The sequence below is a fragment of the Felis catus genome, chromosome B1 (genome assembly GCF_018350175.1).
Source record: "Felis catus isolate Fca126 chromosome B1, F.catus_Fca126_mat1.0, whole genome shotgun sequence".
NCBI lineage: Eukaryota > Metazoa > Chordata > Mammalia > Carnivora > Felidae > Felis > Felis catus.
The window spans coordinates 340,208-403,687 of NC_058371.1; the positions used below are offsets into that span (position 1 = coordinate 340,208).

Consider the following 63,480-nt stretch of genomic DNA (forward strand, 5'->3'; position numbering starts at 1 on the left):
GATAGAGCGAGCTATGTGTGTGCACACACAAGTGGGGCAGGGGGAGAGGGAGAAGGAGAGGAGGATGGGGAGAGGGAGAGGGAGAGGGAGGGGGGGAGGGAGGGAGGGAGAGAGGGAGAGGGAGAGGGAGAGGGAGAGGGAGAGAGAGAGAGAGAGAGAGAGAGAGAGAGAGAGAGAGAGAGAGAGAATCTCAACCAGACTCCGCACTATCAGCACAGAGCTCCATGAGGGTATCCAACCCACAAACGGAGAGATCATGATTATCAGCTGAAATCAAGAGGCTGAAGCTTAACCAACTGAGCCACCCAAGCACCCCATCACCTGTACAAATTCTAAACAGGATGAAGCAAATGTAAAGAAGAAAGGAGTTCCAGGCCATGTAGGAGCCCGGGCAGTGCCTCTGCCTCCTGCGTGGACATGGAGTCTGGTTCCACAGTCTCTCAGCCTGGGCTGCCGGGAGGGTTGTTGGGGGGGGAGGGGCAGGTGTGCTCACAAGCTGGCTTCCCCCCCCCCCCCCCGCTCTACCTGCTCCATCCCCTCGCCCACTGGCTGTGGCCACCAATGTCCCCCTGTTCTACCCCTGGTGCCCCCGTGGCCCAGGCCACAACCGACAGCCCTTTACGCTCTTCCTGCTGGATGCCCCTGTCCACCGGGGTCCCGAGCCACCACAGAACCCCTGCTTCTCCAGCTCGACGTCCCCACCCACCGGGGTCCCCGGCCCCCACAGCCCCTCTTCTCTCACCCGCTCGACGCCCCCGCCCTCGAGGGTCCCCGGTCCCCACAGCCCCCCTTCTCTCACTCGCTCGACGCCCCCGCCCTCCAGGGTCCCACGCCCCCACAGCCCCCCTTCTCTCATCCGCTCGACGCCACCTCCCACTCGGGTCCCCGGTCCCCACAGCCCCCCTTCTCTCACCCGCTCGACGCCCCCGCCCATCAGGGTCCTCGGCTACCAAACCCAGCTGCTCTCAACCCACTCGCAGCAAACACTCAGAAAAAGCAGTTTGACATAAGCCCTTTCCAAGCGGTTGAGAAAGAAACAGCTCAGCCCTTATCACGTGTCCTCCCAACTGCAGGCTTTGACTTTAAAGTAGCTGAAGTACTTAACTTGCAGAACAGAAGCGGCCCGGCACACCTGCGTGGACGCCCTGAGACTCCCCGCGCGGGACGGGACGGACCGGAAACGCCGCGCCCGGAGCGGAAGGAAGTGCCCAGACCGCACACACTGGCCCCGCCCCCTCAGCCCACCAAGACCCGCGACCCCGCGACCCCGCGACCCCGCGACCCCGCGACCCCGCGACCCCGCGACCCCGCGACCCCGCGACCCCGCGACCCCGCGACCCCGCGACCCCGCGACCCGGAGGCGCTCTCCGGCAAGACCGCACCTGCTCGCGAGTGTGAGCTTGTAGCCTCTGGCTGAGCTCCGCGCTTCGCGGCCCCATCCCGCCTGAGTCCTGGGCTGGGAGAGGCGAGGGTCCCGGATGCCTTGCCGCTGCTTATGCCTGCTAGGGTGTGTTTACGTTCCGGCCGGGAACACTCCCCTCGGGGGACTGTCTTGATTGTGTCCCTATGAACGCGGGGGTGGGAGCGGGACTGAGGGGACCGGGCGGGGGAGGGGGTGTAGAGGGGTGACCGTCCCTGTGAGTGTGGTGGCGCGCGCTGGAAAGGGAGGGTGGATGGGGGAGGGGGTGAGGAGGGGTGATGGGCCCCTGTGAACCTGAGGGCGGGGAACGGGGCGGGGGCGGGGGTGATGAGGGGTGACGGGTCCCTGTGAATGTGGGTGTCGGTGGGTGGGGGAGACCCGGTGGGAGAAGGGGTGAAGAGGGGGGACAGGTCCCTGTGCACATAGGTGTGGGCGCGCGCGGGGTCTGGGCCGGGGACGGGGCGAAGAGGTGTGAAGGGTCCCTGTCAACGCGGTGGTGTGCACGGGGAACGGAGGATGGACGGCGTGGGGGTAATGAGGGGTGACAGGTTGCAGAGCATGCTGGTCCCCTGGTCTTGACAGCACACTTGGATAGCAAAGGACAGGTGAAGTGAGCAAGAAGCAGTGGGTTCAGTGAGAACAGAAGGAAAGGGCGTTAGTGTAGTCACGGAGTGGGGAGACTAGGAGAAGGGGAGACGGAAGGAAAGGAAGATAGGTACCAACATCTTTACAGTTTTTTACCTTCCACATTGACTGTGTCATACTCAGGTATGAGGCGTCAACAGTTACCTGCTCTTTATGGTGAAAATATTCTTTGGAACTTAATTTTACACTGTTTCAATGTGCATGTGTTAAGGATAGTGGCTTTTATATTTTTAGCTTTATTTATTTTTGTGTGAGAGAGAGCGCTTTCGTGAACAAGGGACAGGCAGAGAGAGAGGGAGAGAGAGAATCTCAAGCAGGTTCCAGGCTCAGTGCAGAGCCCGAACTGAGGCTTCATCCCACGATGGGGAGATTGTGACCTGAGCTGAAATCAAGAGTTGCATAACTGACGCGGCCAGCCAGGTGCCCCTAGTTTTTATTTTTGTATAAACAGTCAAAATTCTGTTTAACCAGCTTGTATAATAAATTTCCTTCATGTGACCTTTTTAAAAATATATATATTGATTTAAATTCAAGTTCATTAACATACATTGTAGCCTTGGCTTCAGGAGTAGAATCCATTGATTACTCTCTTACATATAACACCCAGTGCTCATCCCAACAATTGTCCTCCTTAATGCCCATCCATGTATCCCATCCCTCCTCCCACCTCCCCTCCAGCAGACTTCAGTTTGTTCTCTTAATTTAGGAGTTTCTTATGGTTGCTTCCCTCTCTGTTTTTATCTTTTTTTTTTTAATTTTTTTTTCAACGTTTATTTATTTTTGGGACAGAGAGAGACAGAGCATGAACAGGGGAGGGGCAGAGAGAGAGGGAGACACAGAATCAGAAACAGGCTCCAGGCTCCGAGCCATGAGCCCAGAGCCCGACACGGGGATTGAACTCACGGACCGCGAGATCATGACCTGGCTGAAGTCGGACGCTTAACCGACTGCGCCACCCAGGCGTCCCCCTCTCTGTTTTTATCTTATTTTTGCTTTCTTCTTCTATGTTCACCTGTTTTGTTTCTTAAATTCCACATGTGAGTGGAGTCATATTATATTTGTCTTTCTTTGACTTATTTCCCTTTGCATAATACATTCTCGCTCCATCCACATTGTTGCAAATGGCAAGATTCTTTTTGATGACTGAGCAGTATTCCATTGTATGTATCTACCACATCTTCTTTATCCATTTGTCAGTTGATGGACATTATGCCTCTTTCCATACTTTGGCTATTGCTGTTAGGACTGCTATAAACTTTGGGGTGCATGTGCCCCTTCAAATCAGCATTTTTGTATCCTTTGGATAAGTACCGAGGAGTGCAATTGGTGGGTCATAAGGTAGTTCTATTTTAATTTTGTGCGGAACCTCCATATCATTCTCCAGAGTGGCTGCACCAGTTTGCATTCCTACCAAAGGTGCAAAAGTGTTCCCCTTTCTCCACATTCTAACCAACTTTTGTGGTTTCTTGAACTGTTAATGTAGCCATTCTGATACGTGTGAGGTGGTATCACTGTGGTTTTGATTCGTATTTTCCTGATAATGAGTGATATTGAGCATCTTTTCATGTGTCTGTTGGCCAGCTGTATGTCTTCTTTGGAGAAATGTCTATTCATGTCTTCTGCCCATTTTTAACTGGATTATTTGTTTTGGAGGTGTTGTGTTTGATATGTTCTAAATTTTTTTTTTAAGTTTTTATTTATTTTTGAGACAGAGAGAGAAGAGCATGAACGGGGGAGGGTCAGAGAGAGGGAGACACAGAATCTGAAACAGGCTCCAGGCTCTGAGCTGTCAGCACAGAGCCCGGCGCGGGGCTTGAACTCACGGACCGCGAGATCACGACCTGAGCCGAAGTCGGACGCTTAACTGACTGAGCCACCCAGGCGCCTCGATATGTTCTTTATAGATTTGGATACTAACTCATTTGCAAATATCTTCTCCCATTCCGTTGGTTGCCTTCTAGTTTTGCTGATTGTTTCCTTTGCTGTGCAGAAGATTTTGATCTTGTTTAGGTCCCTATAGTTCATTTTTGCTTTTGTTTCCCTTGTCTCCAGAGACATGTCTAGGAAAGAAATTGCTGGGGCTGAGGTCAAAGAGGTTGCTGCCTGTTTTCTCCTTTAGAATTTTAATGTTTTCCTGTCTCACAGTTAGGTCTGTCATCCATTTTGAATTTGTTTTTGTGTATGGTGTAAGAAAGTGGTCCAGTTTCATTCTTCTGCATGTTGCTGCCCAATCTTCCCAACACCATTTGCTGAAGAAATTGTCTTTTTTTATTCTTTCCTGCTTTATTGATGATAGTTGACCATATAGCTGTAGGTCCATTTGTGGGTTCTCTATTCTGTTCCACTGATCCATGTGTCTGTTTTTGCACCAGTTTCATTCAGTCTTGATGACTACAGCTTTGTAACATAGCTTGAAGTCCAGAATTGTGGTACCTCCAGCTTTGGTTTTCTTTTTCCACATTACTTTGGCTATTTGGGGTCTTTCCTGGTTGCATACAGATTTTAGGATTGTTTGTTCTTGTGCCACAACTGTGCTCCATCTTTTTCTTTGGTGTATGGCTGGGTTTCAAAACCCAGTCTTAAAGTACCTGGCACTTGTGTGGATCCACTCCCCTCTTCCACATTAGAGCCTCTCCATGATGCTTGATGACAGGCCTTTGGCTGGCACCTGCAGGGTCTTTTTTCCTTAGGGAGGCAAAAAACCCTCTTCCCAAAATACTCCAGGAAGGGGACCATTTTCTCCTAGTGTACACCTGGATATCTCTACACCATGCTATATGCTCTGGGGCCAGCTCCCTTATCTGCAGGAGTGCACAGCACAGCTATGCTCTGGAGAATGTTGCTCACTTCCAAAACCTTCAAGTTTGAGCTCCAAGCACAGTTTGGAAAAAAAAAAAAAACAAAAAAAAAACCTGGGATGCTCAGCACTTTTTGCTCCCCATTCCATGGTCCAGAGAGGTTTCCTTCTTGTGCTAACTTGATACTGCACTTTTTAGCCCCTCTCTCTTTCTGTCCCTTTTGTCTCTCCTTACAGAGTGTTCCCTCCCTCTGTGACACCGCAGGTTTTCTCTCCCCCGATTCCCATCTATGCACTTCACACGTGCCATGCCATCTCCCTCAACTATGGAGATAAGCCAGACTGCAAATGTATTTACTGGGTGGTCCAAGTGATCAGACCTCAACAGAACTGTGTTTGAGAGATGAGGAAAACCCAGGGTCTCCCTACTTCTCCACCAGCTTAACTCCTTCCCCCCTTTATGTGATCTCTTAAATTTGTGGGCTGTGAATTAAAGTTTTCAACTAAGTATATGCTCCCTTTATCCTTTCTCAGCAAATGTAAAGGATGGTCTCAATTATACCTATGTTTTGTTCTACCAAAGCCCATCTGTTCAAGAATACCTCTTGTAGAGCTATTTACTTTGGTGGCTATCCTTTATGATTTCCAACGCTAAGAATTAGTTTTTAACTTCATATGTTCTGATGCTTTAATATTTTGTTTTAGAAAAAAGAAATACTTGAGATCATTATGATTAAAACCATGAAAGAGAAGTTGCTTTTGCTGAGGAGTAAGAGTAAGGAGTAATCTTTGGAAGTAGGGGTGAGAAGAGAGAGCCTGTCCCCGTGGCATTCAGGTCACATTATTCCTGTTAGGGTAGTGCTGGTTGCATTCTGCTGGCTTCTACTGACCTCCTTGCATGTCCCAACACCTGTGAACAAGGTTCCAAGGCAGTTGGGTAGGAGAGGACCAAGACTGTTTAAGCACAGAATCCAAGTGTCTGTCCCAAGGAGAGGGGCATCTGGCAATGTGAACTGGGCTTGGGCAAGGAAAAGAAGAGTGCTGAAAGGGATTGAAGAGCCTGGAATGGGTGGGACACTTGGAAGCCCTGAAATGGAGAAATTAAAATCTCTGCCCATCCTCACCTGGAGATCCTAAGCTCAGCATGTATTAGAAGTGTCTTTAGTGTCTGATTTCATGTGCAAGTCAGTTCCTATCATGTACCTACTGTTGCCAAGTGACATGTGGATTTAACTAGGGTAGGAAGCCTTTCTGAACAAATGAACAGAAACAACAAACTTTAGTTCTCCATGTTGAAGATTACTGTCCACATAGGAGTTCCTGTGGAGGATGTCCCAGTGTTTCAGTGGAAAGCAGAGGACTGCATATCCTATGGTGAATTCCTCCGTATGTGTGTGCTTGAGGCACAAGAAGGGGCATATTGATTCCAAGACCTTAAAGGCATAGTCTCAACACTCAGTCATGAGTTAACAGTGATCTTGCCTGAGAAGGAAGCTCAGACAAGAAGGAAGATGAGCAGGAGTCAAGAATGCCTCTTTCTTAGGAAAAAAATATATTCTCTGTTGATATGTTCTCTCCCTCCTGAAATGCTTTTTTAGGACCTACTAATCTTCAATTCTCAGGTATCCTACCTAACAACATTTGCTTTCAATCATTCATGGTGTTTTCTGAGCCCTCTTCCATCTCCAGATAGATTCCATCTCACTATGAACCATTGACATCAAACTTTGGAAAGTATCTCCATTTGAGGGTGAATCAGTGGAAGGGCTTCAGGATATATCTACGAATAAGAATTAAAGAAACTGCACAGATAAGTTGTTTATTAATGTGCAGGAATTGCTGGAGAATCCTAAAAAAATAAGATTGATAATGGAAAACCTGAGCTCCTTGACTTTATAATGCATTCCAACGTTAGCAAAGTGAGTCAGTGTGGGTGTAGCCTCAAAATAGTAATTATTTGGAATGAATTGGGAGAATGTAGAAACTGACTATGAAAATCAAGGTTGCATTTAATCCACATGATGGGATGGGTTTTATTCCACAATTTCTTTTTAAAAATGGAATCAACTTGGGGCGCCTGGGTGGCTCAGTCGGTTAAGCGTCCGACTTCGGCTCAGGTCACGATCTCACGGTCCGTGAGTTCGAGTCCCGCGTCGGGCTCTGGGCTGATGGCTCGGAGCCTGGAGCCTGCTTCAGATTCTGTGTCTCCCTCTCTCTCTCTCTGCCCCTCCCCCGTTCATGCTCTGTCTCTCTCTGTCTCAAAAATAAATAAATGTTAAAAAAAATTTTTTTTTAAAATGGAATCAACTTAAATGTCTTAGAGTAGGTGTTTTTAAAAAATAGCTCACAACACCTACATTCCAAAGAGACATTCGTGGATTTGTAAAGGATCTTCTAGTTGTTGCCTCTGAGCATGATGACTTCTCTGAAGATGTGTGCATGCTTCTATGCTTTGGGCAAGCTGGTTTTGAAGTACGGTGCATTCATATTTTGATAGATTCTGGCAAGATTCCCCCTGCTTAGAGTTGCAGTGATGTTCTTAACCACCATGTGGGCTTTTTACTCAACTGTAAACAGGACTCAATATTACATTCTTTATTTTTATGTATATAAGGAAAAATATGGGTCTTATTTATATCTCACTGATTACTAAATAAATGTTGCTAATACAGTTGTGTTTCATAGACATGTCCCTGTCAATTAGTTTTCCTCCTTGGCTCATTTTTCATGTAATTTTACATATTTCATATTCTGTAGTTTTATCACACACACAGTCATTTACACAAACGTGCACTTTGATCTATTTTAGTTATAATTTTTGTACATTGAAATATAAATCTTCATGTTATCACCTTTATCTTCCCCTGTTCTGTTATTATAAAAATATTCTGTTGATTTTAGTCTGAGTATTATATCATTTAATATACTTACATGTTATATTTTCTTGATGAACTCATCTCTGTGTCGACACATAATAGTCTTATTTCTTGTTACAGCTTTTGAGTTAAAGTCCATTTTATCTGATAAAAATATAGCTACCTCTGCTCTCTCAGGATTTCCATTGACATGGACTATGTTTTTCTGTTTCACCACTTTGAGTTTGTGTGTGTCTTTAAAACTGAAGTGAATCTTTTGTAGGTAGCATATATTTGGATATTTTTTTAATGTTTATTTTGAAAGTGTGTGTGAGCATGAGTGGAGGAGGGGCAGAGAGAGAGGGAGAAAGAATCCCAACAGGCTCCATGCTGTCAGCACATAGCCCAATGTGGGGCTCCACCCGATGAACTCGTGACCTGAGCCCAAACCAAGAGTCAGATGGTTAACCGACTGGGCCACCCAGACGCCCCTGGGAATTGTTTTTAATCCAGTCAGCCAGTATATGCCTTTTTATTGTAGAATTTAATCCACTCACATTTTAAATAATTATTATAGGCAAGGTTTACTAATGCCATCTTATTAGATCTTTTCTGGATGTTCTGCAGTTCTCTTGTTCCTTTCTTCCTGTCTTTGTGTACTGATGATTTTCTGTAGTGGTATGCTTTGATTCCTGCCTTTTTATCTTGTGTATTTTTTGTTGCTGTGTGGTTACTGTAAGACTTACATAAAACATCATTTAGATGTAAGTCTAATGTAAGCTGATAAGCAACTTAACTTTCCCCCTCATGTTTTGTTTTCAGTATCATAATTTCTTTTCATATTGTGTGTCCTTAAAAAGTTATGGTAGCTATTGTTATTTTCAGAACTTTTGTCCTTTAACCTGTATGCTGGAAGTAAGTGGTTAGTGAGTCACTGTATAACTGTATACAGTTAGAATTCTGTATTGTAGAATTCTGCATTTAACTACATTATGTGCTTTTTTGCTTGTTTGTTTTTTGTTACTAGTGTCCTTTCCGTTTCAACTCCCTTCAGCGTTTCTTGTAGGGAAGTTCATGGGTGATGCATTGCCTCAGCCTTTGTATATCTGGGAATGTCTTTCTCTCTCCTTCATTTAGAAAGAGACCTTTGCTAGGTGAAATGTTAAGTTTGGCAGGTTTTTTTCCCCTCAGTACTTTGAGTATGTTAGTCTACCCCCTCCTGGCCTACAAGGTTTCTGCTGAGAAACTCTCACAGTCTTGCTGGGGCAGGGGCTGCCCCATTCAGTGATAAACTTCTTTTCTTGCTGCCTTCAATATTCTCTCTTTGCCTTTGATGTTTGGTGTCTTACTATAGGAGGTCTTAGAAATTTCTTTGGTTAGAATTTTTTTTTTTTAGGGATTTATGAGCTTCATGAACTTGGATGTCCTATTCTCTCCCTAGATTTGGGAAATTCTCTGTCATTATTTTCTTAAATAAGCTGTGTGCCACTTTCTCCAACTCTTACTGTGGGACTTACATAAAGTCTTAATGGTACCCTGTGTTAATATATTCTTTCTTTACTCTTTGTCATTATTCTTGTTTGGTCTCCTCTCATTGGGTGATTTCAAATGACCTCTCTTCTACTCACAGATTCTTTCTTTTGCTTGATCCAGTCTGTTATTGCTGTACCCCATTGCATTTTTTATTTCGTTTATTGTATTCTTCTGCAATGTTTGTTTAGTTCTTAAAATTTCTATCACTTTAACTTCCCAATTTGTTCATGTACTGATTTCTTCATTCTGTTGAATTGTTCTGTGTTTTCTTGTAGCTCACTGAGATTCCTTCAAACAACTGTTTTGAAGTCTTCTAATGGGAAACTTGCACATTTCCATTTCTTTGTGGTTGTTGCTGGAAAACTATTGTGTGACTTTGGGAGTTTCATGTTTCCTTCATTTTTTATGTTCTTTTACATCTTGTATTTGCTATATCTTTTCTCATACCTTTTCTGTGTATAGTCCTGCACTGCATTTCTTGTCCCCTGTTGTGGGAGCAGGGGTGGAATTCCTGATTGTATGCCTTCTCTTGATACTGCAAAGCCAGGTCACGTGCAGAGAGCCTCCCTGTTGCTTTCCCTAGTATGGTGCTAAATGCTTCAGTTTTGTGTTGACTCACAACCCCATAGAGTTGGGCCAGTCTTGTCTGCTTGCTCACTAGTCATCTGCAAGTGCTCACTCTGGACACAGTTGGGAGTGCACTCAAGGTAGTTAACCACATGGTTTGGAGATGTGTACTGAGCACTGGGGGGAACTCTTATATCAACTGGGGTGTCTAGAAGTGCAGTGTCCCTGGCAGCTTATGGACATGCTTCCTGATAGAGTCTGCTATGGAGTTAGTAGGGTCCACACCTCTTTGAGGTCCTCAAAGAGCTCCATGTGCTCTTCTCACAGGTGCTTCCCAGTTCCAAGTCATGCAGCACATCCCAGTACTGTAGAAAGAACTGGGTTTCTTTGGCAGCATCTCACACAGCTAGAGGAGCATGTCACTCACATACTGTCCCTTTCCCCCATGGGAGAAGACATGGGCCAGGATGGCCTCTTGGCCACTGAGATGTGCCATCCTGGGGAAGGGTGATAAAGTGAAACTTTGGGCTCTTGTCCTTTTTAATGCATCCAGTCTTCTTTTTTCTTGCTCCAACAGTGTGCTGGAGCTTCTCCGCTGGACTCCTGGATTTCCACACAGGCCCTCTCAACCATGGATGATTGTCCAATCAGTGTTCTTTAAGAGGAAGACAATGGACATATGATGAAGTCTGTTTTCTCAGAAAGTAATATTTCATAACAACAAAATAGGGAGTCCTTTCACAGGAAGGCAAAAAAAGAGGGTACGAAGGAAAGTTTTTATGTTTGCATAAAATTATAAGTAAAAGATCCAGGAAACCCTGAAAAGTCTGCTACAGAAATGACTTTATGCAATCTATTAATCATGTTGAATGTTGAGCTTACTGTTTATTAAGTCCAAAGATCCCATAAGGAGAGGAAGGATGGTGCTGAATATTAGAGTAGCTGGTTAAACAAGGTTTTACTGATTTATATAAAAAATCTAATATCCTTACACCCTGTATATTGAAATGATGCAAAATTGTTTAACAAGGACTGAAGAATATTTCCAGTATATTATACTGAAAAACACTGAGTGCTTTTCATATGTGACACAATAAATTTTGAGGGAGAAGTAATTTAGAACAATTTTTAAAATGTAATGATTATGGCATCCGCCCCCTTTGTTCCGTGCTGCTGTTGTTTAAGGCCTGCTTCTATTCTGTCCTCTTCTATCTCTGTTCTTCCCATTTTTATCTATTTTCATTTATCCCACTGATTCTTGTCCATATCACTTATTTTTTTTTTTTAATGTTTATTTATTTTTGAGAGAGGCAGAGCACGAGCGGGGGAGGGAAAGAGAGGGAGACAGAATCCAAAGCAGGCTCCAGGTTGCTATGCTGTCAGCACAGAGCCCGATGTGGGGCTTGAACCCACGAACTGCGAGATCATGACCTGAGCCAAAGTCGAACACCCAACTGACTGAGCCACCCAGGTGCCCCGTCCAGATCACTTATTTTGCTCCCATTATATCTTCATGACTTCTTTGGACCCACTCTCCCCCACCACCCAACCTTTATTTTACTCTTTCATTCTACCTCACTTTCTCTGACTTATTCTGTCTCACTTGTTTTCCCTCTTTGATATGTTCTTTCTTCCTTATCCTCACATGCAACTCAGACATCTGTATGGATGTACTAAAGATGCCCACCTCCTGGGAAGAGTTCACTTTCCAGTGAAACACTGGGAATGTAAACACACCATGCCAGGCACAGCAAGGAAGGTGAAGTTTGGGACAGGACATGGGATGTCAGGAAAGGTTGGTGACCTCCCCTGTCCAAGGCTCAGGGACCTCCTTTAAGGTAGACTGAAGGGAGGGCCTAAGAAGCAGCCGGGTGCAGCTCCCAAGACAAAAAAGGGGCCTCAGGAGAGGACTGGGGTCTGCAGAGTCCTAAGGCTGGGGTTGGCATGGCATCTGGGGGGTGGTCTTAAGTGCCAACAGGTTTGATGGGTGGTGAAGGGCAATAATCCACTTCCCTTGTGACCTGACATTGATTGGGACAGGAGTCCATGAAAAGCCGAAAGGCAGAAAGTGCAGACAGGGATAGCTTCCCATTATTTCTTAACCAGAAACAAAATGAGTCCTACCTGGCAGCAGAATGACCAGCATCCTGAGCCTCTCAGGATGATGTGGGCCTCTCTGATGATGGTATGGACAGGTACATGGACTGTGATGTCTGCAGGGACCCCTGCAACCAGATGTAGAGAATGGGTGGGGAGGGGGCCAATGGATGCAGGATTTGAATCTCAAAGACAGGAGCACCTGGTCCACCCCACTAGAGTGGCACCTTTGCTCCAGGAAATCTGCTTCTAGCTCAGCAGGAAACTGTAGGGCAGGTGGTGTTGGTCAAAGAGGGGTGTGGCCAAAGATCCCTCCTCACCCAGGAAGGGGCAGGGACTGTGAGACTTGGGTCAGGTGGTGCTGGTCCTTGAGAAACAAATGGCCAGTGTCAGCAGTCCATGCCTCATCTGCCTACTCTCAGGTGTTTCTGTAACTCCCCCTCCTTCCTCTAACACATATCACCTCACATTTTCACCTTGGGATTGTTGCCTCAAAGTGGCCTTGGTCCTTTCCCCTGGTGGAGAGTTTAGGATCTTTGATCCCCCAACCTATAGGGTTTCCACCACATATCTTCATAACTCAGTCCCCAACGTTGTGTCCAAACTCAACAACCCTCCCACTCACAGCCCCCATCACAAGTGCACACAGGTTTCCCCGGCTCTGAACCATTCAGATCCTGGATTCTAGTTTTTCACTGGTCAGGATCTGGCCTTCCCTCCACCACGGCCCCAGTAAGTTTCACAGGCCTGATGCCACAATGCTAGTTTCACTTTGTTTAAGCAAAATATTGAGGCTTCTGCTTCCAGGTAAGATGTGTGAGTAGAGAGACAAGACACACAAGAGGAAATTAAAGATTCAAATAAAAGTTATATTGTTCCAAATTCAGAGATTTGTGGAATCAGAGAGGGCTTAAGAACCACAATTCCAGGAAGAGAAGAGGTCATCTGATTTCCACACCTGGGTGAATTTGCTTAGTACACACAGTGAAACTCATAGGCAGAAATTCACTACCAGGGAATAACAAGTAGATCGATACGTAAACGTGGGCTGGCATAGGCTGATTGAAATATAGAGAATGTCCAATACTGGGATCCTTTTCCCCATAGATTTTTTAGGTGGGGATACAGAGGAAAAGAAAGCATTTTAGCTTCTCAGTTTATAGTACTTAAGAAGGTGTCTTCAATAAGTTTAGAAGAATGACCTGAAAGGCATGGATGTTTGAATAAAATCAAAGCTGTAACCTAACCTGAGTGTAATTTTTAAGTTTATTTTGAGAGCGAGCGAGCGAGCATGAATAGGGGAGAAGCAGAAGAGAGAGAATCCAACCAGGCTCCATGCAGTCAGCACAAAGCCCGATGTGGGGCTCAAACTCACAAACTGAGATTATGACCTGAGCTGAAACTGAGTTGCATGCTTATCCAGCTGAGCCACCCAGGTGCCCCATTTTTATGACTATTTCAATTCCTGAATGGAAGAAATGATGTAAGACAATAATAAACTTCTCTAGGTAAAACAATATCAACTTCAGCCCCTTCCTTTTTTTAAGACCACGTGTGAAATCAATCAAACAAACAAAAAGACAACAAAAAAACAGACCATTGCAAAACAGGAAAGGTAATGGAAAAATAAAAAAGACAAAATGAACAAATCCACATGTATCTTGAGACTGGAGTTAGGAAAATTTTATATTACACTAAAAAGAAGTTATAAGAAATATGAAAAGATGGAGAAATTTAGTAGTTCTAGGTTTCAGAAACTATGTCCTCTGACATTAATGGAGTTTAATAGACTTTACACACTGAAAACAAAAGTCAGTTTGAGGACACAACAATAATATATAATATTCAAACCAAAGAACAGAAATAAAGTGGGGGATTGAAAAGGGCATTGCATACTCCCTCATAATAATATTATAAATTAATAATAAGCATCTACATTCTCTTTTTTGCTACTTGTGAAGCAGGATTACTAATCATGTTCAAATGAGTACTGATGACTTGGCCTTCTCTTGTTATCCTGGCAGTAGAGAAGCACCAACTACTTTCCTAGCTTTCTGCATTTGCATGTGGGAGGTGCTGGGACTCCCAGGTCTCATTCTTGGTGATTTGTGGATTTGTAGCTGTTGTGATGGGGATATAGGCAAGGTCAGATTGTCTTTGCTTCTGCTTTCAGCTTTGCCAGTGTTTTTTGTCACTACAGAGATTATTGTAAGTATATGAGGCACTCAGGAAATAGGATACTCCAAAATGTCTTCAGCCACTTTCATGTCCTAGTTCTCACTGAACAAAACCCTTTGGCAACAAAATTCTCGTCTTCCCAGTAATGATTCTTTCCCACTTATTTCTTGGTTTAGCAGATACACATCACTGAGTTTTCTTCTGCATGCAAGTGTGTTGCTCAATTGAATGAGTACAAAGTGATTACTGATCTAGAATCTTTCCTGTGCAATTTATTTAAAGGATAAATGAAAAGTATGTCTACATTGATTACTGACACAGATTTAACTCTGACATGTGACTTCTCCACTTTAACAGACTGTGGATGAAAATTCTTCCACACTCACTTCATTTACATTCTCCCAGGTCATATATTGACTCCCAGGTCAGTCCATTATCTAAAGGCTTTGTCATACAGATGGCCCATATATGGATTCTCTCCCATTTTGGATTAACTTCAGTAGAGTGAAGTCATAAGGATGAATAAAGGCTCTCCCATACGTATTACAAAGTGTTTCTTAGGTGTTTGGGCCCTCAAGTGTGTTTATAGTTTGAAGCTATAGGTGGTGAATCTTCTGCATTTATTACCTTTACATGTGTTTTCTCATGTTGTCTAAGGTTAAAATATTTACTGAAGGCTTTCCCACATACATAACATTTATATGGTTTTTCTCCAGTGTGGATTCTCTTATGCAGTCTAAAGTTATAGCTTCTATTGAAGGCTTTCCCACATACATTGCATTCGTATGGTTTCTCACCAGTGTGAGTTCTCTCATGTCGTCTAAGGACAGAAGAGTGATTGAAAGCTTTCCCACATAGGTGACATTCATATGGCTTCTCCCCAGTGTGAGTTCTCTCGTGTCGTTTAAGGACAGATGAGTCAGTGAAGGCTTTCCAACACAGATGACATTCATACGGTTTCTCTCCAGTGTGGGTTCTCTCATGTCGTCTAAGGACAGAAGATTCAGTGAAGGCTTTCCCACATAGATGACATTCATATGGTTTCTCTCCAGTGTGAGTTCTCTCATGTTTTCTAAGGTGAGAACAATGAGTGAATGCCTTCCCACAGAGGTGACATTCATACGGTTTCTGTCCATTATGAGTTCGCTCATGTTGTCTAAGGTAAGATGTTTTACTGAATGTCTTCCCACATAGATGGCATCCATATGGTTTCTCTCCAAAGTGAGTTCTTTCATGTTTGTTAAGGTCAGAACAATGAGTGAAGGCTTTCCCACATAGATGACATTCATGAGGTTTTTTTCTAGTGTGAATCATCTCATGTCGCCTAAGGTTATAACTCTTACTGAAGGCTTTCCCACACAGATGACATCCATATGATTTCTCTCCAGTGTGAATTCTCTCATGTTTTCTAAGGTCAGAACAATGAGTGAAGGCCTTCCCACATAGATGACATCCATGCGGTTTCACTCCAGTGTGAATCAGCTCATGTCGCCTAAGGTTAGAACTTTTTCCAAAAGCTTTCCCACATTCATGACATTCAAATGTTTTCTCTCCATTTTGAGTATTATTGGGTTGTCTAAGGGCAGAGCTTTGAATAAAGGCATTCCCACCTTGATGACATTCATATGGTTTACTTGTAGCATGACTCTGCTTATGTATATTAATGGATGTCAAATAACTGCTGTCTTGTCCACATTTGTTGCCGATATAGGGATTCTTTCCCATTTTAGGTACCACATATTGAGTCCACGTTAATATTTCAGTAAAATTTTCTCCCAAATCATTGCATTCAAAAGGATCTTCTTGGGTGTGAGATTTCTGGTTTTTGAAAGGAAATGAGAGACTGTTAAAAATTTGCTCATATTTATTCCTTCCTTCATTTCATCTACGTATAAATTCTACAGTCATCATTCAGTGACAGTCCTACAAAACTTTTTATATTAGTTACGTAAACACAGGGTATTACATTCCAGCAAGCAAAGAGATTTTTGTAGCATCCCAAATGCACAGATATCATTATTACGTTTCAACTGTTAGGTATAAGTCATGATTATGCAGCTATCTCTTTACAAGAACTCAAGTATGGTTTTGACCTCAGATTAATTTCCTCCCTAAAATCAAACTAACCAAAACTTCCTACTGTGAAAGCCCTTGATTCCAATCTCAATTATGGTTGCGTAACTATGCCCAATTCCTTACTTATTCAATACCCAGATCATTTGTAAGAACAGGTCCACACCCTTAAAGCTTACCATTGCACTGATTAATGTCGTGTCCTTCTTGTAGATATGTTGCATGAATATTATTTCTTGTTTTTTAAGATCATCTTCCCTATCTGAAAAGATTAGGGAAAAAATTGCCACAGTGACATTGAGGGAATTAAAATGCTGAAGACACTAAATGCTCATTTGAATAGGTTTCAAATACTAACAGAGATGGGAAGGAAAAATGCCAAATTAAGGAATACTTTAAGAAGAAACAATTATAGGATATCAGCAGTTGACATTTTCAGGACTGAAATATGAGAAACATAAGATGGAGATGACAATTTGGGAATGAAAAGAGAGGGAAAATCTTCATAGAAGAAAGAAACAGGGACATTTTTGTGAATTGTAACCAGTAAGTACATAACTATTACCCTCCCCAAGCCAAAGACAGAATAGAAATTGACACCTATAAAGTATAATGTCAACATCTGAAGAAATTTCCCCCATCACATTGTCTATCTTAAAAAAAAAGTCACTAAATTTCATTTCATGATTCTTAGGGCCTACTCACTCACTGACTAGGCTCTTCATGTAGCTCACCTAGACTCTGGCATTGCAGCAAACCTATCCCTTCTGTGGAAAGTTGCTCTCCTTGTTCCAAGTGGAAAATTGTATCTAATTTGTAGAGTTGTTTGCCTGTTAGTAGAAAAAAGATAATCAAATTTTGGGTTTTGTGCCCCAAACAGTACATGATCATCAATATAGGGCCAACTAATGAGGAAGAATAAGGTAACCTCTAAAAGTCATCCCAGGGAAGAATATGTTGGAAACAACATGGATAGTCCTTCACCAACAAAAGCTTAACTCTTCACTTGTTCCCAAAGACATTAAGGACCTATTACTGACACCCAATCAAGCTCAAAGACAAACCGTGCAATCTTCGATATTTTAATACAGTAAGAAGATATAAGTTCTCACAGTGTTTGAATACTGTATCCCAAACAAATCCAATAAATAATAACTCCACCAGAAACATCTAGATTCTATGTGGAAAAGTTTTTTGTTTTGTTTTTTTTAATACTGTGGTCTGATCTAACCACAGCCCCCAAAGGAAAAAAATTATTTTTTAAAAAGTCAATACATTTAGTTATCAATTCAAAAATAATGAGTTCTCACCACTGTTTGGGTGTTCTGAAGATTAAGTAGCAAGAATGGCATGAAATTGTGTGAGGAAGATTACATTCTAGTGGGATGACAAATTAAAGTAAAACATGAAGAAGACTGCTGTAAGGTAGTCGTGAGAGTTAAGAAAGAATCAAGACAGAATCTGCGGTGAGAAATGAGGAAGCTCTTCTACATGGCTGTTGAATGAATGAGTGAATGGATAAACGTATACATACATGATAAATAGTAAGAGACTCACCAACTGAGACTAGATGACTTATGTTCTCCAGCATCACATCTCTGAAGAGTTTTCTCTGGGACCAGTCCAGTAGGGTCCACTCTTCCTGGGTAAAGTCTACAGCTACATCCTCAAAGGTCACTGATTCCTAGAGCATTATGGACATTGTTTTCAGACAGGGCCATTTCTGCCAACATTCAGGGGAGGGTGGTATATGTAACAGTACTAAGGAAGTGGGGGCTGCAGGTACAGAACATTCAAATAGGATGCTGGGTTCGGTCATCGTTTGCAGTGCACACCTGGACATCTGACTTTCAGATAGACCCACAGGCATACACATTCTAAATACATAACTTTCATTATAAAGAGATATCAAGTGAGATGTGGCATAATATAACCCGAGAATTTCCCAATAAACTTGTAATTAAGACTTCCAGTTCGGGTTACCCAGGTGGCTCAGTTGGTTAAGTGTCTGACTCTTGGTTATGACCTCACAGTTTTGTGAGTTTGAGCCCTGCATCAGGCTCTGTGCTGACAGTGTGAAGCCTGCTTGGGATTCTCAATCTCTCCCTCTCTCTCTTCCCCTACCCCACTTGTGCTGCCTCTCTTTGTCTCAAAATACACTTTATTAAAAAAAAAAAAAAGGCCTTCACATCATGAGTATAAAAGTTTCTCCTGAAAACTTAAAACACTATTCTCCACCAATTTCAAAAAATCTATGGACTCATTATATACAACCTGCCACTTTTTAAGTACTATGATTAGATTATTCCTCTTTATGACTTCAGTTTCATCATCCATGAAGTGGTGTAGTGACCTTTTACGAGTTCTTAAAGATCCAATGACATAGCAAACTGCTAATGAACAAACATTTCTTTTTTTTAATTTTTAGAAATTTTTAAATGCTTTTGAGAGAGCATGTGCACGCACACATACGCACGTGAGTGAGTGTGGGAGAGGCAGAGAGAAAGAGAGAAAGAGAGAGAGAGAGTCCCAAGTGTGGAGCCTAAACTCAGGTAAGATCATGACCTAAGCTGAAATCAAGAGTTGGATGCTCAAGTGACTGAGCCACCCAGGCACCCCTACCAAATATTTCACTAAACACAACTTCTAGTTTTATTATTCAATAAATGTCAGATGATATTGAAGCACTGTCCATAATTCTGCAAAACTGAAAAGAATTCATACAAGATGGGAGATCAGCAGGCACATCCTTTAATCTTCACATAACTACACTGTTCATTATAAAGTATAAAGCTAAACGGTTCATGAGCACAAGTCAGAGGCTCTGAGACTTGTGTAATGAAAGACAGTATTTCCTGACCCTTCCTATGGCCTGAGTCCTCCCAATAGCAGTTAACACTGTTTTTTGTTTCTTTATCTTGTGTCTCAGTTCAAGCATACTGAAAGCCAGTATTGTTCTTGTCTTCTTCAATTCATCAAAAGTTTCCAGAGGTCCTTAAATTTTATTTTACCTCCTATGCTCCTTTTACTGAATTACAGCCAAAACTAAGAAAACCATACTCCCTATACATTGTTTCCAGTTACCAAATCTGAACAGAGGGAAATTACAAAGAGGGGAAAAGTAGGATTTGGTACATGAGAAGTAATGAGAATTTGTTTTCTCTTTCATAAACTTCAAAAAGTACAAATACATTCTATCAAAACTTTTACAAGGTTTAAATTTGGGGGGGGAAAAAGAGAATGACTCCTCATTGGCTTCTCCAGCATGACCACCATTCATCTTCCCTCAATATTAATTAGCACTCCCTGCAGCAAGCACATAGAATACTGCATTGGAGCTCACCTGTGGGAACAGCTGCCTAACTATTGGGCTGTAAGGTTTTGCTCTTAATCATCTTTATCACCTGCACTGACCTCAATCCTAAGCCCAATATAGTCAATAAAATGGTTAATGAGTGTATTTTTGGTGCTAAGAAGGCCATGGGATGGATATGGAAAAAGAAAATCTCTGATACCGGTCTTGTAAATACCCGGCATTAAACTAGGCTGATATCTTAGTGTAACATTGGGAAGGAAATTACCACATGAAGAATCCTTAATTTCATAGTTCTTGGAAAACTTCAAGTTCAGATTCTTGAAAAACTTGAGTGTACTTAGAACATGAATGCTTGTAGGAGATACATAGCCATATGATGGCAATGGACATTTCAGTAGAAAGAATAATTCCCTACTCACTTGTGATTCCATTCTGTCTTCTGGGTTTTCACTCATATAGTCCAAGCAACAGGAGGCAAAGCTGAGGAAGGAGAAAGGAGCCATGAAACTCCAGTTGCCCACATTTTCCATACCCACTTGTTATGAAGCCCCAGTTCTTTACCTGGAAGTGATCCCCAGCACAAACGACAGAAACATGCACTGTACTCCAAAGGAAATGGGGTTGCAGGGGGATGGCTCTCCACTACCAGGGAAAAAGTTAAGGCTCTGACTCTTGTTGCTTGGAGAGAAGATAGAAGTACCCTCAATTTAGGAAGAATGTGAAAACCCACTTCCTCCTGATTCCAAAATAGGATTTCTGGCATATGTGGAACCCTTGTGAAAGTTCTCAGGCTGAGGGATTAGTTTGTGTACTGACTAGCACTTTCCTTGGCTCCTCAGCCCTCTGGTATCTCACTCCATTCCTATTCTTCCCTGCCCTCAGCCCTCTGAATTCCGTATCAGTCATGGTCTCCTCCAAGAAGGGTCTCCAGCAATATCACTCCCTCAACATTTACCTTTCAATTTGTTCTGAATGGGTTTGGTTATGAAACAACAGAATTAAGAATGCATTTTATGGTAAGGTTAATCAATTCAGTGACTTACTTCATTTTGAGGATCAATGACACCCATGCCACATATTTAACCCTTAAAATCCCCTGCATCAGAAAACTGTAGGAACATGTGGGTTATGGCATTATTGTCATGTCTAACAATCTTTACAGGGTAGTACTCCCAGAAATTATACAATGAAAGGATTTTAGGAGGGCATTTATTTACTCCAACTAAAGTTTTAGAAAATTGTTCACTGAAATCTGCATTAGATACAACTTTCCTGAATTTCATGGTTTGATTTTCTGTATGTGTATATCTCTGAAAACATTTATAAATTGTAAATCCTCCCCCTAAAACATTCATAGTAAGTAAGTATATTTCATGGAGAAATGATAATAATAAGTCATAAACATAAGTGGGTTCAACTCACCCATTTGTATCTCACATCAAGACAAGATAACAATAGTTTTAGTTTATGTGACTTTGTGCTTGGAAATTTACATACAGTTGTTCATTTATTTCTCAAAATAATTCTGCTAGTTATGGTTTTGTTATTAATTTATTAATCAATGCCATCATCATCAGTCCAGGAAACTTTAGTCATAGGACACAACTATACGCACACCAGCATATACATACACATAAGCATATGTTAGAAAGTGGTATAGGTAGAATTTGAATTTTCCTTTCCTGCCTCCTAATATCAGATTCTTTAAGGGTTACACATCCCACCCAGATTTTACCTGGACTAGTACCCCTAACATTAACGATCAGAGGTGCCACCCTGTTTTTATCTTACTCTCCTTGGTTTTTTTCATAAAATTTGTCCCTGTGTCCATGTTTTCTACCACGTAAGAACCATGGCACTGCCAGAATTCCTAAATGTTAGCCTCCAGCCCTCCTCATTGTTACTGCCCAGTTTAATTCTGTCACCCATTTCGATAGATATTTGCCCAGATTAACGTCATTTATGTCTTTTTCATTATATCTGCTAATCAAGGCCCCAACAGAAAGGGACTCCAAATACCTGCCTGTTCCATGACTGTATCTGGCAGCACAGCATTAGAATACTGACCCTTCTCTATATGTGAAGTCACAACTCACAGTGGCATCCACATATATCTGGCAACACTGTTCTTGTTTGGTAACTAGTAAGTCTTCCATGTTCCTTAAATATTTCAAGTCTTCTCCATGCCTTTGAACTCTTTGATTTCTCCCCCCACTTTCCAAAAATGAGATTTTTTCCACTAAGTAAATGAATTATATAACTTGATGTTTTATTTCCAGAGTGAACAATCATTGTAAGAATTGATTTTACTATAAGTAGGATATTTTTCTATTTTATTTTATTGTGGTAAAATTCATACAACATTTACCATTCTAATCATGGGTTTTTTTTAAGATTTTTAAACAATCTTTACACCCAACGTGGGGCTTGAACTTACAACCCTGAGATCAAGAGTCACACGTTCCACTGACTGAGCTCCGCTCCAGTCCAAGTGCCCCTCATTCTAATCATTTTCAAGTGTATGATCCAGTGGCGTTAAATACATTCATAATGTTGTGTAACATCACCACCATCTATCTCCACAACTCTTTCCATCTTCTAAACTTGAAACCTTGTTCCCATTAAACCACTCCCATTCCTCTTCCCCACCCTCACCCTCTGACAATCATGGAATTTCTACTGTCTCTAAATAGTATATATTTTAAACTGATGGCAAAGGAATAAAAATTTTAAGATATTAAGACATTCCTAATAGAATATATTATTTTGGAGGAAAAATCATGCAATGTATTTTCCTTTCAGGTAGGATGCCATAAGAAATACTGTTGTAGGGGCGCCTGGGTGGCTCAGTCGGTTGAGCGCCCGACTTCAGCCCACGTCATGATCCTGCACTTTGTGGGTTCAAGCCCCACGTTGGGCTTTGTGCTGACAGCTGGGAGCCTGGAGCCTGCTTCCAATTCTGTGTCTCCCTCTCTCTCTGCCCCTCCCCTGCTTGTACTCTGTCTCCCCAAAATAAATAAACATTAAAAAAAATTAAGAAAAGAAATATTTGTGGTTTTCTAAACATTTTAATCTTCTGACAGCAAAAGATCTTTAGTATATTTTAGTAGAAAACCATTAGTTGACGAATGTTTTGATTTTCATGTATCTTTGATATGTTCTGTCTTTTCAACCTATTTACTGCAACATCTGAGTCTTTGAGAAAAAAGTGATGATCTCCTTTTGTCATTAATAAATATATGTTTCAAGGGGCACCTGGGTGGCTCAGTCAGTTAAGCATCCAGCTTTCGCTCAGATCATGATCTCACAGTTTGTGAGTTCGAGCCCTGCGTCCAGCTCTGTGCTGACATCTCAGAGCCTGGAGCCTGCCTCAGATTCTTTGTCTCCCTCTCTCTCTGCCCCTCCCCCACTCATGCTGTGTCTCTCTCTCTCTCTCTCTCTCTTTCAAAATAACTAAACATTAAAAAATTTTTAAATAAATATGTTTCAAGTCAAAGACTATACCAAACAATGAAATTACATGGACGAATAAAGCAGAGAGATCATCTGTTCTTGAGGAGTTGTCTAGTTTAGAACTAGAGATTTTTAAAGAAATAATGACAAGGATATTCTATATACATATACTAAAACATTTCATTTGCGGAAGTGGGGAAACACTCTTAAAATACACATATCATTTATCTGATACCTTAAAATTTTACTTGGGAAAGCATTAGAAAGTTCAGCAGAGATACAAATAAGCTCACCCCTGTACCTGCACCCTCCCCACCCTCATGAGGGAGCAAGCGTAACACTGCAGACACACTGCAGTGCCCAGGGTGCCCAGGGAAGGAGAACATACTGGCAGGCAGCTGAGCAATGGAATAAACCTGAGATGGTGGCAGGCAGGTGGATTTCAGGGCCCAAAGGTCATTGTAATTGGACTCGTCTTTCTTTCAATTTTTAAAGCTAATGGGAAGCCACTGGAGAATTGCAAGCAAGAAATAGGAACAGATATTTGTTTGCAAATTAGTCTTTGCTGAAGAATGCAGTAAAGCAATTAGGAAGGGTTTGATTAATTTTCATACTTAGGTATTTGTCTGGCATAGGGTGTTGACAGTGAAAGCAGTGGAAGCATATGAGAACAAAAGAAAAGGAAGTATAAAAATAATACATTTTTAAGTTTGTCAGTTATTATCGATCGCTAATTATGAGTCGGACTTTGTGCTAATCATGAGTCAGGCTGTGTATGTACTTAAAAAAAATTTTCCTCCTTGAATGCATTTAAAATACAATAAAGACATAAATATTAAGTTGCAACACTATGTTACCATATAACCTGAAGATATTTTCTTAGAGATGTAACCTTTGCATTTGGTTGGCCACAGTGTAAAGCAAGCAAGAATTGCTGTACATTTTAAGCCTCTGGAGAAGAGTTAAAGCCAAAACCTTCAGTGAGTTTAAAAACACTTATAAACCAAGAGAAGAAAAAAGGAAAGAAGACTTTTCAGTTTTCAGATGTTCACAAATAAACCACATATTTATAAAAGAAGAATAAAAAGAGTAAATAAAGAATGAAATGAAGAAAACAAATTTGACAGAAATTAATAAAAAGTCTGCAGAGTAAAATCAAGCAATTACAAAGGACTTATGAAAAAAATAACATTGGCAAATAAAATAGACCATGTATTCATTTAAAAGCAGTAACTTAAATGTAAGAAAAACAGGAATTATATTATTATTGTAAATATAGGAGAAATTGGTTAATTTCCAAGAAAATGTTATGAATATTCATTCACAAAGAAGAACAATGCCATCAGCCAATTTTAATACATAAACTATATATATCAGATTCCATCCATACAATGGATTTGTGATTTCTCCCAAAGCACTTATACAACATTGTCAAGTGTAGTTTATTGCAATAATGAATGCTTCAATACTAGAAAACATATTACCTTCATTAAATAATTTTAAATACCCCAATAATTAGATCACATCAATAGACCCTTAGAAAAACATATGACCTTTCAAAATAATTTCAAATCTTTAAAAATCATGTCAAATAGGGGGGAATAATTCTTGCTAATCAAGAAAAGCTCAGCAAACATATTCAGCAGCAGAGAAAGAAGCAGTCTCACTAAAGTGAAGGCTGAGAAAGGAGGGCTGGTGAGGGCTGCAGCCATTCACCACTGCAAAGGACGCTGGATTCAGGGCAAGTAAAAGAGAGAAAGAGAAGAGCCAAAGAACCGGAACAGGAGCTGTTCTTTGAAGACAGGATTTCAAATTCCAAAAAACAGAAGCCTTTTTAATGATCATACTTAATACAAATATTTTAAAAAGTAGACAAAGCTATTCTTAATATACTGAAATCAATACTGCTTAGTTAATATAATTTAAAAACTAAGCAAACACACACACACACACACACACACACACAAAGTCTACTTACAACAGCAAAATATTATGGCTTCCATTTGAAATAATTTTGTAGACCCACATAAAAATGTCTTTAAAACTTTTTGAGGACATAATATGACAAGAGTAAAGCTGCCAAACCAATTCTTAACCTAGAGGACATCATGACATAAAAACCTCAGTGACTACAGAAATTCGGTGCAATCAAAATGTAAAAGTTTTAAATTTTTAAAAATTTACATTTTTAAATTTAAATTTAAATTTTATGTATTCACATACAAACTGAGAATTATCTTAAAAGTCAATTTTGTGTCAATTTTGATTCTGGGTGGGGCTATAGCCAAAACAATTTGCAACAGAAAAAACATGCAAGTAGGTCAAATTCTATCTGAAAATACATTATCTGAAACTTTAATGTTTATTTTTGAGAGAAACACAGAACATGAACAGGGGAGGGGCAAAGAGAGAAAGACACACAGAATCTGAAGCAGGTTCCAGTCTCTGAGCTGTCAGCACAGAGTGGGGCTCAAACTCACCAGCTGCAAGACCGTGACCTGAACCAAAGTCAGATGCTTAACCAACTGAGCCATCCAGGCATTGCTACATTATCTGAAACTTCAACACAATTGAAATGAAGTACTTAAACAATATTCAATAATATATTACAACTGAATGGGACAGAACACTTTTAAATGTGAAATAGGTGATGCCTTCCACAGGAAAAATAAAAAGCATGAAAAAAGGATTTTTGTGTTTTCACCACAAAAACATAATACCAAAGTGTGTAAGTGCCTGTGTGTATATCATTAAACCACAAAATAAAAAATAGCGGGGCGCCTGGGTGGCGCAGTCAGTTAAGCGTCTGACTTCAGCCAGGTCACGATCTCGCGGTCCGTGAGTTCGAGCCCCGCGTCAGGCTCTGGGCTGATGGCTCCGAGCCTGGAGCCTGTTTCTGATTCTGTGTCTCCCTCTCTCTTTGCCCCTCCCCCGTTCATGCTCTGTCTCTCTCTGTCCCAAAAATAAATAAACGTTGAAAAAAAATTTTTTTTTAAAAATAGTATGTAAATGCACATCAAAAATGAATTAGAGGGGTGCCTAGGTGGCTCAGTTGAAGCGTCTAACTCCTGATTTCAGCTCAGGTCATGATTTCATCGTTTGTGAGAGTGAGCCCCACATCAGGCTGTGCTGACAGCATGGAACCTGCTTAGGACTCTCTCTCTCCTCTCTTCCTGCCCCTCCCCTGCTTGTGCTCTTTCTCTGTCTCTCTCTCAAAATAAATAAATAAAGAATTGGAAAAACAATTAATTATACATAGGTCTACAAAGACGAAAAAAAATTATACATATGTCTACTGAAACGAAAATAAAAACAAAGGGTTGTCATTCCATCCAAATCTGTATGTATGTATGCACGTAATGTATATAATTAATTCCTGGGTTTTGCAGGGGGGGATGCCTCAAGAGTTGGTCACTGATAAAGCTTTCCTTGCAGTTTGGGGGGGGGTCACTGGGCCAGAATCTATCACAACGTGAAAGGTGCTACTTCTTGGCCCAGCAAACTCCTACTTACCCAGAGTGTAGAAACCCTCAGCCATCTGCAGAGACGTTGATTCTTTACAGATCCTTGAACACTAAATCTCACTGGGATCCATGTGCTGTTAACAATTTAAAACCCTCTTTATGTCAGACATTTAGGTTGATTTTAAATAACAATTAGTGAATAAAGCACTCATCATGTGTGAAGTGCCGCCGTATTTTGTCATGGCTATTGGTTTGTAATCTCTGCCTTCTATTGCAAATTGTTAATAGTTTTAGCTCAAATGCACACATTCGCTTTGTTAACCTTCAAATACATTACACAATTGGGTGCAACAAATTTCCCCTTATTGGTATTCTTTTCCAGGATTTTTCAGGCACTCCTGAGATTCACTACTAATGTGTGCACTTTCTTTAATCCTGGTGTGTGAAGAGCTAACAGTACATCCAGATTTGGTGCACAGTATGTATGGGCAAACCTCACTGATACCATGGTGTCCAGTCCTTTCCCTACTTGACGTCTGGGCATGAAGCACTTCTCACAAAGACCCCCTAAACAGAGCCACTTCACAAGTTCTATGTCACTGGCTCAGAGAGATGGAACTGGTCTGGAGTGGGGAGAATTCTGAGGGAAAGTCGTGGGTGAGTGAGGAAATGTGTCAGGCAGGATACCTGAGTGTCAGAGATCAGAATGTCCTAAGAACACCATTTCAGGAAGGAGAGGGTAATAATCAGATAAATGAACTTTTCCAGTTTGGAAAATATGCCAATCAGGTCTTTGAATAACTTGTCCCATTCCTGGGCTACGAGCACTCAAGTGGGGAGGAAAGTCAGCGCGTGGAAGAGATGGTCCTCTACTCTCTACTAAGCCACCAGGGAACAGGGATAATACACTTGTAAATGGAGAGGAACACATGTTACCTTGTGCTTCACAATACCCTGAATCCTGGTGAAGCCCATACACCACGTGGTAGCCATGGGAATGTGAGTCTTTGTGTCCCATTCAAGTCACAATCCTTGCACTCTTGTAGCGTATGCTGAACACAGGACCACCAGGGTAGGATGTGCAGGCTTTTCCTTTTCTCCAGTCTCTGAGCTTCCCAGGCTCCCTTCCATCCATTAACATCCCAAGTGCTTTGCCTTTCCATCACAGAGCCAAGTCTCACCTCCTCACTAGAGAGATACCTTTGTTCAGCGATTATTTATAAAATTCTTGGGCTTTCCCTCCCCAGATTCCCTGTGTTGTGTGTGTTTTGGGCCAGGCAGAGATGTGAAAAGGAGGCCAGTGGAGGTAACCATTACTGGCCTTATACATGAGTTGGATTGCATTTGATAGTGGTAAGGCTTGCCCTTCTCACCCCTGCTCCTGAAAATTCCTGCCCGTATTTCTCCTGAGCAAGAGCAGCTTCTCTATTTCATGGTTTTACTCACACTGATTAAATGCTTTTAACTTCTCTTTTTACCAGAACATCACATTTATACATCAAAAATGGAATATTAAGACCTAATTATTGGCATGAGGAAACGTACAAGGTCAGGCAGGTATGGAAGTACCTTTGAGCAATGTATTTATCATGATGAGACAAGTTAGAACAAAGGTTCCAGGACTATGCAGCCCATCCCACGATATTTGGTGAAAGAATAACAACAAAAAAGGGCAAAGGGAATTCAAAGAAATCATAAACTTAGTTGGAAACCTTAGCTCTCAGACCATATAATTAAAATATCGGAAAAAGGAAGATGTTGAATATTAGAATACCTGTTTAAACTTTGTTTTGAATGTCAAGACAAAAATCATCAGTATCTCCAACTGCACACAGAAATATTGTAAAATTATTTACTAATCAGCAAAACACTTTCAGTATATAGCGGACAGGAAAAGCACTGTGGCCTCATAGTTTGAATGTGACAAATAATTTAATAGGGAAAGCAATTTAGAAATTAAAAAAAAATTAATGAGACTGCAATCCAACCTCCTATCGCCCAATGCTACTGTTGGTCAAAGTCTGATTACATACTCTGTCCCTATTTCCGTACTGATCTTTTTGTCTCTTTTCACATACTGAACTATCTTCTCCCCAGGTCACTTTCTTTCTCACTGTCACTGTTCCTGTGAAAGTCCATTGTAACCACCCACCTCCCATCCTCCACTTGACTCTCCCTTACTCCCTCCGTCTCTATATTGTGCCTCTTGTATCCTCATCCTGCGGACACAACTGGACATTCAAAGGGATGGGATCACAGTTGATCTCTGCCCAGGAAGAGCTCCCTTTTCCAGTGGGATGTGGACAGGGCAAACACAGCGTCAGACACAGCCAGCGGGAGCAGGATTGGGACGTGAAGTACACGGGGGTTCCTAGCACGGGATCGGTCTCTGCCGTCAGGCCGGGGCCCACGAGCCTCGCTGAGGCGGTGACCGTGCTTCCGGCCGCGGGAGGACGAGGATGGCGAGGGTTTCAGAAGAGGACTGGGTTCTGTGGGAGGCCTCCGTACGACTTCAATCGGAAACGGACACGGACCAGAGGACCGAGGAGCGGAGGGATCGACGTCCTGAGCGTCTCAAGGCAACGCTGAACTCCCCCCGGGACTGACGGGCGGCTACGGGGCCTGAGGCGGGGACCAGTAAGTGGCAGGAATCCTTGGGCCCCGGGTATGGAGAATGGGGCCGGGAAGGGGCTGAGGTAAACCTCAAACACCACAATTCACTTACCGAGCGATACCTGCTCTTCCGGAAATCCGCTTCCGGGTTAGTAAGAAATTACGCGAAGGGCGTGGCCTGGGGAGGAAGAGAGGGGACCGGACGTCTGCGGAGGGGCGGGCCAGCGTGGGGCCGCACTGAGAGAGGGTGAGCGGAGAGCGGGGACCACACAACAGTGGAGGGGCAGGGCCGGTGTAGGACGTGGCTAGCGTGGGGAGGAGCTTAGGGAGGGTGAGCGGAGAGTGGACGGAACGTCACGAGGACCGTGTAGGACGTGACCAGCGTGGGGCGGGGCCTAGGGAGGGTGAGTGGGGTGGGGGTGGGGCCGGTGCCGGACGTGGCCAGCCTGAGGCGGGGCCTAGTGAGGTTGAACTGAGACCGAAAGGGGCAGAAGCGGAGGGGTGGGGCCCGTGTAGGGAGGATGAGCAAAGACCAGAAGGAGACGTAAGCGGTGGGGCGGGTTCGGTGCAGGACCTGGCCGCGTGGTTCGGGGCCTAGGTAGGGTGAACAGGGAGGGTACGTCCCCGGAGGGGCGGGGTCGGTGTTGGACGTGGCGAGGGTGGGGCGGGGCCGGGTTGTGGTGTGGTCGCGTCCCCCTCCCTCCCGCCCTTACGTCCCACAGGACGCGGGCTGCGTGTTCAGGTGAGTTTGGGGGTGTTTGGTGTCCGAGGAGCCGGCTGCCTGCAGTGACTGTTTCGGGCAGTTCCAGGTGAGACTTAGAGCCCCGAGGCCTCTTACACTGTACGCGCCAGTATGTCCGCGCTAGGGTGACAGGTTTGTGCACAGCCCCGGTTGACTGGACACGCCGGGCTGGAGGCACGGGTGTCGCGGGACCCGGCGGCCGCGCTTGGCGCTAGTTAGTGGGCCGAGCAGGACAGGCGGGGTCTGTGCTGTTGGCGGAGAGCCGGCGGGCGAGGCGGGACGTGGCCCAGAGCAGGGGGTGCTCAGCGGGAGGCTGAGTGTCCAGGATTTGGGGAGAAGCGTGGGTGCCACCGAGAATCGCTTTGGGTCGTTAAGTCGTCGGTGTTGCAGCTTCACGTTTTCCCGGGGAGACTCCCAGAGCTATCTCAAAGTGTGTAATTGTTTAAGAAAAAAATCAGTGACGTTTGTTAAAGCACAGTTACGGATACTTTTTTCAGGCAGCGGGGCTATCTCCACAAGTGGGATTTTGTAGTGCAGAGGGGGAAATTGGACTCAATTCTGAATACAGCCTGGCGGTATAGCTAAGGAGCAAAGGCAGGGCGTCAGTGGGTAGAAAATAAGATGAAATATGAGGGTTAAGGGGGATTGTGACAACAATGACTAATAGGTTTCTTGCTGAAGATCGTCCAGGGCGATCATACATCAGCTGTGGGTTAGTGGAGGATACGGGATCTGGCCAGATATTGTGGAGGCTAGGGGCAGCCTGCTCCAAAATGTACCACAATGACATATTGATTATTTTAAGTAAAAATCCCTTTTTTTTAAAGTTTATTTATTTTGAGAGAGAGTGCGAGCAGGGGAGGGGCAGAGAGAGAGAGAGAGAGGGAGAAATCCAAACTGGCTCCATGCTGTCAGCCCAGAGCCTGATGCAGGGCTCAAGCTCATGAATGGTGAGATCATGACCTGAGCTGAAATCAAGAGTTGGATGCTCAACTGACTGAGCCACCCAGGTGCTCCTTAAATAAGAATTACTTAGGAGACAGGCTATGCTAGGACACTCAGACCCTCCTCTTTCTCCCTGGAGGCAGGAATTAAATCTGGTATGTGAAAGGTATCATCGTACTGATGAGACGAAAACTTTCTAAAGGGCTAATATACAAAGGAAACCATTTTAGATTTCTTTCTAGGTCAGCATAACTGTACATAAACTTGTTCAAACCCCAACCCTGATTCCACCACACATGGCCTGTACATCTGCTTTGCGAACGTGGCCTAAAGCCTAAAGGAAAACCTTCTTGTCCTTGCGATATGGATCAACACTTCCTACTCCCTGCATTCCATTACGATAAAACTTATGATTCCTATCTATGTGTTCATCTTTAATCTGTTGACCTTGTATAAGATGTAAAAAGTGTATAAACCTGTAAAAACTGTTCATTCTCTGGAGCCCTTTCTTCCCTGTGAAGAGTGTGTTTCCCGGGTAGCTGTCCTAACTTGGGCTGGAATAAAACTCTTTCTTCTAGAGATTCTAATCGGTGTGTTCACTTTGCATCCACATTTCTTGTAGTCAGCAGGGTACAGTGCTTGATTCCAACCCAGGCCTTTTGTGCCCTTCTAACTTCTCTGCACCTCATGGGCTTATCAAGTGAGTTCTCATGATATCCCAACCTCCTCAATTTAGATTGAGGGTCCTGACTCGTATTCCAGTTGTTGAAGGTGGCCGGTTTAGGTAGGAATAACCTAGAGGGATTGGAGTTGATGGGTTGGTTGTTTTACTTTGGCATTATACTAATTGATGATATAAGGCTTAAGGAAGTTTTCTGGCTAGAAATATGAGTGACTGAATCATTCAGCTCAGAAGAGAAGGGACATTTGCTCCTTCTGGTCAAATGACACTTTGAGGAGCCCAGCAAAGAGAGACACCTGGGAGACCTTGACTGCTGAAGAAGCCCCGGACCCCACAGAGGCAGCCAGTCCCCAAAAGGACTGACAGTATCAGATGAAGCCTCAGAAAGCCATTCAGAGTGCCCGCCCGTCACCCTGCAGGCTGTGCAGGTGAACAGGTTAGGCCAGACCTTCATAGGCCTGGAACATCCCTGGCAGCCTGGGGCCAGCTCCCAGGGTGCTGACTGTGCAGGGCCAGGTGGGGCAGGTCGGGGAGCCAGGACCCAGAACAGGGTGATGTCCAGCCAGGCTAGGGGACTGGTGGAACTTTTGGGGGGTTCATGTCAGCATCTGCATTTTTCCAAGCCTTACCTACACATTTGGGCATATTGGTCTCCCTTAGGGCAGACTTAGAGGACTTGGGTTTGTCCTGCCAGGTCTGGGCCTGCCCACAGGACCAGGGAGCCAGCCAAAGGTGGAACCTGGGAGCCTCGAGTGTTGGGGAAGCCTGGGAACCTATCGCGTAGCCTGTCTAAAGGGTGAGTGACTGTGGCCAGTTGAAGGTTGCCGCCTCAGAAAGATTTTCAGTGTGTGGGCTCCCTCTACCTGGGGATTGGACAGATAGACGTGGACTGTTAGTGTTGTGGAAGTTTTTCAGTATCGGCCCCCAAATCTCCCGAATTCATATTTCTGTGTTAGAAAAATGCACACATTTCATTCCAGAATGTATTGCTAAAAATGTGTGGACTCCCTTTTCTGTGCAGGACTATGTGGCTGCAAGGTATTCTTCACTATGACACCTGGGAGACTTGATTCTTGGTAAGCCAGTGACCCCATTAGTAGCCACTGAGTTGAAGTACGGACTGCCTCCGAAGAAGCACTCTGGGGTAGGAGGGCTCTCTGCCCTGGTGGCTGTTGGGGTGGTTCCAGAGCGAATCATGGCTCCAGTGGCCTGGAGGGTCTTAACTGGCCCCACTGCCCTCAAGCGGTCGAAGAGGGGCTGTACTGTGCATCCATGAGCACAAAACCCAGCAAAGCCAGCAATGTGAGCCAGCTGTTGAAGTTGGCCCATTAGGAGGAGAAAGCTGCCTCATTTTAATCACTCATCAGAACCACTGAGCATATTTTCCCTGAAGGCACAGGTGGAGGAATCTAGGCAGCTCTGTTCAGGTTGGGGGGTGTGGGATGTTCTCAGGGACCCTACAAACAGACCCCTGGGAGCCACGGGTGTTAGAGGATCCTTGGGCCCAATCAGGCATCCAGTCTGAAAGGGCTCTGTGTGTGGCCAGTTTCAAGCTGCCACCTTTGAAAGCATTTCAGGGAGTAACCAGTCTGGACCATGGTGGTACGTAGGTTTGGGGCACCAAACTGAGCCCAACAGCCCATGAGATTACCAGCAGACAAAAGCAAGGTGGTAGTGAGGGGCTTGACTGTGCACCCTCAGGCTGAGCCTGATCATCGGGGACCCACGATGAGAGATGTCTGACAGGGCGTGAATAGGAGGCCCAGGCCTGAGGGACTGTGTGGAGCCGAAAAGACGAATAGGAGGGAGGGAGAGTCTGGGCCCTGGAGCAGGCTGTGGATTGACCCCTCTGACCTCAAGACAGACCCCAGGGAGCATTGGTTGTGTGAGAAGCCTTGGGACCCACGAAGCCCCCAGTTCCAAAAGGGTCTGTCTGCTGGCCTGAAGCTGCTGCCTTTGGAAGAATTTCAAGGAGTAACCCCTCTCCACCCTTGGATGGTGCAGTTTGGGACACAGGCCCAAGCCCAACATTCCCGGAGGGGCTCAGCTGAAAGAGTTGGTAGGGCAGGTAAATGAGGAGGGCTGGCTACACATGCAGAGGCCGCTCAGGCCTGAGGGGAAGCCTGGACCTGAGTTGGGAGACCACAGACCCAGCCCCAGAGCAGGCTTCTAGGGGGCCAGTCTGATCCCAACAGCCCAGCATGGCCCTGACCAGCAGGGTGGCCTTGGAGGCCAGTGATGGGGCTGAGCACACATGGCCGTTACATGGCTGCCACAGGCCCCACATGGCCTGAACCTTAAAGAAACAGCCATAAGCAGAGCCTAGGCCTGGGACCAAGCTCTCAGTGGCTCGTGGCATCTGCGGAATCCAAGCCACATCCTAGACAATTGCATGTGTCACCCTTGAAGCAGAGCTGGAGGAATCTGGGCTGACTTGACAGGGAAGAGGCCAGGTCACGGGTGCCCCTGATACCAGTCTCACTGGAAGCCTTAGCTGACATGGACGTACGTATCTCCTCCCCTGGAGGCCAAGCTATAAGCAATTGCACTGCCTTATCAATACACCAGCTGGCTGGGGTATGCTTCCACAGAAGACCCCTGGGGGCCTTGATTGCTGGTGAAGCTGGGGACTCCATTTGGCAGGCAGGCAGGCTACATGGGGACTGACTGCCACCTCTGGAAACTTCTGAGTGTTGGCTCAGTATTGTGACCTCAGGGTTGGGATCCTGCTGCCCAGGAGGCTATGTGGGTGCTTTGGGTGTGGGCAGAGCTCCACAGGCAGAGAGAGATCCAGCTTCCTCAAAACAGGTGAAAGGGTGGCTCGTGTGCGTGATGAGACGTGCAGGTGCAGGCAGCCAGGGACCAGCAGAGGCAAGTGTGTGGAGAGATTGGGTGTTGTGGGTAGGCCTTTGGCTGTCCAAGTCCTCTGCCTGATTCCCAGCTTTGTGCTCCATAGATGAGCATACTCTTCCTCCCAAAGGTAAAGCCAGTGGAGCGTGGACTTCCTTGGCCAGACAGGGCTGGTCTGTCTAGGCCTGGGAACCCAGATTCCTGGTAAGCCCAGAGCCCCATCAGGGAGGCAGCCAGCTGCGTGGGTACTGACTGTTGGCCCATAAACATTTTGTAGGGGAGGGTATCTTCTGCCCTGGAGGGTGTTCAGGTGGTTTGAGAGCCACTTGAGGCCCCAGAGGCCTCAGGCAGGCCTGTCTGGAGTTGTCTGGGGGACCCACCAGACACAGACCCCTGGAAGCCCTGGGGCCAGCCAAGTGTGCGGTGCAAGAGGAGTCTGGCCAGTTTCAAGCTGCCACATCAGGAAGAATTTGGGAGAGGAAGCTCTCTGGACCCTGGGATGTGCAGGTCTAGGCAAACTGACCAAGCCCAACAGGCCAAGGGGAAATTAGCAGACTTCTGGGTGTCTTTCACAGGTGGGCCTACTGGGCCTCACTATCCTGCCCAGGGGGATTTGAAGAGACCCGGCAGGTAAGGACCTTTTTTAGGGGCAGGTTTGAGCAGGAGAACATGTTTCTTTTCTGAGAAACGATATCTGTTATTTCAGAGTGAAGTAAATTTTGCCCCCAGAGGTCCACCCTAGGACCCCAGGATGTGACCTCATTCAGGAGTAGGACCTTTGCAGATGTAAGTACGTAATAGGAGTCATTAGAGTGGCCCTAATCCTGCATGACTTATGTCCTTGTAGGAAGAGGAAAAGCCATTTAAAGACAGTGATGGAAGGGACACAGCCAAAGAATACCTGGAGTCCCCAGAAGCTGGAAGAATCCAGAAGGAGCCTCTTCTGGAGCCTCAGCACTTTCACAGCTGGGAGTTGTGGGTGGGCCTCAGTGGAGGGCAGCGCTGTGGTCCCTGACAGTTCCATGTCCATGTACAGCAGCCGTGGAACAGCTCCCACAGCCTGCTGACCAGCCAACTGGTTTCCTGGGAAACTGGGGTGCTGCATATCTACACTTGGCTCGGCCATCACAGCCTTCCTCCCAGGGCTCCGGTCTGCACAGGACTTGGGGCCAAGGGGACCTGGGCTTTCAGCCTCCACACAGGGGCCTCCAGAGGCCCAGTAATAGTGCCAAGTGTTTCTCCAGGATGATGGAAAGTGCACTTCCATCCATGTGGAATGGGAGCTGGGAGTTCTCCTTACTTACTAAATTGAAAGCAGAGAGGGTGCATAGTATTCAGCTATAAATAGGAGTAGGGTGGACACATGTGCTCAGTGAGAGAAACCAGACCTAAAAGGCCACGAAACGTCCAGGACAGGCAGGTCCACAGATGGAAAGCACCCTAGTGGTCCCTGGGGGCTGGGGAATGAGAGGTGGCCACCTAAGAGTAGGATAATGGGGATTTGGACTGTGGCGATGGTTGTACCACTCTGTGAGTCTACAAAGCAACACTGAGGTTTACAGTTTATTTTTAATTTTTTATCATTTTTTTAAGATTTTTTGTAAGTAATCTGTACACCCAGCATGGGGCTCGAACTCACAACCTGAGATCAAGGGTTGCACGCCCTACCAACTGAGCCACCCAGGTGCCCCTGAGGTTTATATTTTAAGTGAGTTGGTTGTATGGTATGTGAATTATATCTCAATAAAGTTGTTGTCAGGCAGCAACAGCTAGGGGATTCCAGCTGCACGTCCAGAATCTGTCACAGGAGTTGAGAATGTGGCAGAACCTGCTCGGACCGCTGAGGGTCCTTACAAAATCCCTGCAACATGAAACACGTGGGGCCACAGCATGTTTAGACCTCAGCCAGCAAGGCTGGATTCTGTGGACTTGCTGTCCTCCCTTACAGACAAGGCATCGCCCCCCAGGAGAAGGTGAGGCGGCTTGAACAGCCCTTCTTTCTTGGGTACATTTCTTCTTTCCCTCCCAGGGATGGTGGCAGCCGAACTTAGAGCAGCCAAGGCAAAAGTGTGATGCACAAAACAACCGAGAAGTTTGACCAGGTGTGGTGGGCTCCACGGAGTCCAGGAGCCCAGGGCCTGAGGTCACAGGAGCTTCCTTCTCAGCATCATTGCCCTGTACCTCCAAGTATGGGGCATTTGCTGACATACTTGAGGGTTGAAGCAGCCAAGGCATTATGATTTCACTGGTAGAAGCCATCCTACTTCTGGGACTTTGTTTAGGAAGACCACTTTTTAAAAAACAAAGAATAACCTTATATGTTAGAAATTATGTTGTATATGTGGGGAATATAATCATAAAATTGTAAGTATGGAGCCGTCATCCAGATCAAGAAATAGAGCATAGGGGTGCCTGGGTGGCGCAGTCGGTTAAGCGTCCGACTTCAGCCAGGTCACGATCTCGCAGTCCGTGAGTTCGAGCCCCTCGTCGGGCTCTGGGCTGATGGCTCGGAGCCTGGAGCCTGTTTCCGATTCTGTGTCTCCCTCTCTCTCTGCCCCTCCCCCGTTCATGCTCTGTCTCTCTCTGTCCCAAAAATAAATAAACGTTGAAAAAAAAAATTAAAAAAAAAAAAAAAAGAAATAGAGCATAGATGGTAAGTGCCCAGAGGTGCACGGCCCTCTTAAGCTCCTCCCTGCCATGAGATAACTATTGCCCTGAACTTGGTGGTGACAGTATTGTGGTGCTTGTGGCACGCTCCACATATGCACCCATAAATAAGAAACCCAGCTCTGCCTGGTTTCACCTGTGTGTGTGGGAGTTACTAGTGCAGTCTGATTTATCCTTGTCATTGGCTCAGTATTGTGTCTGTGACATTCTTCTACGAAGATACAATCTTTAAAATAACTTTTGTGGGGTACCTGGGTGGCTCAGTCGATTGAGCATCCGACTTCGGCTCAGGTCACGATCTCATGGTCTGTGAGTTTGAGCCCCGCGTTGGGCTCTGTGCCGACAGCTCGGATCCTGGAGCCTCTTTCGGATTCTGTGTCTCCCTCTCTCTCTGTGACCCTCCCCCGTTCACGCTCTGTCTCAAAAATAAATAAATAAAATAAAATAACTTTTATGAATTTTAATGTGAAGTTAAAATTTATTGCTGTGGAATATTCCATCACAGGCATGTGCTTAATTCATGTCTCTGTTCTGCTTCTGGTTTGTTTTTTTTTACAGAGTGAGTGTGCATGAACTGGGAGAGAGACAGAGGGAAAGAGAATCCCAAGCAGGCTGCACACTCAGCACGGAGCCTGACACGGGGCTTGATGCCACCACCCTGGGATCATGACCTGAGCCGAAATTGAGAGTCAGATGCCCAATGGACTGAGCCCCCCCAGGTACCCCTCCATTGTGTTTCTGATGGCATTCAGATTGGTTCCAGATTTTTTCTCTTTGTACTGAGAATGTCCGTGTTTGTGTGTCCTAGTGTGTATGTTCTTGTGTTTGTGTATAACTGAAGGTCAGAGTATGTGCATGTTTTACTTTACTATGTAATGCCGAATTGTTTTCTTTTTTTCTTTTTTAAATTTGCGTTTTAGATAACAATATTGGTTTCAGGAGTAGAATTCAGTGATTCATCACTTACATGTGACTTACATGTGGCACCCAGTGCTCATCACAAGTGTCCTCCTTTTTTTTTTTTTTAATTTTTTTTAACGTTTATTCATCTTTGAGAGACAACAGAGAGACAGGGTGTGAATGGGGGAGGGGCAGAGAGAGAGGGAGACACAGAGGCTGAAGCAGGCTCCATGTTCTGAGCTGTCAGCACAGAGCCTGACTCCAGGCTCGAACTTACGAACATGAAATCATGACCCAAGCTGAAGTCAGCCACCTAACCAACTGAGCCACTCAGGTGCCCCACAAGTGTCTTCCTTAATGCCCATAACCCATCTCGCCCATCTTCCTCCATCAACCTTCAGTTTGTTCTCTGTCGTTAAAGAGTCTCTTGTGGTTTGTTTCCCTCTGTTCTCTCCCCCACATATGTTCATCTGTTTTATTAAATTCCACATATGAGTAAAATCATGTGGTACTTGTCTTTCTCTGATTGACTTACTTCAGTTAGCATCATACACTTTAGTTCCATCCACGTTGTTGCAGATGGCAAGATTTTGTTCTTTTTGATCACTGAGTAACATTCCATTGTATATATATATCACATCTTCTTTATCCATTCATCAGTCAGTAGACACTTGGGCTCTTTCCATCTCTTGGTCATTGTTAAGAATACTGCTATAAACATCAGGGTGCATGTATCCCTTTGAGTCTGTAATTTTGTATCCTTTGGGTAAAATACCTAATTGTGCAATTGCCTGATCATAGGGTAGTTCTATTTTTTTTTTAATGTGGTAAAATAAACATAACAAAGAATGTACCATTTTAGGGGAGCATCAGTGGCTCAGTTGGTTAAGCGTCCGACCTCGGCTCAGGTCATGATCTCATGGTTCATGAGTTCGAGCCCTGTGTTGGGCTCTGTGCTGACAGCTCGCACTCTGTTTCTCTCTGACAAATAAATAGACATTAAAATTTTTTTTTAAAAGAATGTGTCATTTTTATCATTTTTAAGTGTACTATTCAGTGGCATGAAACACATTCACATTCTTATGCAACTGTCCCCACCATCATCTCCAGAACTTTTTTCCCGTTTTGTAAAACTGAAACTCTGTCCCTATTAAATAGTCCTCTCATCTCCAGCCACTGGCGTCCACCATCTTGTCTCTATGGACCTGGCTACTTGAGGGACCTCCTATGAGTGGAATCATACAGTATGTGTTCGTTTTGGGGCTGCCTTCTTTCATTCAGCATCATGTCCTCAAGGCTCATCCATGTTGTAGCAGGTGTCAGAATATCCTTCCTTCTCAACACTGAGTATTATTGCATTGTCTGGATAGACCACAGTTAGCTGATCCACTCATCTATTGATGGGCAGATGTATTATCTACATTAATTTCTCATATCTTAAAATATTTGAATATCTTCAGAAAGTCCTGTGAATCAGGTCTTTTACCGTTAACTTTTGTCTTTAACTTTTTATTTTTTGATTAAAATTTTTTTTTAATTTTTTTTTTTTTTTGAGAAAGAGGGACACACAGGATCTAAAGCAGGCTCTAGGCTCTGAGCTATCAGCACAGAGCCCAATGTGGGACTCAAACCCACGAACCATTAGATCATGACCTGAGCCAAAGTCAGATGCTTAACTGACTGAGCCACCCAGGTGCCCCTTAACTTTTTATTTTGAAAACCATCAAACAGGAAAAGGTAGAATTCAAAAACTTCACCTGCATTCAGCAATCAATGCTTTGCCGCATTCACTTTATTGTCTGCATGCGTGTGCATGTGTGTTTACCAGAACCACTTGCAAGGTGGCTGCAAACTGCAGTGGGCCCTCATGCGTCACTGGGATTGCTCCTGTGTGACCGTGCTACAGTCATTGCTCTCCGGAACTTGAAATAGCTGGAAGACAACATCCCAGTGAAGAATCTGTGTGGATTGCCATGCCTGTCTCAGGAATGCCCTTCACACTTTCTTTTTGTCCCATTCAGAGTCCAACTAAGGACCATGTTACATTTAGGTGTCCTGTGCATGGGTTCACTTTAAGCCACAAGCTTGGTGGGTTGGAGAGCCCAGGCTTGTCGTATGGAAGACACCCCTGCTGTGCTTCTGGTCTCCATGTCCCTGAACTTAGTTCCTTCCTTGGGGTCACTCAGCATGACCCTACTCGGACTGGGCCTCTTTCTACAGACAGTCCTCATCACCAGGTTGGGGTCCTGCTCACCCTCTCCCGACTTTAGAATCAGCAATGGGGGCTTTGCCAGCCCCCCAGCCCATCTCCCTCATGGGAGACCCTGTACTTTCAAAGAGCATGAACCTGGACATGTCTGTTTGGAAGTGTCCTGGAGTGCAGGGCCCACAGCAGGCAAGGTGACACGCATGGCCATGGCAGTAGCCTTGCGGAGGTGTGGCAAGTTCAAACATTTCCAGGTTCTCTGCTCAGAGCGGCTTCTGTGTCATGACCTCTTCACGTCCTTGCCTTCAAAGACGACACAGTGCGTGTCCTGAGTGTCAGCCATGTATACACAGTGGCCAAATGCCACAGAAGTAGTCTATCAGTGCTCTGTCCCAAGGGCACTGATGTGAAGGTGGACGTGGGCCCCTGCCACAGAGGCAGGGTGTGCATGCTTTTGGTTGCCCCAAGCAATCATAGGCCCCGGCCCCCGGGGTGGACGGACACCAGCATCTGGTGCCCCGTGCTGGGCCAGCCTGGGCCTGTCCCTGCTGAGTGCCCAGCACATGCAGCAGGTGGGAACACTTCACATCACAGCCACCTCTCTGTGCAGGAGCCCGGTCTGTGCTACTGCAAGTTTCTGGCGTCCCCCTGGATCCTGACCATCAGGTGGCCAGAGACATTGGTAATACTTGCATCACATTTTGAAATGTTTAAAAATGGGATGGTCCTGTGTATTTTCCTGGTGAGGGTGTGTGTGGGTTGAACCTCAGTGTAGTTTATGTCCTCCTTTCCAGCTCACGGTGAGCTCCCTGCTCATCTAAGAGGAACCATGTGCTCCTTGAGAGAGCAGTGCTAGGCTCGCTTACCTGACCACGTTCTGCAGACATGGTACATGGAGAGCCCACCGTGTCCTGTCTACACTGGGACATTTAGTTCTGACTATGTTCTGTCTTCACAAGACTTGTAGACCTGATTGTCTTCTCTCTATTCAGTATATTTAGACCTGGCCATGCTCTGTCTACACTGAATATATGTAGACCTGCCCAGCGCTGTCTACACTGGGACATTTATTTTTTTTTTATTTTTATTTTTTTATTTTTTTTTCAACGTTTTTTATTTTTTTTATTTTTGGGACAGAGAGAGACAGAGCATGAACGGGGGAGGGGCAGAGAGAGAGGGAGACACAGAATCGGAAACAGGCTCCAGGCTCCGAGCCATCAGCCCAGAGCCTGACACAGGGCTTGAACTCACGGACCGCGAGATCGTGACCTGGCTGAAGTCGGATGCTTAACCGACTGCGCCACCCAGGCGCCCCTACACTGGGACATTTAGACGTGTGTGTTCTGTCTACAATGTGTCATGTAGGCCAGTGTTCGGTTTACACTGGGCATTTAGTCCTGATTGTGTTCTCTATGTTGTCTATCCTGGTATCTTTACATTTGACCATGTACTCTGTGCATTAGCCTCTAAACGTCGTTTTGATGATCACGGTTGAAATGACCACAAAGGGTTTCTATAGCGCTTTAAATCCTGCGTGGACATGAGTTAGAACAGAGACTGTTCTAGAGCCCTGAGAAGCTGGCTCCAGCACAACAGCTGCACGTGTCACGGAGGTTGGTGACTCTCTAGGTGACCCTCATATCGTTAATTCCCTAACATCTCACAAGTCCAAACCATCTTAACAGTGAAGGTGTACAGAGTTCCTCACAAAGTGCACTGAAAGTTTGGAGATTGAGAACAGGCCTTGGAATTGGTTAGACACATGGTTTAACCTCAGTATGGGGAGTTACACAACCATGGCCTATGTTCAGATTTTAGTGCTTTGAGGTCTGGGGTGCACAACTGAGACTGCCTTGTTTGGGTAACCTTGCTAAGACCCCAAGTGTGGTCATGGGTCCTGGCAAGGGTGTGAGGTGCATGGGGGTCTTGGCACATGGTGGGGGCTGGGAGGACAGTGAGGTGTGGGGGCCTGGTGCATGGGGGATGGATGCAGGGCATAGGGGTCTCTGTGCACAAGGCAGAGGTGTCCCAAATGCAGCACTGCAAAGATGGGAACTTGCAGGGGTACAGAGGGCTGCACATGGGGATAACAGCATGGGGTATTAGCAGAGCACATGGGGCACAATGTCAGGTGGGCACCTGCTCCACAGACATCCCCTGGGCACCCTGGTTCTGCAAGCTGCCCTGGACCCACCTTCTGGGTTAGCACCCCCAGCTTTGAACTCCCTATGGGGTTCACCTTCCTTTGGGGTCTCCTGCAGACTTTGTGACCACAGGTGCAGTGTCTGGGACATTTGGGGGTCTCCCTGTGTCGGTATGGGTGATGGTCCCAGATGCAGGGTGAATGTGGACGTGTGATCACCCCAGCTCAGGGTCTGGGGAACTTGGGCCCCCCTCTGTCAATAAGGATGAATGATCCTACGTGCAGGGTCTGGGAGATATGGGGTCACTCTGGTAAGTGTGGACGTGTGACCTCCCCAGCTCAGGGTCAGGGAGATTTGGGGGTCCTCCTGTGTCAGGATGGTTTAGTGACCACAGGTGCAGTGTCTGAGACATTTGTGAGTCCCTGTGTGACACTATGGATGAGTGTCCCCAGTTGTGGTGTCTGGGAGAGGTTGGGTCACCCTAGTAAGTATGGACCTGTGACCACCTCAGCTCATGATCTGGGAGATTTGGGAGCCCTCCTGTGTCAGTATGGGTGAGTGAAGTCAGGTGCAGCATCAGGGAGATTTGGGGGGGTCTCCCTTGTCATTATGGGTGAGTGATCCCAATTGAAGCATCTGGGAAATTGGGGGTCCCTCTGTGTCAGTTTAGATGAGTGACCCCAGGTGCACATTCTGGGACAAGTGGGGCCACCCTGGTGCCTGTGGATGTGTAACCACTCCAGCTCAGGTTTACTGAGATTTGGGGGTCCACTGTTCTAGCATGAATTAGTGACCGCAGGTGAGGCACTTGGTAGAGTAGAGGTCACCATGGTGTGTGTAACTGTGACCACCCTACCTAGGGGTCTGGAAGATTTGGGGGTCTCCCTGTGTCAGTATGGATGAGTGACCCTAGGTGCAGCATCTGGTAGAGGTGGGGTCACCCTGGTGAATATGAACGTGTGTCCACCTGAGCTCATGGTGTGCAAATTCGGGAGGCCCACTTTATCAGCATGTTTGAGTGACACCAGGTGCAGAGTCTGGGAGAGGTGGGATCACCCTGGTGAGTGTGAAGGTGTGACCACCCATTCTCAGGGCCTGGCAGTTTTGGGGGTCCCCCTGTGTAAGTACTAATGAGTGACCCCAGGTGGAGTGTCTGGGAGATACGCAGGCCCCTCTGTTTCAGTATGGATGAATGACAGCAGTTACAGGGTCTAGGAAAGATGGGGGTCACCCTGGTGAGTGTGGACATGAGACATCCCAGATCAGGGTCTGGAAAATTAAGGCTCCCTGTTTGTTATTATGGTTGAGTGACCCTAGATGTAGGTCTGGGAGGTTTGGGGGTCCCCCCATTTCAGTATGGATGTGATCCTTGGTGCAGATTCTGGGAGAGGTGGGGTCACCTTGGTTAAGTGTGGATGTTTTACCACTCTAGCACAGGTTTTGGGAGTTTTGGGGATCCCCTGTGTAAGTATAAATGATTGGTTGCAGTTGCAGTGTACTGGAGATGTGGGGTCACCCTGGTGAGTTTAGATGTGTGACCACCCCAGCTCAGAGTTGGGAGATTTGGTGGTCCCCCTGTGTCAGTATGAATGAGTTATCCCAGGTGCAAGGTCTGTGAGAGGTGGGGCACTCTGGTGAGTGTCACTGTGTGACCACCCCAACTCAAGTTCTGTGATATTTTGGGGTCTCCTCTTTCAGTATGAATGAGTGACCCCAGGTGCAGTGTCTGGGAAAGATGAAGTCACCGTGGTGAGTGTGGATGTGTGAGCACCCCAAATCAGGATCTTGGAGACTGGGGGGTCCCCCGAGTCAGTACAAATGTGTTACACCAGGTGCAGGATCTGGGAGACGTTGGGTTACCCTGGTGAGTGCGGACATGTGATCACATCTCAGGGCCTGTGAGATTTGGGGGTCCTTTTGTGTCAGTATGGATAAGTGACTCCAGTTAAAGTGTCTGGGAGATTTGGGGGTCCCATGTGTAAGGTTGAATGATTTACTCCAGGTACAGGGAATGGGAGAGTTTGGGTCACCCTGGTGAGTGCGGATGTGTGACCACCCCAGCTCAGGGTCTGGCAGATTTGGGGGCCCCCCTTTGTCAGAAAGAGTGAGTGACCCCAAGTGCAAGGTCTGTGATACTTGTGGATCTCCCTGTGTCGGTATGGATGAATGACCCCCGTGGCAGAATGGTGGGTTCACCCTTGTGTGTAGACATGTGACTACCCCATCTCAGTGTCTGGGAAATTTGGGAGTCCTTCTGTGCTAGGCTGGATGAGTGACCCCAGATGCCGTGTCTGGGATATTTTGTGGGTCCCTTTGTGTCACGATGGATAAGTGACCCAAGGGGCACAGTCTCAGAGATTTGGGGGTCTCCTGTGTCACTTTGGTTCAGTGGTACAGGGTATAGGGTCTGGGAAATTTGGTGGTCCCCCTGTGTAAGTATGAATGAGTTACCCCAAGTGCAGGCTCTGGGAGAGGTGAGTTCACCCTGGTGAGTGTGGATGTGTGAGCCACACCAGCTCAGGGTCTTGGAGATTAGGCTGTACTCATATGTAAATATGTATGAGTACCCCAGGTGCAGAGTCTGGGACATTCTGGCATACCCCTGTGTCAATATGGATGAGTGACCTCAGCTACTGGGTTGGGGAGAGATGAGGTGACACTGGTGCATGTGGATGTGTGACCACCTTGCTCATAGCCTGGGAGATTGTGGGTCCTTGTCTGTTAGTATGGATGAGTGATCCCACGTACAGTGTCTGAGAGATTTGGTGTTCTTTCTGTGTCAGTATGGATGAGTGACCCCAGGTGCAGGGTATGAGAATTTTGGGGGTCCCCTATCAGTATGGATGAGTGACCCCAGGTGAAAACTCTGGAAGAGGTGGGTCACCCTGGTGATTGTGGGTGTGTGATAACCCCAGCTCAAGTTCTGGGAGTTTGGGGCATCCCTCTTTGTTAGTATGGATGAGTAACTCACTTTAATGATCTGGGAGATTTGGGGGGGTCCCTCTGTAGCAGTATGAATGAGTGACCCCAGGTGCAGGGTCTGGGAGATTGGGCATTCCCCCATGTCATTATGGATGAATGACTACAATTATAGGTCTGGGAGATTTGGAGGTCCCCCTTTGTCATTATGGATGAGTGACCCCAGGTGGAGTGTCTGTGATATGTGGGGTCACCCTGGTGAGAGAAGATGTATGACCACCCCCTATAATTATGTGGGAGATTCGGGGGTCCTCCTGTGTCAACATGGGTGGCTAACACCATTTGCAGTGTTTGGTAGATTTGGGGGAGCCCTATATCAGTATGAATTTTTACCACAGGTTCAGGATCTGGGAGACATGGAATCACCCTGGTGAGTGTGGACATGTGACCACTGCAGCTCTAGGTCTGGAAATTTGGTGGTCCCCCTTTGTCAGTATGGTTGAGTGACCCCAAGTGCAGGGTCTGGGAGAGGTGGGGTCACTCTGGTGAGTGTGAACATGTGACCACCCCAGATCAAGGTCTTAGAGAAATGGGAGTTATTCTCTGTTAGTGACCCTAGGTGCAAGGGCTTGGAGATTACAGGGTCCTTCTGTGTCATTATGGATGAGTGACCCTAGGTGCAGTTTCTCAGATAGGTGGGGTTAACCTGGTGAGTGTGGGCGTGTGACCATCCCAAGTCAAGCTTTGGGATAGTTGGTGATCCTCTTTTGTCAGTATGGATGAGTGATATCAAGGTGCAGGGTCTGGGAAAGGTGGGGTCACCTTGGCAAGTGTTGATGTATGACCACCTCATTTCAGGGTCAGGGAGATTTGGAGGACCCCTCTGCTGGTATGAATGAAGTGACCTCAGTTGTAGGGTCTAGGAGATGTGGGGTCACCCTGGTGAGTGTGGATGTGTGACCTACACAGTTCAGGGCCTGGGATATTTGTCAGTCCTCCTTTGTCAGTATGGATGAGTGATCTCAGGCACAGTGTCTGGGACATTAAGGGTCCTTCTGTGTCAGTATGAATGAGTGATCCAACTTGAAAATCTGGGAGATGTGGTGTGTGTGGACATGTGACCACCCTGCTCAAAGTCTAGGAGATTTGGGGGTCCTGTTGTGTCAGTATGGATGAGGGACTCCAGGCGAAGGCTCTGGGAGAGGTGGGTCACCCTGGTGAGTGTGGATGTGTGACCACCTCAGTTCTATTCTGGGATACTTGGGTGGCCCCATTTGTCAGTATGGATGAGTGACCCAGGTTAAGGATATGGGAGATTTGGGGGTCCCTCTGTGTCAATATGGATGAGGGACTCCAGGTGCAAGTTTTGGGATTTGGGCTTCCCTGTATCAGTATGGATGAGTGACCACACAGGCAGGTGCTCAGAGATTTGGAGTTCCCTGTGTTAGTAGTGTTGTGTGACTTCATACAAGTGTCGGGAAGAGGTTGGGTCACCCTGGTGAGTGTGGACCTGTGAGGACCACAGCTCAGGGACTGGGAGATTTGGGGGTCACCCTTTGTCAGTATAGGTGTTTGACAACCTCCTAGACTCTGGGAGATCTTGCCCCCCCCCCCTTGTCATTATAGATGAGTGATGCCAGGTGCAGGTTCTGGGAGGGGTGGGGTCAGCCTGATGAGTGTGAACATGTGACCACCACCACTCAGGGCCTGGGAGATCTCAGGGTTCCTCTTTGTCAGTATGGACTACTGGCCCTAGGTGCAGGGTCAGTGAGATTTGGAGGTCCCACTGTGTCAGTATGGATGAATGACCCTATCCAGTGTCTGGGAGAGGTGGGGTCACTGTGGCGAGTGTGGATGAGTAACCACCCCATCTCAGTGTCTGAAAGATCTGGGGGTCCCCTGTATCAATATGAAGAGAGACCCTAGTTGCCATGTCTGTGAGATTTGGTGGTTCCCTTGTGTCAGTATGGATGTGTGAACCCAGTTGCAGGGCCTGGGAGATTAGGGGGTCACCCTGTGTCAATATGGATGAGTGACCCCCGGTGCAGAATCTGGGAGAGGTGGGGTCACTCTGGTGAGTTTGGATGTGTGACCACCCCAGCTCAAGCTTAAGGAGGATTGCAGGTCCTATGAGTAAGTATGGCTGGATGACCCCAGGTGCAGGCACTATGAGAGGAGTATTCACTCTGGTGAGTGTGGACATGTAACCACCCAGGCTCAAGTTCTGGGAGATTTCAGGTTCCCCCATGTCAGTGTAGAGGGATGACCCCAGGTGCAAGGTCTAGGAGGTTTGGACTTCCCCACGTGGAATATGGATGAGTGTCCCCAGGTCTGGGAGAGTTGCAGTCACACCGGTGTGGATGTGCGATCACATGTCATCCAGGCCCCGTGTGCCCTCTGAGGTCATTTTCCACCTCATTGATAAGTGCCAGCTGTGGTTTACTGGAGTGATTTCACAGCTGGGAAGGTCCTGGGGCATGCACAATGCTGTCCAGATGCTGAGATGTGTTCTCAGATGTTTGATAATTGATTAGGTGATCTCACTGTGCACAGTTGTGACTTGGAAGTGATGTGACACATGTCAGCTCTTGTAGGCCCTAGCGCCTTAGCCCATTTTCAGCCACTAGTCACCCTATGTCTCCTGCCTTGAATGACCACTCCAAGGGAGATTCCCTGTGAGCACTGGTGTCCAGCCCTGTGGTCACAGCCATGTACTGCTTGTGGCCATGAAGCTGCTGAAAGCGCTGGTGAGTGTGAGCCAGGACACCTGCATAGGTAGGCTCACAGCCCAACAGCTGTAAGAGATTGAGCATCCCAAAACTCTAGGGCAGATGCAGGTACTACCTGGAGTTTCTAGGCCTGTGGAGGTACCAGGTGTAAGAAAGGTGGGTGTGGGTGGAAGGACACACAGGGACACTGTTGGAGGGAGTGTCCATGAGAAGAAGAGGGGAATCAGGATGTCACTGTGTGCAGGGAAGGAAGAGAGGGTCCACCTGATGAGGAGAGAGGATGCAGGTATGAAGAATTACAATGTCAGGGGAGGGAGTGTCCACAATAAGGTGGAGGGTAATTTAGGGTGGTATAAAGACGTCACTGGGTACTGGGAGGGAGGGTACCAGGAGATGAGGAGAAGGGACGCAGGTATGAGAATATCACTCTATGGAGGGAATGTCCACCTGAGATGAGGGGAGGGGATGAAGGTAAGAGGATATCAATCTATGGACATCTGAAATGAGGGGAAGTGATGAATATATGAGGATATCACTCTATGGTAGAAGGTCCACCTGAGATGAGGGGAGGGGACACAGGTATGAGGACATCACTCTATGGAGGGAAGATCCACCTGTGATGAGGTGAGGAGACGCAAGTGTGAGGGCATCACTCTGGAGGAAAGGTCCACCTGAGATGAGGGCAAGGGATGCAGTTATGAGGACATCACTCTATGGAGGGGGATCCACCTGAGAAGAAGGTACACAGAGGTATGAGGACATCGCTGTATGAAGGGGTTGTCGACAGAGATTAGCGGTGTTGACCCAGGCATAAGGACATTACTCTATGGAGGGAGGGTCAACTGAAATGAGGGGAGAGAATGCAAGTATGAGGACATCACACTATGGAGGGAGGATTCACCAATGATTAGGGGAACGAAGGCAGGTATGAGCACAGAACACTATAGAGAATGGTACACCTCTATAGAGATGTAGGGGAGATGAGACAGTTATGAGGAGTCACACTATGAATGGAGCTGAGTGGAGGGGACTTAGGTATGAGGAATTCACTCAATGGAGGGAGGGTCCACCTGCGACGAGGGGAGAGGAGGCAGGTACGAGGACATTACTATATGGATGGAGGGTCCACTTGAGGGGAGAAGATGCAGTTATAAGGACATCAGTGTATGTACACCTGAGATAAAGGGAAGTTATGCAAGTATGAGGACATCACCCTGTGGAGGGAGCATGATCTGAGATAAGGGGAGGGGAGGCCAGTGTGAAAATATCACTTTATGGAGGGAGGGTCTACTGGCAATGAGGAGAAGGGATGCAGTTATGATGATATCACTTAATGGATGTAGGGTGCACTCGAGGTGAAGGGAGGGGACCCAGGTGTGAGGACATCACTGTATGGACTAAGGGCCCACCTGCATTGAGAGGAGGGGACACAGGTAGGAGGACTCCACTCTAAGGTGGGAGGGCCCACCTGAGATTAGAGGAAGAGATGCAGATAGGAGAACATCACTCTATGGAGGGAGGGTCGACCTGAGATGAGGGGAAGGGATGTAGGTATGAGGAGTCACTAAATGGAGCAATGGTCCACCTGAGATGTGGTGAAGGGATGCAGGTATAAGGACTCACTGTGTGGTGGAACGGTTCACCTGAGATTAGGGGAGTAGACCCATGTAGAGGACATCGCTCTATTTTTTAAAATTAAAAAAAAAAAGTTTAATTTTTGAGAGAGAGTGTAAGCAGGGGAGAGGCAAAGAGAGAGGGAGACAGAATCCAAAGTAGGCTTTAGGCTCTGAGTTGTTAGCACAGAGCCCAATGTAGGGTTTGAACCCATGAACTGCGAGATCATGACCTAAGCCACACACTTAACTGAGCCACCCAGGCATCCCAGGACATCACTCTTGAGAGAAGGTTCACCTGAAATGAGGGGAGAGGACGCAAGTATGAGGACATCACTCTATGGAGGGAGGTCCACTTCAGAGGAGAGGAAGGGTCTCATGTATGAGTACATCACTCTATGGAACAAGGGTCCACCTGAGATGAGGTCAGGGGACACAGGTATGAGTAGTCACTCTATGGAGGGCAGATCCACCTGAATGGAGTGGAGGGAAAGAAGGTATGAGGATATCCCTCAGTGGAGGTAGGGTCCACCTGAGATGAGGAGAGGGGACAGGTATGGAAAGTCACTGTGTGGAGGGAGCAGAGGGGAGAGAAGGGGACGCAGGTATGAGAATACAGTCTATCAAGTGAGGGTCCACCTGAGATTAGCAGAGGGCATGCTGGTATGAGGACATCACACTATGGAGGGTGTGTTCACCTGAGACGAGGGGACACAGGAGGACATCATTCAATGGAGGGTGGGTCCATATGAGGTGAAGTTGGGGTATGTAGGTATGAGGACATCAGTCTATGGAAAAGGGGTCCACCTGAATTAAGGGGAAGGGAAGCAGTTATGAGGATGTCACTGTTTGGAGGGATGCCACCTGAGATGAAAAGAGTGGATGCAAGTATGAGGACAACACTCTGGAGGTGTCTACCTGAGATAAAGACTGGGGACACAGGAGTCACCCTGTGGAGGGAGGTCCACCTGAGATGAGGTGAGGTGACACTTATATGAGGAGTCACTGTGTGCAGGGAGAGGAGGGGAGGGGACACAGGTATGAGGACATCACTAGAGACAGGCCACTGAGATGAGGGGTGTGGAAGCAGGTTTGAGGACATCACACTACAGAGGGAGGATCCACCCTAGAGGAGTGTAAAGGACATAGATAGGTATGAGTACATCTCTCTATGGAGGGAGGTCCACCTGAGATGAGGGGATGTGACAGGTATGAGTCACTGGGTTGAGGGAGTGGAGGGGAAGGGGCACAGTTATGAGGACATCACTCTATGGGTGAAGGGTACACCTGCGATGACAAAAGGGGACGCAGGTATGAGATCACTCTTTGGAGAGTGGGTCCATATGAGATGGGGGGAGGGTACACAGTTATGAGGAAATTCCTCTAAGGAGGGTTAGGGTTGAGGGTTAGGGTTTAGGGTTAGGCTTAGTGTTACGGGTTAGGTCCCAGGAGGCACCCGGGGATGAACCCCCAGCCATGCAGTGGTCTCCCCCAAGGGCTGCAGTAGGGTGCATGTTAGGGTGTGGGTCAGGCTTAAGTCTTTGGGTTCAAGGCCCAGCCTATGGTGTAGGCTAAGCTTAGGTTGGACCTCAGGATTCCCACCTTGTGCAGCTCCATCCCTGCTTTGCAAATGGCATGGCGATTTTCCAAATTCCATGGTGAATAATCCTGTACCACTTATAGGGTCCAAATCTGTTCTGTTCTCAGACCTAGGAATTGGGCCCCCATAGGGAAAAAGCTGTGGCTAGGGTTAGGGTTGGGTCCCAGGAGGTTTCAGGGGCTGAACCATGATCACCAGTGCAATGATCTCCCTGGAGGACTGAATTGAGGGAAACTGTTAGGATGCGGAACAGGCATAGGGTTTGGATGCAGTGGACAGCTGATAGCGTGTTCCAGGCTGAGGTTTGGGGCCTGGATCCACTTCTGAAGCTCCGTTCATGCCCTCTAAATATTATGGTCAATTCTGGGTTTCTCACTAAATATTTTGGCACCCTGCATGGGCCCCTGGTGGTCTGTTCTTTCCTCAGACCTAGGAGGTGGGTCCCCTTCGAACCAGAGCCATGGGTAGGGGTAGGTTTGGCAACCAGTAAGTGCCAGGGGCAGAACCACCAACAGTGCAGTGATCTCCCTGGAGGGCTGAGTGAAGGGCACATGTTCAAGTGTGGGTCAGGCTTAGGGTTTGGATTCAGGAGCCAAAAGATGGTGTTGGCCAGGGTTAGGCAAGGTCGCAGGATCCCCTCCTGCAGCACCATCCTGGCCATGGAAATGTCATGGTGAAATTCTGGCTTCCATGCTGACATATTCCATGTTGGTCATTGGTCCCAAATCCATTCTTTCCCAGACCTCAATGGTGGGCCCCCCATAGGGCCAGAATCCAGGCTAGGGTTCGGGTTAGGCCCTGAGAGGCACCAAGGGCTGAACCACTAACAGCACAGTCCTGGAGGACTGAATTGAGGGTGAGTGTTATGGTGTGGGTCAGGCTTGGGCTTTGGTTTATTGGGCCAGCCAATCGTGTGGGCCAGGCTTCCATCCCTGCCTTGGAAATGTTATCGTGTCTGGGTTCCTTGCGGATTAATCCTGTGCCAGTCATGGGCCCCAGATGTGTTCTTTCCTCAGACCTAGCAGGTGGGCCATGTGAGGAAAGGCCTGGGCTAGGATTAGGGTTAGGTCCCTGGAGGTGCCAGGGCATGAAGTAACACCAGTTCAGTGATGTCCCTGGAGGCCTGAGTTGAGGGCGCCTGTTAGGGTGTAGGACACCCTTAGGATGTGTGGGGAGGGGGTGGCTGGTATGTTCCAGGCTTCAATTTTGGTCTTGGATCCCCTTCAGCAGCTCCATTCTTACCCCGGAAATGTCATGGCCGACTCCTGGGTTCCTTGCTGAATAATTGTGCACCACTCATAGGTCCCAAAGATTTTTCCCCTGTCATAGGATGTGGGCCCCCTTCGAGAAAGAGCCTGAGCTAGGGTTAGGGTTAGATCCCCAGAGGTGTCAGGGGCAGAGTCACTGGCAGTGCAGTGATCTCCCTGGAGGGTTGGGTGGAGGGTGCATGGTAGGCAGCGATTCAGGCTTAGAGTTTGGGTTCAGGAGCCAGAAGACTGTGTGGGAGAGGGTTAGGTTGCAGCTCAGATTCCCCTCATGCACCTCCATCCTGGCCATGGAAATGTCATGGAGAAATTCGGGCGTCCATGCTGAAAAACACACTGGTTTTTGGCCCCAAATCCATTCTTTCCTCAGACCTCAATGGTGGGCTGCCTTAAGTCCAGAGCCCTGGGTAGGGTTACAGTTAGGTCCCAAGAGGTGCCAGGTGCTGAAATTGCAGCAGCTCAGAGGTCTCAGAGAGCTGAGTTGAGGGTGCATGTTAGGGTGCAGGTCAGGCTTAGTCTTTAGGTTCAAGTGCCAGCCTATGGAGTGGGCCAAGCTTATGTTTGGCCTCATCATCCCCATTGTGCAGCTTCATTCCTCCTTTGGAAATGGTGTGACGACTTTCCATGTTCCATGCTGAATAATCCTGCACCAGTTATAGGCTCCTATGGACATTTGGGCTCTTTCCTGCATTGGAGAATGGATAAAGAAGACGTGGTAGATATACACAATGGAATACTGCTCAGCAATCTAAAAGAATAAAATCTTGCCATTTGGAACAATGTGGATGGAGGCAGAATGTATTATGCTAAGGAAAATAAGTCATTCAGAAAAGATAAATATCATAAGATTTCACTCATATGTGGAATTTAAAAACAAAACAGATGAACATAGGGGAAGGGCAGAAAAATAAGATACAAAGAAAGGCAGGCAAAACATCATAGACTCTAAAACACAGAGGGTTGCTGGAGTGAAGGTGGGTGGAGGGATGACCTAAATGGTTGATGGGCATTAAAGAGGGCACTTCTTGGGATGATCAGTGGGTGTTACATGTAAGAGATTAATCATTGGATTATAGTCCTGAAGCCAAGACTACATTGTATGTCAACAAATTTGAATTCAAATTTTTAAATGTTTTTATTTGTGAGAGATAATAGACACAAGGCGAGCAGGAGTGGGGCAGAGAGAGAGTGACACAAGATCTGAAGCAGGTTCCAGTCTCTGAACTTTCAGCACAGAGCATGAAACAGGGCTGGAACCCAGGAACAGTAAGATCATGACCTGAGCCAAACTTGGATGTTTAAATGACTGTGCCACCCAGGAGCCCCCCTTAACTTACTTAGGCCACGTGAAGGAAATTTATTATACAAGCTGGTTAAACAGAATTTTGACTGTTTATACAAAAATAAAAACTAGGGGCACCTGGCTGGCCGCGTCAGTTATGCAACTCTTGATTTCAGCTCAGGTCACAATCTCCCCATCGTGGGATGAAGCCTCAGTTCGGGCTCTGCACTGAGCCTGGAACCTGCTTGAGATTCTCTCTCTCCCTCTCTCTCTGCCTGTCCCTTGTTCACGAAAGCGCTCTCTCTCACACAAAAATAAATAAAGCTAAAAATATAAAAGCCACTATCCTTAACACATGCACATTGAAACAGTGTAAAATTAAGTTCCAAAGAATATTTTCACCATAAAGAGCAGGTAACTGTTGACGCCTCATACCTGAGTATGACACAGTCAATGTGGAAGGTAAAAAACTGTAAAGATGTTGGTACCTATCTTCCTTTCCTTCCGTCTCCCCTTCTCCTAGTCTCCCCACTCCGTGACTACACTAACGCCCTTTCCTTCTGTTCTCACTGAACCCACTGCTTCTTGCTCACTTCACCTGTCCTTTGCTATCCAAGTGTGCTGTCAAGACCAGGGGACCAGCATGCTCTGCAACCTGTCACCCCTCATTACCCCCACGCCGTCCATCCTCCGTTCCCCGTGCACACCACCGCGTTGACAGGGACCCTTCACACCTCTTCGCCCCGTCCCCGGCCCAGACCCCGCGCGCGCCCACACCTATGTGCACAGGGACCTGTCCCCCCTCTTCACCCCTTCTCCCACCGGGTCTCCCCCACCCACCGACACCCACATTCACAGGGACCCGTCACCCCTCATCACCCCCGCCCCCGCCCCGTTCCCCGCCCTCAGGTTCACAGGGGCCCATCACCCCTCCTCACCCCCTCCCCCATCCACCCTCCCTTTCCAGCGCGCGCCACCACACTCACAGGGACGGTCACCCCTCTACACCCCCTCCCCCGCCCGGTCCCCTCAGTCCCGCTCCCACCCCCGCGTTCATAGGGACACAATCAAGACAGTCCCCCGAGGGGAGTGTTCCCGGCCGGAACGTAAACACACCCTAGCAGGCATAAGCAGCGGCAAGGCATCCGGGACCCTCGCCTCTCCCAGCCCAGGACTCAGGCGGGATGGGGCCGCGAAGCGCGGAGCTCAGCCAGAGGCTACAAGCTCACACTCGCGAGCAGGTGCGGTCTTGCCGGAGAGCGCCTCCGGGTCGCGGGGTCGCGGGGTCGCGGGGTCGCGGGGTCGCGGGGTCGCGGGGTCGCGGGGTCGCGGGGTCGCGGGGTCGCGGGGTCGCGGGTCTTGGTGGGCTGAGGGGGCGGGGCCAGTGTGTGCGGTCTGGGCACTTCCTTCCGCTCCGGGCGCGGCGTTTCCGGTCCGTCCCGTCCCGCGCGGGGAGTCTCAGGGCGTCCACGCAGGTGTGCCGGGCCGCTTCTGTTCTGCAAGTTAAGTACTTCAGCTACTTTAAAGTCAAAGCCTGCAGTTGGGAGGACACGTGATAAGGGCTGAGCTGTTTCTTTCTCAACCGCTTGGAAAGGGCTTATGTCAAACTGCTTTTTCTGAGTGTTTGCTGCGAGTGGGTTGAGAGCAGCTGGGTTTGGTAGCCGAGGACCCTGATGGGCGGGGGCGTCGAGCGGGTGAGAGAAGGGGGGCTGTGGGGACCGGGGACCCGAGTGGGAGGTGGCGTCGAGCGGATGAGAGAAGGGGGGCTGTGGGGGCGTGGGACCCTGGAGGGCGGGGGCGTCGAGCGAGTGAGAGAAGGGGGGCTGTGGGGACCGGGGACCCTCGAGGGCGGGGGCGTCGAGCGGGTGAGAGAAGAGGGGCTGTGGGGGCCGGGGACCCCGGTGGGTGGGGACGTCGAGCTGGAGAAGCAGGGGTTCTGTGGTGGCTCGGGACCCCGGTGGACAGGGGCATCCAGCAGGAAGAGCGTAAAGGGCTGTCGGTTGTGGCCTGGGCCACGGGGGCACCAGGGGTAGAACAGGGGGACATTGGTGGCCACAGCCAGTGGGCGAGGGGATGGAGCAGGTAGAGCGGGGGGGGGGGGGGGAAGCCAGCTTGTGAGCACACCTGCCCCTCCCCCCCCAACAACCCTCCCGGCAGCCCAGGCTGAGAGACTGTGGAACCAGACTCCATGTCCACGCAGGAGGCAGAGGCACTGCCCGGGCTCCTACATGGCCTGGAACTCCTTTCTTCTTTACATTTGCTTCATCCTGTTTAGAATTTGTACAGGTGATGGGGTGCTTGGGTGGCTCAGTTGGTTAAGCTTCAGCCTCTTGATTTCAGCTGATAATCATGATCTCTCCGTTTGTGGGTTGGATACCCTCATGGAGCTCTGTGCTGATAGTGCGGAGTCTGGTTGAGATTCTCTCTCTCTCTCTCTCTCTCTCTCTCTCTCTCTCTCTCTCTCTCCCTCTCCCTCTCCCTCTCCCTCTCCCTCTCTCCCTCCCTCCCTCCCCCCCTCCCTCTCCCTCTCCCTCTCCCCATCCTCCTCTCCTTCTCCCTCTCCCCCTGCCCCACTTGTGTGTGCACACACATAGCTCGCTCTATCGCTCTCAAAAATACACTTAAAAAAAAGAAAAAAATGTATTGAAAAAGAACTTGTACAGATGACTTATCAATTCTAAATGAGGAATGATGATGGCATTCCACAATTTCCTTGAACCGTTCTAAAGTATTTTAATCTTTTCATATCTTTGCTCCCATTATTATAATTTGAAATATATGAGATATTTATGGGGTTTTTTTTCTCTATTTCTGAATATTGTGTGTCTCATATGGAGACATTTAAAGTATGTATTTTTCAGGAAATAAGTCACTCTGTTGTTACCTAAGGAAACATTAGCTTTTCAGTAGCTCCAGGCATAGTTGTTATGGATGTCTATTCTTTTACATGAGCATTTCAAGGTTTTTTTGTTTTTTGTTTTTAAATTTTTTTCAATGTTTATTCATTTCTGAGACAGAGAGAGACAGAGCATGAGTGGGGGAGGGGCAGAGAGAGAGGGAGACACGGAATCGGAAGCAGGCTCCAGGCTCCGAGCTGTCAGCACAGAGTCCGACACCCGGCTGGAAGTCACAACCGTGAGATCATGACCTGAGCGGAAGCCGGATGCTTAACCGACTGAGCCACCCAGGCGCCCCTTCAAGTTTTTTTTTTAATGTTTATTTATTTTTGGAAAAGAGAGAGGCAGAGTGTGAGTGGGGGAGGGGCAGAGAGAGAGAGGGAGACACAGAATCCAAAGCAGGCTCCAGGCTCTGAGCTGTCAGCACAGAGCCGGATGCGGGGCTCGAACCTATGAGTCCTGAGATCATGACCTGAGCTGAAGTCAGACGCTTAACCGACTGAGCCAACCAGACCCTAAAATGCTTTAACTCCAGTGGTCGTTAAAAGATTCCAGAAGGGAGAGGAATTTCCTGTGCTTTTCCAGGCCCTTTCATTATTGCCCGAAATGAAGAGCCATGCTACTTTGTTTTTGCGAAAAGCTGCGAAACAGTAATGAGGCAGGATTTAGACGACGAGAGCACGGTCTGGCACGAAAAATAAACAGCCCGTGACCCAAGCAGCGTGGGGACTGGACCATTGCATGGGTTACAGTGGATTTGGGGCTGGTCCAGCCTTGGGTTTCTTTCCTTTGCCTGTGTTTTTCACGGACGTTTTCTTGCTCTACAGGAGGCAGCCTGCACGTGATGGACAAAATTCCCGTCCAAAGACCAAAGCACCTTTGAGGTAAGTGCTAGACAGGGAGGAAGGAGAAGTTACTTGCTCTTCAGAAGGAAATCCTTGTCATCCAGAGCCATACAACTTTTCTTGATGCTCGTTAGGGATTTTCCAAAGTTAGAAAATAGAGACAGCATGCGTGTGCTGCAGTATTTTCACCACCAACTCCAGTGGCTCTCACATTTTGCTGCCCGTAACCATCATGTGGAGACTTCAAACCTCAAGGCCCAGGCCTCAAAACAAACCAACCAACAAACTAACAACAAACGATTGGTATCTTTAGGGCAGTGCCTAGGGAACAAAAAGTTTTAAAACCCAACAACTGTTTGCAATTTGAGAAAAACTGCCAGTCGGTTTGCACACAGTGCTTTTCACAATTTAATATACGTAAGATCCACTTAGGGATATTGTTTATATGCGTATCTTGATGCATTGGGGCTGAATTGTGCCTAAGGTTTAGTGTTTTTAATAAGACACAGGTCCTACCAAGCTCCTTTTTATTCTCAGATAAATAAACTTTGATGAATGAAAATGATTTACAAAATGATCTCCAATGCTTCAAAGTTAAAATACTTGTACAGTGTATCATATTTGTAAGAATTTTATTGATAGTGAAATAACTTTTAAAAGACACAGTTTCAATGGTGGTTAATAATCAAAATGTACCAGACAGTAGAGTATTCCCCACCATGGTTTCCACTGAAACACTTCAGCAGAGTCAAAAACTCTTGTCTCTGGAGAGGACACTGCTGAAAAGACGCACACCATATAGATGGGTCCTTTTCCCAGATTGTATCAAAATTTAATCATTTGCAGACCACATGCAGGTGAATTTCATAGTATTCTCTTTACATTACAGTTTAAAACCTACTCACACAACTTGACTCATTTTTAATAAAATTCATTAATTTAAAAACAATTTATATGCCAGTTTAATAAGTTCCGTTTACATACATACAATTTAAGTTTACGTGACTAAACATGCGGTGTCTGTGTGTGTGTCCCCCAAGCATTATCTGCAGTATTCCGCCATTTGCACACATACCGCGGCTGAGGAAGCACTGAACAACCAGAAACAGCTGTTCATATATCTTCCTCCTGTCAACTCGCTCCCAGTCCTTCTCAGAGAGGAGACCAGAGGTCTTCACAGAGGACCCTCGAGGGGACAGAGGGACAGTGTCTGCAAACAAGAAACTGAGGGCTCCTGCTTCCCAGGAGGATGGAATGAGAGCCGCCATTGAATCTGGAGCTCCATTAACCATTGTCTTATCCAGTGAAGACCATCCTGAGGGACGGCCAAGAACATGACTGGGTGGTGAAGGAGGAGGAGGCACGGTACAGGTATAGACAGCATTCAAGGGGAGGCCTTATTGCCTGGAGGCCAGAGGTCAGTGGTCAGGACCTGGGCTGGTGTCTTCCTGGTCATGTGGGGTGTTGCTTTTGGTCCAAGTCCATTTGTAGTGGACAGAAACTGGAGAGTCTGGACAGCCTCCAGATCAGGTCTCTGAGTGCTCTCCTGGGTGATCTGGCACGGAATGTGTCTTAGTTTATTTGGGGGCTTAAGGCGCGTCTGGACGGGCATCTGGTCAAATCTCTTGCCGGATGCCTCGAGGCTGAGCTTAGAGTCCTGGCCCCGTATACATGCAGCAGGATGTGAGTTCAGTGTTGAGGGCATATTATGACACTTGATTTGTGTCTGTTGGGTTAGGACTGGCTCAGGCTATGTGGTTTAGAGGCAGCCAGGGGAACGTCACGGGAGCAAACTTGAGGCCTGTTGTGTGTCAGCATGACGATGAGGGCAGGATCCTGGCCAAAGTGCTTGGATGCTGGCAGAAGGGCATCAGTGACAGCCACTTCCTGTCTTATTTTTTTGTCCCTGAAGTGAGGTGAAGCTCAGTTCAGGTTTTTTGATGGGAGACCCTGTAGGGCGCCTGGGTCTCATACCAGGTTTCTTTCCCGGCAGCTGACTTGTGAGAATAGGGCCCAGGGTAGATGGCTTCTTGGTTGCGTAGACAAGCACAGGCCTGTTTGGAGGCTGTGGGAGAAGACCCCACACGTACACACAAACGTGTAGGTACCTATGTATGTGTGTACGTATGTGTGTACACACACACAGTCGACCCTTGAACAACACAGGTTTGAATTGCATGGGACCACTTATTCGTGGCTTTTTTTCAATACAGTAAAACGTTATAAATGTATTTTCCTTATGTTTTCTCAATATCAATTTCTTTTCTCTAGCTGACTTCGTTGTAAAAATACAATGTGTAACACACATACCCTACAAATACGTGATCACTGACCGATTATGTTATCAGGAAGGCTTCCAGGCAACACTAGGCTATTAGTAGCTCAGTTCTGGGGAAGTCAAAAGTTCTACTCGGATTTCCAACTGGTGGTCTATGTGTTAATTAGCTTGACTGTGGGAATCCATCACAGTATATATGTATGTATATCAAAGAATCATGTTGTAGATCGATTTTAACATGATATGGGGGAACTTGGCCAGGGTGTGCCCTTTCACTGCGCATTTACGTGGGGATCCTGGGCTTGTGGCCTGGGAAGAAGCGGTGCTCCATGAGAGGGACCCTGCAGGGAAGTGGGCTGGTTATGGGCAGAATGTGTCCTGGTCTTGTCCATGTCTGTAGGCTCTGTAGAGAATATCTGGACTACCTAGTATCAGTAGTCTGGTTTACTCTCCATTTCTGTTCCTTAGCACGTTTGCTACCGGTTTATGAATATTATTATTAACCATACCAACTTCCCCCTTGTTTATTTTTATATTGTCTCTTTCTGTGTCATTATTTTATCCTCTTTATTATTTTCTTACTTCTGTATTACAGCGTTTGTATTTTTTTTTTTTTCTTACTTCCTGAGAAGGAAACCGACATGACGGATCTGAGTCTTGCCTGTATTCAGCCGTGTCCATGTCAGTCTCTAAATGGATGCCTAAGCACTGATTTAGTTGAGTCCTATGTCTTCCCTCTCGTCTCCTCAAATCCTGTGCTGTCGGCCGTGTGTGCCCTCCGGGGCCTCCACCCCATGTGCCCACAGCCCAAATCTGTTCTCCAGGATCGCCACGCCATGTCCTCCTCTGTGTATTTACAACCCCTGTGCCGGTGACCCATGTCTGTCATCGTGTTTTTCTAATCCCTCTGCCAGCAGTTCTTGACAGTCTCAAAAGTCTGCGTTCCCTGTGCCTGCACCCTCTGCCAGCCCACGTGATGCTTCATCCCTTTTCACAGTCCCATCATGGAACTCATTTCACCGTCTCTTCATCCCCACGGCCCAGGACAGTTCATGTGTTTCTCCTGGCAGGAGCTGAGCTGACCTTGGGGAGAGACATCTGAGTTGCCAGGTGTCAGAGTAGCAGACAAAGCATCAAGTCAAAAATGAAAGAGTTAAGCCTATAATGACTTATTGTGGTGGCACAAGCAAGAGCCTTAGCCGCAGAAGTTCTGACTCCCCCACCCCCCACCCCGTTCTATTCCTCATCACCTGGGATGTTGTACAGATCACGGATCGGGTGAACACAAATGTGGGCTTGGTCTCACTGTTGAGGAAACCCCAAACAAAAGGTGGGGCATTTTCACAGACCCTTGGGCTGGAGGGAGAGTGACAAGTGCTAGGGGCAGGAAAGCACTGGGCACTGTGTCAGAGTTGGACAAGCGTTTTCAGGGTTTTCCCGTCTTCTCCCCCGGGGAGGGGATCTCAGCAGAATCAACTGGAGAGGAGCTCATCCCCAGACGCAGGTGAAGAGAAGCATATGTGTTGTAGGAGATGTTGTCCTTCCCTGAGGTTTCTTATGCTGAAATCCAAGCACTTGCCAAGCACCAGATTCCTGAGTGGCACCATCATTTAGTTATGAGTGGAGAAATGGGATCACACAAAGAACTTTCGGAGAATTGGTCCACAGTGACCACCCGCCATCTGCCCCACCTCCTTGGAGGTTCACGTCAGCCTTCCCTCGGATACGGATTTCTGGGTTTCCTGAGTCTAATGAAAAAGGAGAGTCATTCACACAGACACAGGACTCCTTCATGTGCCTTCTTCTCCCAGCAGGTGTGAGGGGGAGTCATAACCACCAGGTCAAACAGAGTCCTCACCCTGTGTGACCTCTCCTTCCTGCCTGTCCTGCACACTCTCCCGAGGACCCAACCCCAGGAGGGCATCCTCAGGCAAGGCAAGTGAGGTGGTCTTGATCGACTCATTGGGGAGACTTCCATGAAGCCTGTCACAATGTGTTCCGGAAGCAAAGTCACACAAAGTCCTAACCCCAACGGACACCAGAATCGATGCTATGGCAACACCCTCTGTGGCACACAGAGTTGCATGTGGAAAAGGAAGTATGCTTGTCTCTCAAAAATATGAATTTCTGGGGCGCCTGAGTGGCTCAGTCAGTTAAGCGTCCAACTTCGACTCAGTCATGATCTCGAGGTTTGTGAGTTTGAGCCCCGTGTAGGGCTGTGTGCGGGCAGCTCAGAGCCTGGAGCCTGCTTCGGATTCTGCATGTCTCTCTCTTCTCTGCCCCTCCCCTGTTCGTGCTCTGTCTCTCTCTGTCTCTCAAAAATAAATAAATGGGAAAGAAAATTAAAAACAACATCTGAATTTCCCATTTGACACAAGAGGAAGCCATTTTTTTTTAGTTTAAAATACTATTTTATTTTTTTTTATATGAAATTTATTGACAAATTGGTTTCCATACAACACCCAGTGCTCATCCCAAAAGGTGCCCTCCTCAATACCCATCACCCACCCTCTCCTCCCTCCCACCCCCCATCAACCCTCAGTTTGTTCTCAGTTTTTAAGAGTCTCTTATGCTTTGGCTCTCTCCCACTCTAACCTGTTTTTTTTTTTTCCTTCCCCTCCCCCATGGGTTCCTGTTAAGTTTCTCAGGGTCCACATAAGAGTGAAACCATATGGTATCTGTCTTTCTCTGTATGGCTTATTTCACTTAGCATCACACTCTCCAGTTCCATCCACGTTGCTACAAAAGGCCATATTTCATTTTTTCTCATTGCCACGTAATATTCCATTGTGTATATAAACCACAATTTCTTTATCCATTCATCAGTTGATGGACATTTAGGCTCTTTCCATAATTTGAGGAAGCCATTTTCAAGTACAAATTTACTTCCAAAAACCTAGGTTCTCCTCTACTCAATTGGAAGCTTCCCAACTGAGGGTCTGAACTCTTTTTACTTAATGTTTTCTTTTCAGGGCCCCACTCTGAACCCACAAGGATCTTAACTTCCAGTAAACAAGCTAAGACTTTAGACTTTCAGTCCCCACAGTGAAACTGAGCTGGATGCTGTCACTGCTCCTTCATGACTCCACACAAATCAGACTCTGGGGTTCCGTTCCCCAGAGCACTCAGTAGCTCAGTGTTCTCTACGTTAGCTCAAAGTCCAGGGTCCAGCATGGCCAAAATTAAGAGTCACAAGGAGGAAATCCTGGGCCCACTGGACCTTCTGTAAATGTTCATGGTACCCTTTATGCCCCAGAGAATGCCCAGGTTGCAGTGCAAGGCATGGAAACTCAGACCTGCCAGGCTGAGCAACTGCCCAATGTCAGGTCCTCCTGGAAGCCTATGTAATGCCTGTGCTGGCCAGTGACGCCCCCTTCTGGTCAGAGAGCACCGTGCAACACTCTGTCTTGTGACCTCCCCTGTGAATTGCAAAGCCAGGTGTGTGGACTTCCTCGGGTGTGGGTGGAACACATGGCAGAAGGTCAGCCAGGAGGAGCTGGCCATAGTGGTCCTGGGAGCTCAAAGGATGCTTATGGATGCCATCATGAGATCCAGCTCAAAGTGTGTGTGTGTGTGTGTGTGTGTGTGTGTGTGTGTGTGTGTGTGTGTGAGATGCAGATGTCAATCCAGGAAGAGAAGGTTGGATACCAAAATCACAGGTTGACCTAGAGTGGTTATTTTTCTGAGGCTTTTCCCTTTATGGCTCTGGTGCACATACACTACTATTTGCATTTTACCTAAGATTCTGCCTAATTAAGAATCAAAAGTAAAAATGGATTTCATTGGTTAAAGTCATTCAGGCTCTAACATCTATTTAGCCCAGTTGAACTCTTTTAATTAAAGAGTGAAGTGGCATCACTCATATGTGAAATAAAAAACAAAACAGAAGAACATAGGGGAAAGGA

General features: G+C 46.6%; 1 protein-coding gene and 2 long non-coding RNA genes across 12 annotated transcripts; 1 reads left to right on the forward strand and 2 right to left on the reverse strand.

Moving 5' to 3' along the window:
• Nucleotides 1-7,651: 7,651 nt before the first annotated feature.
• On the reverse strand, nt 7,652-29,331 carry ZNF596 (zinc finger protein 596). Of its 7 annotated transcripts, none has more exons than XM_011281357.4 (6): nt 29,124-29,331; nt 19,901-19,961; nt 17,723-17,849; nt 16,900-16,995; nt 16,345-16,427; nt 12,763-15,910 (listed from the first exon to the last, which is right to left on the reverse strand). In XM_011281357.4, exons 2-6 carry the CDS (start codon nt 19,934-19,936, stop codon nt 14,666-14,668), a joined length of 1,587 nt encoding a protein of 528 aa, XP_011279659.1. In that variant the 5' UTR covers nt 19,937-19,961; nt 29,124-29,331; the 3' UTR covers nt 12,763-14,665. The 7 variants fall into 7 exon arrangements, with proteins under 7 accessions (XP_044911081.1, XP_011279659.1, XP_044911079.1 ...); XM_045055144.1 differs by lacking the exon at nt 19,901-19,961 and adding an exon at nt 27,335-27,586; XM_045055145.1 differs by lacking the exon at nt 29,124-29,331 and adding an exon at nt 27,335-29,112.
• Nucleotides 29,332-37,554: 8,223 nt separating this feature from the next.
• LOC111560065 lies at nt 37,555-61,707 on the forward strand. 4 transcript variants are annotated; one of them, XR_006596178.1, is made up of 5 exons: nt 37,555-37,616; nt 54,615-54,796; nt 57,280-57,336; nt 58,338-58,714; nt 60,171-61,707. It is a non-coding gene; the product is annotated as an uncharacterized LOC111560065 (long non-coding RNA). The 4 variants fall into 4 exon arrangements; XR_006596179.1 differs by having other exon boundaries at nt 58,338-58,668; XR_006596180.1 differs by having other exon boundaries at nt 58,338-58,668; nt 60,208-61,707.
• Nucleotides 51,878-54,810, reverse strand: LOC109498668. Its single transcript, XR_002155506.2, has 2 exons — nt 54,672-54,810; nt 51,878-52,958 (listed from the first exon to the last, which is right to left on the reverse strand). It is a non-coding gene; the product is annotated as an uncharacterized LOC109498668 (long non-coding RNA).
• Nucleotides 61,708-63,480: the final 1,773 nt, after the last annotated feature.

Excerpts from the sequence above, each read along its gene's own strand:
- ZNF596 (XM_045055144.1), bottom strand. The coding sequence starts at position 27,391 with ATGGCTACCACGTGGTGTATGGGCTTCACCAGGATTCAGGGTATTGTG. Across the intron at positions 16,996-17,722 it reads AAGTCATCTAGTCTCAGTTG|GCAAACAACTCTACAAATTA; the intron begins GTGAGTCTCTTA and ends TTCTACTAACAG. Across the intron at positions 15,911-16,344 it reads CGACATTAATCAGTGCAATG|AAATCTCACACCCAAGAAGA; the intron begins GTAAGCTTTAAG and ends TTCAAAAACCAG.